We start from the raw sequence: 72,089 nt of genomic DNA on the forward strand, positions 1-72,089 counted from the left end.
GTTTCCATGAATTGAAGGAGTTTTCATGAGTTCAGGAAGCAAAAATATTAAAATAATAAAAAAAGGGCGTGTGGGACCGTGGAGGCATGGCCGGCCGGCTTGGGCCGGTCCCACGAGTTTCCTAATTTTTTATTTTTAGTATTTTGATGATTTGAGGGAATTTTTCCTAATTTGAGAGAAATACCATGAAATCAAGGAATTTGATGAATTCAAGGAAAACTAATAAAAATAATAAAAAAGGGGCGTGTGGGACCGGCTAGGGGCCCGGTCCCACAAGTTTTCATATTTTATTTTATTATTTGATGATTTGTGCAAAATACCATGAAATCAAGGAGTTTTTTCATGAAATTAGAGAAATAATAATAAAATAATAAGGAACCGTGGGTGTGGGGGCCGGTTGGCCAATGGTCACGCCCCACACTCCTTTCCTTAATTTTATATTATTTTTTTGGATTTATGGAAGTACCATGAAACCGAGGAGTTTCCTCGAGACGAAGGAGATTTGATAAAGAAGATTTTCATCAAATCATGGAAAATAATAAAAATGCATTAAAAATATAAAACTGGCGTGGGATTGACCACGACACGGTCGTCGGTCGTTGTCCGTGCTCCCAGCACCCTGGTCAATATTTTTAATTATTTATTATTTTCTTCTCTATTTTGCATAGGTTCATCGTTTCGTTGTATTTTTACTCGTTCGTGCGGTGACTGTTAGTGTATCGTCGTTGAATACACTTCACCATTTGAATCGGGGCTTACTTAGAGGTAGCTCAGACGCCCGGTTGTTGATTATTTATTACTAATTGTGGAATTCAGTGGAGAATAATTCACAAAACTGAGTAATAAGATGTTTATTATTAATTCATAGGATCAGCTGAGGATTCGACTACGAATTCAGAATAATAAAGTGAGCATTACCATTCCATGGGATCGTAGATTCGACCATAGAATCAGAGTAATTAAGATTTATCTATTACCATTTATGAGACCAGTTGTGGATTCGATCATGAAATCGGAGTAATGAGATAATACATTGTTATTGCATTCTATGAGATCAAGCCGTGGATTCGATCATAAATCAGAACAATTGTTTATTGCCATTCCATGGGACCAGTCGGATTCGACCATGGAATAGGAGCAATTGTTATTGCCATTCCATGGGACCAGTCGTGGATTCAACCATGGAATAGGAGCAATAATAGATTATGGAATTCAGTAGTGAATATCACGACAGAATTAATCTTAATTAGGAATAATTATCTTTGTGGCTCTATACTAGCAGAGCAAGATTTCTAGGAGCATTAATTATCCCGATATGAGCTTGTCGGTAAGTCATATCCTTTATATAGTCAGGGTAAACTCGTTGGTTGTTCCTGAAGATGTTATCGCTCTATACTAGCAGAGCAAGTTTTCTAGGAGCCGTCCATCTCGTGATATTATATAGAAATAATCACTAAAAGTGTTCAATATTCATGAGATATGCCGTTGTCCAGTCGTGAGACTACATATCTACATGTACTCTGAGAGAAAGTACTCTCCGTTGAGAATTCGATGAGAGACCCGTGTCTCAATATTCACGTCTAATTGCTGGATCAGAGCTTCGTATAATTATGAGTTTACGATTTTAGCCCTTGTCGAAAATCCATCATCTACAACTGTAATTATCTAGTTTCCCACCAACGGTACTCGTAGAGCTTCTTGATCCCACAGAAGTCTTTAAATGAGCGGTAGTAAGAGATTTCGCCTAATTAGGGTACTTTCCTCTCCGGATAGACGGCTCCACCAGAAACTGAAGTTTGCCTGGCTCTTAGGATAGTCTGATAGAAATGCAAACTTGGGTATCCTTTCCTTCTTCTTTGACCTGTTCTAGCCAACTACCTAAGCAATTAGTTCATCAATGCTCTTACTAGGAAGAAGCCAACTGCAGGATCAGGAGTAGGCTCTTAAGACAAGCGAGATTCAAGGCGCAGAAGAACATAGGTTGGGATCGAAGGGGATCTTGCTTCCTTCTCTTTGTATCCATCCTCACATTGACCAGGAAGTGACGGTACTCTGACCTGTTCGTTCCTTTGTTTGCGATTACAATACGACATGAGTCATTGCATCTCATATTTCCTTCTTTGCGCACCTCCAAGAGAAGATGAACTGACTCCTGCATCGATCTTCAATGAATTAATGACCCTTCTCATCATTACTTCCAGCATTAATCCTGTGCTCTTCTCATGAATCTTGCATAGATCCAATGGGTCAACTATATGCGCAGTGGCTTCTACTTCATCATGCCAGATGATCCACCTATCGGAAACAGAACGATGCAACTCTGATTTTCCCCAGAAGTACGAGTTAGCCAATGTCTTTCCTATCCAATTTCATCATCTTTTATCGTAGAATAAGAAGAATGATCCTTTCATTACTTATTCATAGTTCTCGCATTGACAGGTCTGGAATTAGGAATAGCTATTTCACAAGCTTATGTTTTTACGATCTTGATATGTATCTACTTGAATTATGCTATATATCTACATCAAGTATCTAATTTCATATATCGGCCAAGCACATTGATCTGTCTCTTTCCAAGTCAGTAAACTCCCCACTGCTCTTGGCCCTAGCTCTTGAAAGACAACATATCCAAGATTTGCTTCGTTCATTTCCTTTCGTTCCTCTTCTTCATTTCCTTCTTCTCGAATCCAACGGTGACTTGTCATATTTAGAATCTTTTTGCGGTGTGCTCTGTTTACTATTCTTTCGTACTCTCTTCTCTTTACCACGCGATAGGACAGCGTATTTATAGACCAAGGATGTTTGGACACCAAGGAATTTCCAAAACCGAAAGTATTCTCAATATATGCAATAAATGCCCATTCGGTTTTCACAATTCCAGGAAATTCTTTGTCCAATATTTTCCGAAATCTCTCAATAGAAAATCTCCAATTAGTAAATGCACATTACTAATTTTTATTCTCTAGAGATATGCATTTAATTGCTGGTAATTAAAGCATATAAAACTAAACAACCTTAATTAAAAGATTCTTAATTTATTTTAGACCGGGATCCCCTTGAGTAATAAGGAATATCTTTGAATAATAAAAGATAAGAGTTACTGATCGTGTTTTAAGTATGTTGACATCTTTTCTTTGTAAATCCTCTTTCATATTTACAATCTTGGAATCGATTATACCACACTTCCAAACAAGTTTAGAATTGGTTCATCTGTATTCCAAGACAACTATGGGTTCACGCGGTTATACCAATCACAAGGATCGGTTATACCTTAATATGGAACACTTTTGATCGGTCACACAAGTTACCAGGACCGGTTACATCAGTTACTAGGATCAGTTACATCAATTACCAGGACTGGTTACCATATACACATGGTATTTCTTGTGATCGGTCACACCAGTCACTAGGATCGGTTACACCAACTACTAGGACCGGTTACGCCAATTACAAGGATCGATTACACAACTCTTTTGTGATCGGTCACACCAATTACTAGGATCAGTCACACCAATTACAAATATCGGGCATACCATCTCAGGTGATTACTTAGGATCGGTTTATACTAATTAATCAAAACTAGTTATGCCAAATCATAAGTCAGGCATTGTGATTAGTTATACCAAGATACATAACAAAGTTACGATCGGTTCTACCATCTCACACATATTGGTAATCCAAATATTTGCAATGAATAACCATACCAATAATCCTAGCGATTTCCCTTTCGATTCATAAAACAAGTTCATGAATGTACTTCCTTTAAACAATTGTAAAACATTGTTTCCTAGGATGAAATCTTCACCTTTACCCATACACATAATCACAACAGCATTCATAAGATTATGTCGATGTCATATCTACGAAGTTCAAAAGATAAGCGTTATACTTCATAGTCTAATTCCTTAATACTATGATCATATGATCATGTCTCACTACTAGAGTAAAATATTCATTCACAGCTTTGCAGTTATGTTTTAATATAACACGACTTGAAAGATACGTTAGTACAAGTCAATATTACTAACCTCACGAGGAAGTATGATGTCGTCGTTGTATCTCGTTAATTCTTCACGTTCTTCAGGTCTTCGAGTAATACTTGTATGTCTCAATATTCCTAGACTTTCTAGTCTAACCTATACTAAGTTGTCTCTAGTATATAATCAAGCGAATCTTAGATGAGTTTTGATTCACTAAAATATGACAACCAAACTTGACATACAACACTTGGTGGGTTCAACCGAGCTATACTCTAACATGCAGTTTAGATGCAGATAGATGTGTATCAAAACTTATCTCTGCCAACATTATCTCTGGCTCACAAATATATTAATTTGATTATCTATAAACCAAAAATGTATGGATAACTTAGCTTGTGCATCCATTATTGACGAGTATGCTATAAAAATTGTACAAAGACAACCAATTGTTTGGGCGATCATTGTTGGAATGCTTTTCTAACTAGCAGTGGTCCATAACTTCTTTTTTTATAGCTTATTTTTTTCCAACCGAGGGCCACAAATTTATTTGGATTTAGGCCACCAAAATCCCAGGACCGGGCCTGCTAAACTTAGGTCTGAAATAGGTTAAGACAGACAAGAAATGAGTTCTTAATGATTTTGGGAGGCATTAATGAATGGGTTGTCAAATTGAGACGAAAAACATTACAAATTTGTGTTTGATTCACCTAAAAATAAAGAAAATGATAATGGTTTTACATACAGATTTGTGTTGTTTGCTTGGTTTGGGTGATCTAGAGTAAAGATACTGTGAATGATGTAAGTTTTGGTGCCGAGAAGAATTGATAGAAAAGTGAGGATTTTCATGGATTGATGCTTGTTTGAGTCTGCAAAACAAGATTTTATGTTGTTGATATGAATGAAATTGGAAGATGAATGAATGAGTTAAAGTCATAAGTTTGGCAGAGATTGTAAAAGCAAAGTAGAACAATGGAGGAGATAGTTCTGGTGGTGTTGGTAGCCAAGAGAATTGGTGGTTTGTGAAGCTTTGCAGGGAAACCGAAGGTGGTGATGTTGTTAGAATGGTGAGTCTGTAAATGCTGGTATAAAATTAAATAAATGAATGCTAGGAATCACTTGTAGGGAAGAAAAGATTAAAAGGCATGGAATTGGCCGAAAATCGATCAGAAAACAGATGAAACTCGGCCGACGTTTGAGTCCGAGTCTGGTGGTCGGCGACGGACCATTCCCGGTAAGGCTACTCAGATTCAAATAGCCGACCCAGTTTTTGAATCAGTTTAGTGAGACCGAGCCAGACTAGCGGACTCGACTAACTCACTCCTCTATTGATCCCTTGTCCGTTAGACATTGATCAATGTACCGTTTAATCTAACTGTATGTTGTCAGTTGACTCAGGTGACTGGCAGTACAATTCCGATGGCTTTTCTGGCCGAATTCCGGTGTCACAAGTGATTTTTTGGAGACCCAAATTTTGTGCATAATTCTAAAATGGGTGTGTTCCATGGGCTTGATGACTTACACAAGGATTTGGATGAAGACTTCGAAGATTTGGACTTGTATTTAGAAGTTGGCTTAAACTTGGAAAATGGAGTTATTATGGGATAAGGATTTTATTCTTAAGTGGATTACAAGCAATTTGAAGGTTATAAAAGGAGAGGTTCTCTACAACTTTTTCACACATCGACTTTGGAGAAGGAGTTCAAGTTTACAAGGATTGGAGGAAGGAGCAACGTATCCATCATCTTTTGAATAAGTTTTTCTTCTTGCTTTCAATCATTAATATTATTGTGTGAACTCCAAAATATAAGTAGATAAATTTATTATTAATTGATGATGAATTCCTAGTCCTTGACATGATTTTAGTTTTGTTTTATTCTACCTTGAAGTTTTTCATATGATTATCGATTGTTTTCATTAATATTAATATTTATGCTTGATTCATAAGTCGTTTGGGCGCGCTACTTAATTGATTTGTTAATTAATCCAAAGCTAGTAGAAGTTAGGGAATAAGTAATCGTTTCTTGACTCTCTACACAAATATAAAACATGAGACCTTGGAAAGGGATTTTGTAAAACAATTATGTGTGGAAACAACGCTAGAAAGTAGACCTTGATCTAAGAGTCTAACTACTAGTATCAATCTAATAAATTTATAAATCTTAATGTGTTTGACCAAATTACATCTTGAGTGATCTACTACTAGGTGGTTTTGAAAAATAGAATTCGGTAGGCGAGAACTTCCGTATCGGTGAAACAAGAAATTTAAAGGTTAGCACTGATCAAGCTGCTTTACCTACGATTGGTGGTAATTCGTGACTAATAACAAGTGGATAAAAAACATAACTTGAATTTTTGTTTTGCAGCGAAGAACAATATTTTTACTCAGAAAAAGGGAAATATACTATAAAAGAAAACAGGTTGCCACAAAGCAGTGGTGAACCTAAAAAGTACAAAAAAACAATACTAACAAGTAGCCAACAAAAAACAGACCAAGATAAGTCCTAAGAGAAATTATAAAACTGAAAAACAAAACCACTAAACAGAACCTACTACGTCATCCCAATTATGCAGCACCATCTCAAGGGAAATAGAGTCAAATATATTAGTGCCTAAAGACCAATTGTAAAGAAAGCATTTAACTTCATCTAACAACAGCTTCCAGTGTTTATATTTGCCTTGGAAAATCCTTATATTTCTCTCATTCCAAACTGTCTACCAGATTGTGAACGGAATCATACTCCAAAGCTTGTGTTGCGGTTTTTTATCTTTATTTTAATTTCATTCCCACATAGTAGCCCTAACATCCTCTCTGAAAACCCAAACCAATCTGAATCTAGATAGGACAAAATTTCATATCTTCCCTGTTTCTTCACAATGTAGAAAAAGATGCGAATTGGATTCAACAACCTTTTTATAGAGAATGCATCCATTAATTATTATCGAATTCATTAACTTATCAAAAGTTGGAGCAGCATTGTAACAAAGGGTCCATGTGAAAAAAGTTACTTTTTTAGGCACTCTATGATTTCGCACATTCTTATCAGAAAATCTAAGCAACCCATCAAACTCAATGGCATTGTAACAAGACTTCACGGTAAAAGAGTTACCTGCATTCCATGATAGAGAATCTTCACCCATATTAAGAAGCATTGAATTATTCATAATCTAAAATAACTCAGCAACCAAACCCACCTCAGTTTCTTTTAGATTTCTAGAGAAATTCAGGTTCCAAACAACAACGTTGTTAGTGAAAGAAATTATATCACACAGGTAAGCATGCTTGTTTCTGGATAATTTATAGAGTGCGGGAAAACAACTTGAAAGAGGAACATCGCCAATCCATTTATCCAACCAAAAAGAAACATTAATACCACTATTAACAAAACAAGTAGTGTTTGTTGAATAATTGGCTTAGATTTGAGAATACCTGACCATAAGCTTTTACCAATAGGCTTAGCACAATCGTTTGGTAGAAGAGCATTAGGATTTCCACCAAATTTTTGGTTAATAATTGACCTCCATAGAGATTTCCTCTCCTTACGGTATCTCCAACCCATTTAGCATGAAGTGCCTTATTAAGTAATCTCAATTTCTTAATGCCAGCACCTCCTCTCTCTTTTGGCAATCTGATTGTCTTCGAACCTACCCAACTTTTCTTTTTCACAGTAGCAGAAGAACATCACAAGAAGCATCTCATAATTTTGTCCATTTGTTACAGAAGTAGGTATTTGAAACAATGAAAGGTAATAAATTGGTAAACTACGGAGCACACTCTTGATAAGCATTAACCTACCTCCTTTAGATAGATATCTCCTCTGCCAAGTACTAAGACGCTTCTGAAATTTTTGTAAGATAACCTCCCAAACAGTCACTGATTTAGATTTACTGCCCAACGGAAATTCTAAGTAATTCAAAGGAAATTGTACCTTTGAGCAGCCGAAAATTAAATCACAAGCATGTATTGAGTTACCTACAGCTGCTAAAACTCTTTTCTTAACGAGAAGAACAATTCCTTGATCTTATTTCTCTATTTGATTTCAACTTAAAATTTCAATTGCTTTATTTACTTTCTTTTGCTTTATAAAATCTAAAACCAAACCATCATATGTGATATTATAAACAACTAAAACCTCTTGCTCCTCGTCGGAACGGACTTAGCTACCACTATAATATTTGTTAATTAAGTGGAAAAATGTTTATTTGTTTGTTGTGGTTACGACACACATATTGATCCCCGACAGCGGTGCCAAAATTTGATGTGTGTCGTAATAACAACAAACTAGTGAATATTTTTTCACTCAATTAACAAGTAATATGGTGGTAGTTAAGTTTGTTCCCACGAGTCGCAAGAGGTTTTAGTTGTCTTATAGTGTCACAAAGGGTGGGTGTTGTTTTAGATTTAAAAAATAAAAGAAAGTAAATAAAACAATTGAAAGTTTAAGTTGAAATCAATAAGAGAAATAAGATCAAGAAATCGTTCTTCGCTACAAAACAATGGTTCAAGTTATGTTTTTCATATATTTATTATTAGTTACAGACTATCATCAACCGTGGGAAAGCAGGTAGATCAGTGTTAACCCCTAAATTCCTTGTTTCACCGGATACGAAAGTTCTTGCCTGCCCGATTCTATTTATTTAAACCACCTAGTCGTAGATCACTCAAGATGTAATTTAGTCAAACACATTAATATTTATGAATTTATTATATTAATAGTAGTAATTAGACTCTTAGATCAAGGTCTACTTCCTAGCATTGTTTTCACACACGATTGCTTTACACAATCCCTAAGCAAGGTCTCGTGCTTTCTACTTGTGTAGAGAGTCAAGAAACAATTACTTATCCCCTAACTTTGACTAGCTTTAGATTATTTAACAAATCAATTTAGTTGCGCACCTAAATGACCTATTAATCAAACATAAACATTAACATTAGTATTAGAGCATTGCTCGGTCGAACTCGCATGCGTTGCTATCTCAAGCATGTTTGTCAATGTTAGTGATTAAAACTATAAGTCTTGATTTCTAGTCTACTATAGATAAGGTCTCGGATTAGGATAGAAAGTTTAGTTGAGCTCAGAACTCCATGGAAATCATCATACAAGACGAAGGACTACTCAAGGAACCGGTGGATCTTCATCGACTAAAAGGTATGTGGAGACTTGAACTTATCCATCACTCAAAAGTCTATTTATCTCATATCTTGAGATAAAAGTCGTTTTGCTATATAGTCTTAGGTTATACACATTTGCTATTTCGAGCCGAGTTTATCTTGCCCATCTATTTCTTGAAATATGTGTTGGTAAGCTTTCGTTTTAGCCAAGTTCATCTTTACCTAGTGACGAAAGTCATGACAAGTTTCAATCACTTTGAAAATTGCTTACTTTGACGAAAAATAGTTTGTGAATAACAACTACAGAATATCAACGTCCTCTAAGAATGTTTCAGATGTTTGAAATAAGAGTTTAGATTATATAACCATTGGAGGATATAAGCATTGTTGTGGAAACACATATATGTATAAGTCCTTATTCCTTGAACAGAAGTTTGCGAACTTTTTTTATCAAGAAAACCGGAATAGTGGCGTGAGCCAAGTCCGCGAACTGGCGGAAGTTCTCGACCCGAGAAATTCTGCTGAAGTTTGTGAACTCCGTCCGGGAACTTAAGTCCGCGAACTTGAGTAGGTTATATATAAAAACGATGTTTGTGAACTTATTCTTATATAAACTAAGGAATGTGAATTGCAACCCGTGGCTATATAGTTCATGAACCGATTTGAGTGAATCAAATCGTTTTTGCTTCGATTGTGTCTTGTGTAGTTACATAAGATTTCCTTGCAATTGTACAACTCTCTAACTAGTTCATTTGAGTCACTTGAACTAGTTATGGTGAAGAAGAATATGATTGATATGAAAGTGATCATATGGCTAACCATTTGGTTGACTATTGTTGAACCAACAAATGTACAAGTTTGGGTACGGTTATACAAGCCTAGAGACGTGCATTTCATTTGTGTGTAACAAGCTAGTTTTCGATCTAACGGTTGAAAGATATTAGCTTGAATCTAATCAGGTTTTCATCTAACGGTGAATATTGAATGCTTTGTTACCAAGCTAACATTGATTGCAAACCCTGATTTGAAAGACTATATAAGGGAGAACTCTAGCAACTGGGAAACCTAATCCCCACACCTTCTGTGTGATACTAGTTGTGCTAATCTAGAGTTTGTTCTCCTTTAACCTTTGGTTTCTTCTTCTAACCAGGTTAACGACTTACAGACTTCATTGGGATTGTGAACCCAGACCGATACTACTTTCTTGAAGTTGTGTGATCTGATCTTGTTGTTTCTATCGTATGAGTACAATTGTAATAATTGGCTTGAGATTGATATCTCCGATAGGCAAGATATAAAAGTAATCACAAACACTTTGTGTCATCGTTTGTGATTCTGCAATATCTTTTTCGCTGCGTCGATTAAGATTATTGTGAGGTGATTGATAATACTAGGTTGTTCTTCGGGAATATAAGTCTGGGTTATCAATTGGTTCATGTTCACCTTGATTTATCAAAAGACTGAACAAAACTTGTAGGTATATTCGTCGGAGACGGATTTATCTATTACCATAGACTTTTCTGTGTGATACAGATTTGTTTATTAAAATCTTCGATTTTTGGTCGTAGCAACTCTTAGTTGTGGGTGAGATCAGCTAAGGGAATCAAGTACGGAGCATCCTGCTGGGATCAGAGACGTAGGAGCATAACTGTACCTTGGATCAGTGTGAGATTGATTGAGTTTCAACTACAGTCCAGGCCGAAGTTAATTTGGAGTAGGCTATTGTCTGTAGCGGCTTAATACGGTGTGTTCAAACTGGAATAGGTCCCGAGGTTTTTCTGCATTTGCGGTTTCCTCGTTAACAAAATTCTGGTGTCTGCGTTATTTCTTTTCCGCATTATATTTTATTATATAATTGAAATATCACAGGTTGTGCGTTGATCAATCAATTAGAATATCCGACCTTTTGGTTGTTGATTTAAATTGATTGACACTTGGATATTGGTCTTTGGTACCATCCAAGTTATCTATCTAGTATTTGATAAAGACTCGCAGATTTCTATTTGCTTGAGTATATATCAAATCGAGAGATTGAGATATAAACTCGTTGATATACTTTTTATCTACATTGAGTCTGACTGTCTAGTTGATTCTCTAGGAAGTATATTGGAGTTTGTCCATACATATTGCTAACCGAAATATTGGGTGTGGTTGTTGTACCCCCGTTTTTTCAATTGGTATCAGAGCAGGCAAACACGTTCAAGACCTTACAAGTCTGTGTTTGTAGCGATCTGACTCTATGGACAAGAGTACTATCTCTGATAAACGCGTCACCAGAAATAAGAGCTATGTCTTGTCTAATTCTATTAAAGAGAAAGATTCTTCAATCTCGAATATAGACGAACCTTGTGTTCAAACAAGACAGACAGGCTCCGACATGAGTATTTCCGATTACCCTTCAAAAGAATCTATTTCTCTAAATGAACGGGAAATAGCTGAAGAGGGTGTCTTGATTCTAAATTTTGCTAGAATCCAAGCTGATAGATTTAATCGGTTAAAACACCATGTTGATGTTCTGCTTGGTGTAATAAGAGACTGCAATTTCAAAGAAAATATTGAAGATCACTCTTCACGTATGGTTCTCGAGGCAATCCTAAAAAAGGATGCTTTATAAATAGAACATCGCTTGAGTAAACTCTCTATTCAAGGATGCTCTAAGCAGTCTAATATACCAAGTACTTCTGCTGCGCCTGAAAACGTTCCAGCTCCAGAAGTAAAATCGAAATGCCTTCCTGTCAAAAATAATGTGTCTGAATTTCCCATTGATCAAGGATGTTCCATATCACATGGAAGGAAGAAATCTTCTAACGAGGTTGTTAAGACTACTTTGTCTAATCACTCTTGTGATCAGAAAGTATACCTTTTTTGCGATGTAAAAGGCTCTGCTAAACAAAAGAGAAACTTTAGGTTGAATAAAACCTCCTTGGTTCAACTTCAACACACCTTAGACTTAATTCTCAAAGGTGTAACTGACATTCGTATGTTTAAACCAGTTGGTTTTCGTACTTACCCTATGTATGTTACCAGGAAGGTCAGTTCAATGAGTTCCTCAAATATCCTGAAGTAGAATAGAAGTCTTAACAAGAATCGCCTAAGAGAAGATCAAGTTAATTCCTCTGGAAACCACATTACCCTTGATGTGAATGGAATCCCAGAAGAAAGAAGAAAAATTGATGATATGAGAAATAACTTGATGGAGATAATTGAAGGATATAAAAAATTGTCGACAGGTTGTCATCCTCCTCGAGTCACAATTCTTCTGGTAAGAACTCTAACTATGTCTCGTATTTTGATGACAGTAAGTTTTATGATAATTTCTCACATAAAAAGGGATCTCTCTAGATTCAGAAGGAAAAAGAGACTCGGTCATAAACACGGTTCCTTTAATGAGCTCGAGCTCATACTTGTGCTAGTTAATCACAAGGGTTAAGAACTTGCTCATAAAAATCTTGTTGAGCAAGATGTGTAAAAATCAGGTATACTGTGGCATTTTGGTGTTCTTCTTAGTTGAGCTATTCTCTTATCGTCTATAGATAAACTAGTGTCTGCAGACAATAATGCCTAAATAGTATTTGTGTGTCTAGTATCGTGTCTCTTTTTTAACTATGTGGACTGCTACACTTGTGCTCTAAATTACTCCTATGGTATGGAATTGATTGAGCCATTTATGAATTTTCATGTAGCAAAAAGACTTTTGCCCTAAAGTTTTTCCTTGGGTCGGGTTGTGTTCGTACGGGTACCCCTGTTACTAATATGAATCAATTCTTAGTAACCCTAAAGGTGTTCTTCCCTAAGAAACCATATAAATACCAAACCTCTGAGTCACGTTTGCGCACTCCAGGTTATTTTGGTTTGTTAAGAATGTCTTCCTCTTCACGAGCTTGTGGTTTTACTAGAGGCTTTCTTGACAAAGGTATAGGTTTCGAGTCTAAAGGGAGGAAGAAAAGAACCCTAGTAGAAGATGATCATCCTAACGCCTCATGTTACTATGCATATACTCATGAAGATGTTGAGAAGGAGGATATGATTTCTGCTGAAGTGGTCCATGACTTTCTTAAGTATTTTGAGGAAGCAAAACTGCAGCTCGTTGATACTCTGAAAAGTCTTGATGTGTTGAAAACTGAGTTGAAAAAGGTTTCCGCTGACCTTGGTCTCATAAAATCTCACATCAATGATCTTCACAAAGATAATCTCTTCTCTGAAGATGCAATAGATGCTGCTAATCACAAGCTCAAAGACGCCAAGACTCGTGAGGATCATGAACCGTCTATTTGACCTTAGTTCGTGTTCGGCCATGGCACTGGAGTCTGCTTTTATTCCTTAGCTTGTTGATTTCTTTTAATTTCCTAGTAAATCTTCTATTTTTTTGTTTTTATTAGAAGAATAACTAGAGTTTGGAATAGCCATTATTGTGATTTCACATAGCTATGTCCAACGTTTTCATCTTCATGATTTTAGATTTATTGGTTTAAATTCTAAATTTGTTTGGAAGATGATTTTTGCAGTATTAATCTTTATGGTTTTATATATTGCAATATTGTTATGGTATATGTGTGTTTGCGTCCGTGAACTATGATTGTCCCAAACCTTGTCAAAAGTAAAGTCTTTCGTATGTTGATATGCATGTATTGATAAAAGAATGAATAGACTTTTGACAAATACAAAAGTTAAGCCTATTATGTCAATTATTGATGGAAGATAGGTTAAAATCTTTTGTTTGCAAGGATTATGTCTATTGAATGTCGTTATGCGAATAGTGATGGAAAATAGAATGAATCCTTGTGTATTCTGCAGTATTGATCTTCCCTGATCCATATTTTATGTATTACTGTGAGTCTCCATAAAGTGTCTTATGTTGAGCACTAAACAGCCAAGTTGATTATTTTTGTGATTAGCTTTGTTGTTGTTCCGCGAGATACTTTATGTAGAGCATATTCAACTAAATTAATCATCTTGTTTGGTTATTTAGTTGTTTCTTCGTAAGTTTTCTTATGACGAGCATGACCAATTAAGTTGATTACTTTTGTGATTAGTTTAGTTGTGTATTTCGATTAGATTAATTATGGGTTCTCTTGTGATTAATCTAATTTTATATTTTTTTGAGTCTCCATAAGTTCACTTATGTTGAGCATTTTCGATTAAATTAATCATGGGTTTTCTTGTGGTTAATTTAATTCAGTATTTTGGATTCAAATTCATACTTGTATGTGATTTGTTATGTCCAAAGAAATCCTTCTTTTCTTTCGAAATTAAGGTCGCTCTTGTTGTTCTTTCGGGAATGACATATAATGGGGGAGAGTTCTTAATTGAACTTGTGCTAAATTGCCAAATCTTTGTGGGGAGTGCGGTTGTGGAATATTATAGGGGTTATCTTGTATCTTTATAAACTCCTTGACGAATGCATTTAGCTTCGGCTTTATGATTGCATCTAAATAAGTTGATATTTTGCTTTCTTTTGGTCAAGAAATATTTCTTTCGGAAATTTCATTAAGATCCCGTTTTCGTACCTTTGCCAATTTTATTGACAAGAAAGGGGAGAATTCATATGTAGTTCACACTACAAATACATATGGTTTTCGGATCATTATGTAAGGGGGAGCGGTTTCCATGTGAGATGGAGTATTGACTAAGGGGGAGTGATACATATCACCATAGTATTGTAGTTGAAGTTGTGATACAATTGAACTTTGACGTTGTGTAATGATACTATGACACTGTATTACAATGATTGAGAACTCTTGTTTTCTCGTTGTTATAGCTACGGATTTTCAACAACGATGATGCTGAACTTACAACCTTTGGGATCATTGGAGTACTTGGAAGTGACGAAGATTTCAAGTAATGTTGAAGATTAGACATGTGGAATAGGAGCTACAAAAGTTAATTTATTTATTTTTTGTATTCCATATGTATTGATAGTTTTGTCACAAAAATTTACAAAGGGGGAGATTGTTAGAGCATTGCTCGGTCGAACTCGCATGCGTTGCTATCTCAAGCATGTTTGTCAATGTTAGTGATCAAAACTATAAGTCTTGATTTCTAGTCAACTATAGCTAAGTCTCGGACTAGGATAGAAAGTGTAGTTAACCTCAAGAACTCCATGGAAATCATCATACAAGACGAAGGACTACTCAAGGAACCGGTGGATCTTCTTCGACCAAAAGGTATGTGGAAACTTGAACTTATCCATCACTCAAAAGTCTATTTATCTCCTATCTTGAGACAAAAGTCTTTTTGCTATATAGACTTAGATTATACATATTTGCTATTTCGAGACGAGTTTATCTCGCATATCTATTTCTCGAAATATGTGTTGGTAAGCTTTCGCTTTAGCCAAGTTCATCTTTACCTAGTGACGAAACTCATGACAAGTTTCAATCACTTTGAAAATTGCTTACTTTGACGAAAAATAGTTTGTGAATAACAACTATAGAATATCAACGTCCTCTAAGAATGTTTCAAATGTTTGAAATGAGAGTTTAGATTATATAACCATTGGAGGATATAAGCATTGTTGTGGAAACACATATATGTATAAGTCCTTATTTCTTGAACCGAAGTTTGCGAACTTTGTTGATCAAGAGAACCGGAATAGTGGCGTGAGCCAAGTCCGCGAACTAGCGGAAGTTCTCGACCCGAGAAATTCTGCTGGAGTTTGTGAACTCCGTTCGGGAACTTAAGTCCGCGAACTTGAGTAGGTTATATATAAAAACGATGTTTGTGAACTTATTCTTATATAAACTAAGGAATGTGAATTGCAACCCGTGGCTATATAGTTCATGAACCGATTTGAGTGAATCAAATCGTTTTTGTTTCGATTGTGTCTTGTGTAGTTACATAAGATTTCCTTGCAATTGTACAACTCTCTAACTAGTTCATTTGAGTCACTTGAACTAGTTATGGTGAAGAAGAATATGATTGATATGAAAGTGATCATATGGCTAACCATTTGGTTGACTATTTTTGAACCAACAAATGTACAAGTTTGGGTACGGTTATACAAGCCTAGAAACGTGCATTTCATTTGTGTGTAACAAGCTAGTTTTCGATCTAACGATTGAAAGATATTAGCTTGAATCTAATCAGGTTTTCATCTAACGGTGAATATTGAATGCTTTGTTACCAAGCTAACATTGATTGCAAACCCTGATTTGAAAGACTATATAAGGGAGAACTCAAGCAACTGGAAAACCTAATCCCCACACCTTCTGTGTGATACTATTTGTGCTAAGCTAGAGTCAATTCTCCTTTAAACTTTGGTTTCTTCTTCTAAACCAGGTTAACGACTTAAAGACTTCATTGGGATTGTGAAGCCAGACCGATACTACTTTCTTGTAGTTGTGTGATCTGATCTTGTTGTTTCTATCGCATGAGTACAATTGTAATAATTGGCTTGAGATTGATATCTCCGATAGGCAAGATATAAAAGTAATCACAAACACTTCGTCTCATCGTTTGTGATTCCGCAATATCTTTTTTCGTTGTGTCGATTAAGATTATTGTGAGGTGATTGATAATACTAGGCTGTTCTTCTGGAATATAAGTCCGGGTTATCAATTGGTTCATGTTCACCTTGATTTATCAAAAGACGGAACAAAACTTGTAGGTATATTCGTGGGAGACGGATTTGTCTATTACCGTAGAATTTTCTGCGTGATACAGATTTGTTTATTAAAGTCTTCGACTTTGGGTCGTTGCAACTCTTAATTGTGGGTGAGATCAGCTAAGGGAATCAAGTACGGAGCATCCTGCTGGGATCAGAGATGTAGGAGCATAAATGTACCTTGGATCAGTGTGAGATTGATTGAGGCTCAACTACAGTCCAGACCGAAGTTAATTTGGAGTAGGATAGTGTCTGTAGCGGCTTAGTACAGTGTGTTCAAACTGGACTAGGTCACGGGGTTTTTCTGCATTTGCGGTTTCCTTGTTAACAAAATTCTGGTGTCTGTGTTATTTCTTTTCCGCATTATATTTTGTTATATGATTGAAATATCACAGGTTGTGTGTTGATCAATCAATTAGAATATCCGATCTTTTGGTTGTTGATTTAAATTGATTGACACTTGGATATTGGTCTTTGGTACCATCCAAGTTATCTCTCTAGTATTTGATAAAGACTCGCAAATTTCTATTCGCTTGAGTATATATCAAATCGAGAGATTGAGATATAAACTCGTTGATATACTTTTTATCTAGATTGAGTCTGACTATCTAGTTGATTCTCTAGAAAGTATATTGGAGTTTGTCCATGTAGATTGCTAAGCGAAATATTGGGTGCGGTTGTTGTACCCTAACTTTTTCAATTAGTAAAAACAAGAATCCTATTATTGGGGTTGTAGGGGGCTGGGTTTTTGGGGGTTAAAATGATAACTATAACCAAAACGTGGATACGGGGGACCTAATCTATGTAATATATCAAAACTACCCCAACTAAATTAAACATATTACCTATATTCTTATCCCTCTCTTTTCTTCTCTTTCATCAATCATGATCAAAATCATGAACTCGTTTTTTTTTTGACGGGATCAAAAATCAAGAAATTGAAACAACTAAACAACCATAATAATTTTCCATCCATAACTTTTATTAGATAAGAATCGAAAAACCCCTTAATTTTTTTTAATTACTTAAATACGTTAAAATAATCAAAGTATGATTCGTTTCAGTTTCAGGAAATACTTACGGCTAGGAGTTCATCTTTCTGAGACATAAGTAGTTCATTTACGGCTAGGAAGCCGATGTTTTCTTTACTTACGGCTGGGACATGATGAATTCCTAGACGTAGTAATGTTTACGGCTAGCAGTTCATCATTTCCCAGCCGTAAGTTGGCCAAAAAATGCAGAATGAATATTTGAAGTAAATTTTATACCCAATCTCAAAATGAATAATGAGTATATGTATCACTTTATATTCGAATTCAAATAGAGTATAAGTTCATACTCGATTTCAGAATAGGTATGTGATGTAGGACATCCGTTAGATTTAGGGTTCATATTTTTATTATTATTACTAGAGATTAATTAATTTAGAGTAGTATTTATTATTTTTAGAATTACTTATATTTAGAAGTTATTTAATTCTAGAACGTTATTTATATAGGGATTTTTTATTTTCCATGTTTGGGTCTTAGAATTATTTAAATAGGAGACAAGTCCTATGTGTTATCATATATTATTATTATCAATCAAAACAGAGATTTCTCTGCAATTATCCTACTTTTACTATCAAATTCTTTATTCACGCTTCCGTTCTGCATTAGTATGGTTTTATACCGATTCCAAAATGATAAGTTTATACTCATACGCGATTTCAAAATTAGTACAAAGCTATAAGGGATTTCAAAATGAGTATAAGTTAATACTCGATTTTAAAATGAGTATCACTTTATACTCAATTTCAAAAAGAGTACAAGTTCGTACTCGATTTAAGATCGAGTATAAAGTGATACTAATTTTTAGGTCTACTCATTTTATAAGTATCAGTATGTACTCAACCTTAAAATGAGTTCAACCATATACTCATTTTTCATATAGAGTATAAGCTCATTACGGTTGGAATAATGCTGAATCTTTAGCTATAAAGCAGGTATGCGGCTGGGAAATATTGAATATTCAACCGTAAAGCAGGTATACGATTGGAAAATTAGGAAATCCAAGATGTAAATATATGTTTACAGTTAAGAATTCCTAGTCTTATACACTTCTGATTATCATAAAAGAAAAGAAAAGAAAAAAAAGGTTGTATTACGGTTAGGTTTTTCCTGCCGTAACTTATCATACGGCCGAGAATTTGTTCTGAAAATACAAAAAAAAAAAAAAACATTTTCGATTGGGAGTTCTTTATTTCCCACCGTAAAGTGTTGATTTCGTTTGGGTCAACGAAATATCCCAACCGTAACCCCTTGATAAACCCATATTTTTTTTTATTTTTAACAGATTTTAATCAATCAAAACTATAACAGGGACATGTTTATAAGGTTCTCTTGACTATTTGTCAGGATATATTTCGTCACTTTCTCAAAAAATTTCATCAAAATCCCCTTTTCCTTCTTGCAAATCCAAAAAAAGTTTTGATTTTCAAAAGTTTAATCTAATGATTAGTATAATCCCTTCACCGACCTTAATTAGTTTACCTAAACATCCTAATTAACATTAATCAATTAAGGATACATTAGGTATTATTGAAAATAGGTGGATAAGGGGTTCTATGGATTACTATTTCATGACCCTATACAACCCCAAAAAACTCCCAGACGTTTAAAGCCCCAATAATAGGATTCAAAAACAAACGATAATCATGTGCATAATTTCAAAGTAGAATCAAAACAATAACTTAATCAAGTCAAGAAATAGAAATTCATCCTCAATCAAAGCTAAATTTAGTTACTCATTTTAGGAGTTCACACAATGATAATAATAAGGGACCTGATCCCCTGACTTAAGTTTCTGACTGTTGATGTAATCACATCTATCCGTCTAATATCTAAGCCATATTATATCAAATTTGTGGACATTGCTCGACTCAAGCCAAGCCGTTAATTGATCATTTACCATATATACATATGATCGTATATCTCAGAATAAGATATTGTGAACTTATATAATATTGTTAGGTTTAATATTGAAATATATAAAAATATTAACTACACTATTCTTCGTCTTTCCCCTAGATCGTTTTGAAACATGGATTTCATGGATAACCTCTGTCATTATATGATTTCATGGAACAGAACATTATGATCGTTTAGCTGACATAAAGCTACGCACGTAGATTAAGTGATGTATTAAGTGATTGACTTAACCTAGATTATAAAGCTAATAAAACTCATTTTTCTGCACATGGAGGAATCGCAACAACCATTATATGATTGATGTTGCTCGTGTGTAGTCTTTTTAACTACTTAAAGGATTTAATATACTTCCATTGAATATTGTCATCAAATATAACTGACAAAATGGATTTGTTTTTGTGAAGCAAATGTAATATGAAATGGTAGTCTTGGCAGAACTCACGAGCAAAAGGTGAAAAGTGAAAATCAATCTCATCTTTGGTATCTTTGAGGCCCTGCAATTTATGTTGCGGTTGTAAATCAAATAATCCTAATACTAATTCTTTCTTCATCGAAACAACTTGCGGTGATAAGCTTCTTCAGTTCAGTTAAAACATTTTAAATCTGTCCATATCTTTACCTCGATTATGAATTTGTGCTATGATTTTCTTTTCATATTTTTGTCATATTTTCGTATTCGTATACACGGTAATCAATTAATTATCAGCTCGGCTTGAACCTTGAGCGGAACTATACCCAAAAATTTAATATACTGTATTGACTTAGATATCGGACGGCTAGATGTGATTACATCAATGGCCAAAAACTCGAGTCAAAAATTAAGTTAAAAACCTAAGTCAAGGGATCCGGTTCCTAAATAATAATTAAAAATAAGAATAAAACAAACTATTGAAAATATTTTGGATACGTTTCTCTTTCCTCCAATCCTTATAAACTGGAGAAGTGTTTGGGTCAAGGTTGGGATTGGTAACTGAGTCTGACCTAAGATCAACCATTTTTAAAGAATTGAGTTTGCAACTGAGAGATTAATCTCCCAGTTTGCGGGTAATAACAGTTTACTAGTTGAAAGGTAAAATGGTGTAGTAGGCAGATGCTAGACCAGTACCTGCTCCGGAATATATTCAAACCCAGATATCTGACGTTCCCTACCACTCATGAGACAAGTACCTGACCCAACACGTCCAACGTACATTCTCACCCTCGACAGGTGACAAGTTTTCTGCTATGATATCATTTGTAATGACCGAATCCTCCACCGATGATATCCCCTCTTAGCCACTGCCGTCATCCGACTGTGTGAGGTTTTCAACAGGCACAACTGCGGTAACCCAGCAACTGCTTCATAGGAGGTAACCCATCCTTATATTACTCCTGCACGGTTAACTGCAAAGTTTTCTGCCAACTTTGGAGCCAATTGTGCTGAAAAGGCCTCGGTGTTAGGAAAGGACAAACTATTACATGTTTCTCCATTCCGCGAATCTACCTGCCGAATCAGGGCTTCTGCGTTTTCTCTCATTTTTTTTATGTTTTTTGACGTGGACCTTTATAATTTCTTGAATTACCATGAACATTGATATTGAAATTTGAATGTTGATATGAACAACAGGTATGCCAGTAGGCACTTGAGGTGATGAGTTTGTTTCTAATGAGGAGATTGGTGAAACTATTGGATTTACTTGAAAAATAAGTGTACCTTGGTATGGTGATGTAAATAGGGAAGCCTAGCCAATAGACATAACTGAAGGTCAAATATGCTCAACTTCTTAAGAATGTTGTAACAACATTCATATTGGAATTGGAAATATATGACTTTTGATATTTGTTAATCCTCTCTATATCGTTTTACTTGCAGTTCACAAAACAATTTAATTTAAAAATCACAAAAAGTTAAAAAACAATTCAAACTTTAAATTTGAAATTTGGAATAGTTTTACCATATTTACATCATTTTCACCGCTCTTTCTGCTTTGATCGGCTTGCATGATCACATTAGTATATAAGGTCACTTGTGATTGGATGAAAACTCCTCGACTACCCTGAAAGATCACGATTGTTGGGTTGTCTGATTAATCTGATTAATTATGTTTACACATAACCTCTCATGAATGTTTTGTCAAAGTATGGGTGTTATTTATTGTAAAATATATATATATAATTCCTGCAAATAGCTTCATCTTTTTTTATTAGATACTTCGAACCACAATTTTTGGGGGCTGCTTGGGATGATTCAGCTATATTACATAAAATTAGTATGAGATTAATGTAGATTTACATGAGATTAGAATATAACTAAGATATGAGTTTAAATGAGATTGGATTAGATGTATATGCGCGTTCATGCGGTAGTAATTCCACCATGATATGCAACTACCCACGATACTTCGAACCACAATTTGGCCATCCCATAGTGGCATCATAATCGCCAAACTTCTGGTTTTGAGAATTCTTGCCCTTAGCTACACACCCTTCTTGTTGTCAAATTCCCATTTTACAAGGTTTCTTCTTTTATCTTTTTACCAGACATTGTATTGTCTTACACCTTGGATACACCGCATTCTATTCTTTCTTACACTCTTTAGACTAAATTCAGAGGTCCCAATGTCTGATCCGAGGAATTGATTTGTCAAGCCCTAAAAAAATCTCTTCGAGGTTTGAGTATTATCTCAGGAAAATCTCTTATCGGAATTCCATAACGTTGGTACGAAGATCTTCGTCAAGATCTCTTCTGGTGGATCGGTGATTGAAATCTGTGATTATCGTCTTTCTTTGGATTCACATTTCGTTTGTTGTTAGATCGTTCATTCATTATCGATTTAGACTTATAGTAACAGGAAGTATATGAAATTGCTAACTCAAGATCTGAAGTCTCTGTCAGATTTGGGTTAGATGATGATGGATCAATCTGGATTTGATTTGGGTGTGTTTGTTGGGGATTTGGCTTTTGACGAAGATTCAAGCCGGTAACTATTTCTTGGTAAGAACCTTTTTCATCAATTTCTTTTGGTCATCATTCTAACGACTTGAAGACGGATTTCTTGTGCAGCGATGATGTCTCATTGGAAGGATTAGAACAGGAATTAGAAGAGTGTAAAAACGACGATGTAAGTAACTTGAATGCATATTCTTATAGGTATTGCTGAAGTTATTATTCATGTTTTTTTAGGTTTTATTTCTATCGGTAGTTAGTCTGCAAACTGATTCAAGTTAATGAAAGTGTTAACTTTAGCAAAATATCTTTTCTGATGCTGGCTTAGTATGTTGCATACATGTTTGGAAACACTTGGTTGCTACCACCACTTTCTAGCTACTCCATTAGTTGATCATTCTGTTGTATGCTTGACGGTTTAGTTGATAAACCTTATGTGTATCTGTAACATGGACACAATTTATAACTTGATGATTTATTTCACCCCATTATCTATTGTATCTAGAATGTACGCTACATTAGTTAAAATTTCCTGCAAACAGTTAACTTTTGTGTGAGATTTTAGGGAGATATTTATTAAATGTGTATGATTGTAATTTGTGGATCGAACTATTTCTGGTAACTATGATAGCTTCTCCCTGTGTTGCCTTATGTAGTAATGTTACTAATTTTGTAAATTACTTACCATACTTGTTTTATTCTTTCTTGTTTCATAGGTAGTGGCAAATATACTGTCCAAAGGGACAAAATTGCGAGAATACGCGAAGGGGGTTGAGAATGATGTGCGACAAGTGGAATTAAACTCCATTCAGGTTTGGTTCAGCCATCTTTAAGATCTGACACAAGCAGTTAAATCGCAGTAATAGCTTACTTATATTGATGCTCTCAATAAATGAGTTGTCCAGCTTTCCAACAATTATGAAGTCTTTTGGGTGACATCATTCCTGTTTCATCCATGCAGGAATATATAAAAGAGAGTGACAATCTAGTCTCTCTTCATGATCAAATTCGTGATTGTGATAACATTTTATCACAGATGGAAACTCTTCTCAGTGGATTCCAGGTATCTCACATTCTTATACATTACCTTTCCTCACTTCTATTCTCTGTACTGAAAATCAAAATCGTGTATTCATGGTACTGCATATCGATGGGTCTCAGTAATTTTGCTAGCATAATTTGTGGAGTGGAACTGTAAAAGCGGAGTATAACATAGTAGACAAATTCATCGAATAAGTTCCTGTGTACACATTGTTCATGATGTAATTTTGAACATCAGTCATTAAGAATGTTCATGAATTTTTTTGCACATTGCTTTAGTTAATTAGCTGCAAGTCTAGAATTGCCTAAACAAACCAACTAGTCATATTTACTACTTCTTTTAATCAGTTAGATCTCAAATGCACAAGCTTTTTCAGTAGCACAGTAATAGATATTTGGACAGTACCTAGCTTGGTCCAAGTTGCTCGAAAAATCGTAGTTTTATACTGGAAAAAGGTGTTATTTAATTCCTGACGTTCTAGTTTCTAACCTTTGCATAACTTTTGCTTAATGCCTATAACCAATTGAAGTTTTGTTTGGTCGGTACCAAGCTTTGTTCAAGTTGCTTGATTAATCATAGTTTGATCTGGAAAAACTGAAAAAGGTGTTACTTAATTCTCGACCTTTTAATATTTAACTTTTACATAACCTTCGATTATAAATTAAAACGCTTAAAACCAATTGAAGTTTTATTCGAAGACATAAGATTCAGATAGGAACAAGCTTCCGGATGTTTACTGAATCATGCATGAGTTCTTTAACTTGAAACCATTTCCTGTTGGATATTGGCTTGATTTTTAGGAAACATCAGTGTGATTTCCTAAATCAGTTTTTACTGATTTTTGGAATGTGTTTAGACTTCTATCTAAACAAGGTTCCCTATCTTAGCTAGTTTGGATTTCCTAAATTAGAGTAAAGCTTGGTTTCCTATTTGAAGTATTGTAAGCCTATAAATGAAGACATAACCTTTAGGTTATAGGTATCTACATCATCTACATCAATATTGTCTAAACCCTTAGGTTGTAGACATCTCCTCACAAAGAAGAGAAGTAATCTCTCCATTAGCAAGATGTAGATCCTCTCATGAATTTGGGGCTGGGAGAGTCGGGGGAGATTTGAAGGTGAGTTGAGAATGTGAAGAAGAAAAACGGGTGTTGAGTGTCATGTGCATTGTGTATTCTCTGATATATGAAGTAAGTGAATTGCTGCCCGTGGACGTAGGCCATTGCCGAACCACGTAAATCTCTGTGTCTTTTGTGTTTATTGTGCATTAGCTTCCGTTGTATGTGTAGTTTTTCGTTTCTGATGCCGGATCCTGGAATGCCTTGAGGAACAATATGAACCTTTCGGCACAACAAATTGGTATCAGAGCCTAGGTCTAGGTTCTTGAAATCTAGGGTTTGCTCGTTTGAATTGGGTCAGAAACGGTATGTGAAGATATCAAGAAGATGTCAAATTTGAAGAAGAACACAAAGACAAGGTGACGTTTTTTGACTGAAATTTGTGGTAGAAGAATCGTGATAGTTCTGAAAACTTGTGGTGAAGATTGGTGACAGTTTTAGAACTATGGTGCAAAGTTGTAACAGTTTCGTCAGAAAACGTGGGAGGATTTGTGGAAGAAGACATACTTGGAGATTGAAGTAAAAGCCTAGAAGAAGATGCATCAATAGGCATGTTGTAGAATCAAGTTATGTCGATTTGAAATCAAAGTTACTTTGGAATTCAGAAAATCATTGTATAGCCTCATGTGAAGAATCATGGAAACAAGATCGTTTGAATTGCATCAAGGTGAAGAGGTGGATTTTCTGATTTGACAAACACCGTTTGAAGCATCAATTACTCATATACGAATGTATTTGAATTATTTCACAATCGTTGATTGTTGATTGATACACTTTTGAATTTGAAGCTCTACATGAAGGGAGGATTTGACGTTGGAATATTTCTTGAGGTATAAACCCTATGTATTTTGCATAGCTTCGGGTAAGTATTTCCATAACCTTGTTAACTAGTTTGATAAAGGTGTTTAGTTGGTTTTTTGGTCTTTACCTCGTTTGTTTGAGACTTTTGTGGACTATTTGGGAATACATAGTCAGTTTTCCGTTTGAATGTGCTTGCTTTGCAAGCCAAGTTGCTAGGAAACAAGAGTATCATGTTTGAAGTACAAGTTGAATGGTTTGTACGCTGGAAAAGGTAAAGATGCAAAAATCGAATTTGTCAAAGATCCTTAGAATTGTTCAAAGTACCAAGGGGAACGATTGTGAATATTACCGGTTGTCATTAGTTCGATCATGTCCTTGACATAGTCGAAGGAATCGAAGAATAAGTTAAACTCAAGTTTGCCTCAGTTGCATGGTGTAGCGAGGATTGCAGAAATCTATTAGTAGGTTTCATGTGAGAATTATCGACCATTTGAATATCTTAGTGTTGTGAGAGCACTAGCGGAGGGTTGTTAAATTCTGGTTGAAGAGTTTGATTTCACGAGGAATTGTTTGAAGCAGCTAGCTATGAGCATGATCGATTGAAGACGCGGTAATTGGATTTCCTATATGGAGATATTGTGTGTGGTGGAGTTGTAGTTTCTTTGGCATATGCACCTTGGGCATATGATTGAAGAAGGGTTTGTTTGAATGTGTTGAGTTTGAAGCTTACTTGTAGAGTTAGCTTATGAGCATTGAATTTCTGCAAGCTTTTGTTGTTTACACAACAATGTATGAGCAGAATTTTTTGTACCGTTGAACACCCCAAATATGGTACATTTTGAATCATCCACTCGGATGTTTGCAGGCACCTCTTTGATTTACTGTTTTTAAAAGAGGAGCTAGGTGGTTTGTTACGTTTGTTGTTTTGATGATATTTGATGGAGAATGAAGGTGTTTACCTTTTGAAGTCATCAAGTTGAAGAAGTGCAAGACCGTGGTGGAAAAACAGGTTGGTCATGTGGATACATTACGTTTTTTGAGGCGAAAACTTGGTTGCAAGAAACAAGGTATCATTGTGGCACTTCACAATTATAAGGTACAATACTACATGTGAAGAATATAGTTAAGCGAAGAAACCGCAAACTATTTGAAGAATGTTGTATGTGAATTGAATTGAATTGAATTGCTTTTTGTCATAGGAAAAAGCATTGGAAAATAGGAAAGAAGTTTCAAGTTCAAACGTGGATGTTGGAACATGAAGATCTGATGTTGATGAAGAATATGTGGAAGTTCTCGAGTGTTTGAATGTTTATGTATCATGTACATCCTCTAGGGAATGGTTTCTGACTTTTAGGAGTTGGAGTTTGAAGTTGAAGATATTAAGCATTCGTTTGAAGTACTTAGGTGCAACTCGAGAAGTTTGAAGTACTTAGGTGCAACTCGAGAAGTTTGAATAAGAATCTAAAATCCATTTAACTCCGTGGGGTTTAAAGTTGTTTAAACGGTGGAGTATTGAAGAAGTTTTCCAATGCTGTTGCAGTGATGAAAGGATTGAAGAATGAAAATCTATATTGCTGAATATGGAAATAGAAGCGTTAGATAGTGCGTAATCTAATACATTTGAAGACTAAATCATGCAGTTAAGTCATGAATTTGAAGAACGCAGAATCATGCAGTTTAGGATTTTGCGAACATTGTGTGAAGGTGGAGAAAGAATCAGGCTTGGAGTTGAAGTAGAAAATTCTAGTTTTTTGAAGATATGAAAATATCATGAATATCACCACATATGAAATATTGGAATGTGTTCACACAGATGTTTGGGAACTTACAAAGACTGCTTTGTAAGGTATGAATTATTTCATCTTTTGAAGAGAACTTCGTCGGTATGGGGGTACACCATACAATTGGATGTGATGAAATATTGAACTCCGCATGTAAAAACAAAGTGTTGGAATTTGAAGAAGTAGGATGGAGGAAGAGCTCAAATTTGACAAGTGAAGTGGTGAGTTGAAGTCAAAGACTATATCCTACAAGTTGAAGCAAATGTGCAAAGAATTGAATCTTGCAAGTTTGAACAATATGTGCATGTGAGGATCTATGAAGTTGAAAACGCGTCAGGAATTCATAGATAGCTGGAATTGTTGAAAAATCAGCAAAGTTACGAAAAAATTGATGATTTTTAAGAGTGGCCATCTTGAACTAAATCAATGACTTACGTTTGCAGCATCTTTAGGTGCATTAGTATGTTGGTGTCTTTAGACACAGTTGCAGCCCTGTTATGGGATTGAATTTGTGAAGCACGTGTTGAAGCACATTGCATCCTTAAAAGGAACTTGAAACACCATTTGGTGTGTTGGTGTCGGTTGACACATTTGAACCTTAGACAAGGATTTTGGAAATTGTACCAGTACAACGTTTTCGGATGAATGAAAAATTGAAGCCCATTTGTGGGAGTGCAGCATCTTTAGGATGATTGAAGTATGAAGGCATCATTAGATGATTGGAGAATTGGAGCCCTATGAGGGATTGAAACATCTTCGGATGGGTGGCACCTACGGGTGAGTGAAGTATTGAAGTCCTTTTATGGAAGTAAAACATCTTCGGATGGTTGGCACCTATGGGTGAGTGAAGTATTGAAGTCCTTTAGTGGAATTGAAGCATCTACGGATGATTGGCACCTCCGGGTGATTGAAGGCAGTAGAATATGAAGGCGTGGAAGGTGAATGTCGAGATTTCATGCCAAGGTGGAGAAATCAGAGAATAGTGAAGTTGAAGTTGTCCTGGAAATCTTGCCAAGGTGGAGAATTGTTGGGTATTGGCTTGATTTTTAGGAAACATAAATGTGATTTCCTAAATTAGTTTTTACGGATTTTTGGAATGTGTTTAGACTTCTATCTAAACAAGGGTTTCCTATCTTAGCTAGTTTGGATTTCCTAAATTAGAGTAAAGCTTGGTTTCCTACTTGAAGTATTGTAAGCCTATAAATAAAGGCATAACCTTTAGGTTATAGGTATCTACATCATCTATATCAATATTGTCTAAACCCTTAGGTTGTAGACATCTCCTCACAAAGAAGAGAAGTAATCTCTCCATTAGCAAGATGTAGATCCTCTCATAAATTTGGGGCTGGGAGAGTCGGGGGAGATTTGAAGGTGAGTTGAGAATGTGAAGAAGAAAAACGGGTGTTGAGTGTCATGTGCATTGTGTATTCTCTGATATATGAAGTAAGTGAATTGCTGCCCGTTGACGTAGGCCATTGCCGAACCACGTAAATTTCTGTGTCTTTTGTGTTTATTGTGCATTAGCTTCCGTTGTATCTGTAGTTTTTCGTTTCTGATGCCGGATCCTGGAATGCCTTGAAGAACAATATGAACCTCTCGGCACAACATTTCCCACGTGCTTATTCAGTTCGTTTGATCCCTTGAATGTATTCATTTAGCTTTCTCATGGTAATTTGTTCGGTTGTGTTGTACTAGCTTCTTTCTTTTTTCAGGCCTACTTCGTACATTATAGTTAGGCAATGCGTGGTTTCTTTTTGTGATGTACCTTTAGATTCTTATATCTTTTCTAATGTATTATATCGTTGTTTTAATGAGATCCTATCATATGAAATCACTAACAGTAACAAAAATTTTGTGCTAGGGAGAAATTGGTTCCATAAGTTCAGAAATAAAAAGTCTGCAAGAGAAGTCCATGGATATGGGTCTAAAACTGAAGAATCGCAAGGTAGTTATTGATTATCTTTTTTAATGTTTATGCTTTGTTGTGGCCTGAAATGAAGACAAAATGCATGAAATTGGTACGAATTTGCAAATCCAAACCGTCATTAATTAATTCATGTTTTCACCTGGTCCTCGCCAACAATGTTGAGTTCTCATGTTGATGTAGTCATAACTCACATCAACTGACCTGAGACTTGGACCTGATCCAGTTTGCTAAGGGTATCCACAAATATATCTTGCTTTCAGGCTTCAAGCAAATTAATTAGCTGTGAACAAACTGGTTGTTTACAGCTTGATGGGATATCATGAGATACCAATTGAGGTTTATGAGATACCAATTAATTAGAGATTTGTTGAACTGACATACTTCCCAGTTCATTCTAATTGATCTGAGTAGATCATTTTACACAGTAGGAGATCTTCTGACAATATCATGGTTTTTCTATAATTCACTTTTTTCTTTTCTTGTCTCTGCTTTTAATAACATACAATGAAGGTGTGACTATGCTTTTTACAGGGGGCAGAGGTGAAATTAGCGAGGTTTGTTGAAGATATCATTGTTCCTCCAAGGATGGTAGACATAATAGTGGACAGCGAGGTAGTTTTTTTTTAAAGCTCTATAGCTTCTTTTTTTCTTCTCTCAGAAATTATGTTTATGTGATCATTGTCTGAGATTCCGCATACATGCTCACGCCTAACGATTCATATACATGTAACCTCCGCATAAGAATACTCTTTATAGAAATAAAATAACCTTCATATAAGAATAAAAGTTTCTTTGGTCCCAACTTGGTGTGATTTCCGTGGATGTAACCTTTCTATAAGAATTATGTTGTATGGTCCCAAGGTAATTCCCATATAGTAGTTCTGCTGTATTATTGTGTGTGACTTCCTTTATTTGTGCTTTCCTTGGTATTTAGTGAGAACAAACTCTGTATATAAGAATCTCGTACTCAAGTTGTGGTCAATATCCTTAAATTCTGTCCGAGAAGAAGATATGTCACCTTGTATGAATGAAGAATCTGATCTGCTCCCTTGTTATTTCATAGCCATTTGCCATGACAGACATGGTTTTATGATGCAGGTTAATGATGAATATATGAGAACTCTAGAGATATTGAGTAAGAAGCTGAAGTTTGTCGAAGTGGATACAATGGTCCAATCTTCAAAAGCTCTGAAAGATGTTCAGCCTGAACTGGAAAAACTTCGGCAAAAAGCAATTTCAAAGGTTTGGTATAAAAGCAAGGATTCATCTATCTCAAATTTTCATGTCATTTAGAACTTTGGGAAAAAGTAGGTTTTCAAAACTCGACGTAACTCTAGGGTCTAGACCAACTGTCTTCGTGACTTGAAGCATACTTAGTTTTTGAAGAGGAATCATGCGATGTCTAGTGAGAGTTAAAGATGTTATGATAAAGTATAATTTGTACACCAGAATTCGAGTATTACAGTGTTCCATAATGATGCATACATGTCAAGCCAATTCATGCCTCCTATTTCTGCTCCACCAATGAAATATGAAAATTTCAAATGTTGCCAAACCTCTTAGTTGATAGGACGTGCCTTAGTTGTTCGAGCATATTTAGAAAGCTAGTACTGGCTAGGTATTCATGAAGTTTATGGCATTTGGCTCACTAGATTTGATGTTGGGCCTGTTGTTTAGATACTGTCCATCCAGTTTACAGATATTTCACTATCTGTGATCTATGAACTTGTTTACAATTGAAACTACCAGAATTTTCTGTTAAAATGATAACTTGATTTTCACTTACAAAAATCATGATTTGATATATGTATCCGACTTTGACTTTTGCATAGGTGTCAGAATTCATCGTTCAGAAGCTTCATGCCTTGAGAAAGCCCAAAACGAATATCCAGATCCTTCAACAAAGTGTCCTTCTAAAATATAAGTAAGTTTTGTCTCTTGAATTCGAACTAACATTGAGATAAAGGGATGTAGGGTTCTTTTATGCTTATCCTATGCTAAAATCCATATGAACTTGATCCGAAATAAACCTGAAAGAGTTGTACTGCTCTTTTGTTTGTGTAAACCAATGTTAATAGTTTAGATCGCTGAGTCCTCCTTGCAGTATCTGTTTATTTAAGTATATTTTTTTTTATCACCATCTCTTTATTTAAGTTCAATTGTTGGTGGAGTAATTCAAACATCTGTCCATTCATTTGTACCAGAAATAAAAACAAGCAACAGAAACGGAAAAAACTGCATGGAAAAGGAAAAACAGATATTTATTATACGGGATTTTGATTCAAGTTTATAGTAGTTAATGTTGTTTTTTGCCCACTAACATTTGTATTAACAGTAAGTCATTATCTCTTGAAATTCCAGATATGTGATAATCTTCCTCAAGGAACATGGTAAAGAAGTATACATGGAGGTTCGTGGAGCATATGTTGACACAATGAATAAAGTGAGTAATTATATATATATGAAAATCCTCTTCATGAACCTCATGTTGTTTGATTACATTCTGAGGAGGATAGGTGAATCTTCACCTAATGTTCTTCCAATAGATCAGGGATTAGCAGTGAGGATCAAGTTATAAGGTTCATTGATTTTGAGAATTACGTTGGTCTTCCATGGTCATTTCTCTGAGGAGCTCCAGTATCTTGTCTAATCATCAAGCGTTCAAAACACCAAAATTGGAAAGATAGCAGTCAAAGAAGTTTGGGGGATATAGATAGAAATCATTTTTAATTTATACTGTTTTTGGAGGTTGCTGATGACTCGATCTCTTTAATACTGAACCATGATTTTGCTGATGTTTTCTTATAGGGAAATAAATTAGCCTCATGCAACAAAATGTTATGTTAACTGTTGAAATTTTTTTGCTTTATTTTGCAGGTTCTAAGTGCACATTTTCGTTCATACATACAAGCGGTAGAGAAATTACAACTAGATATTGCAACACCAAGTGATTTGATTGGGGTTGAGACCAGGGCTACTAGCCTTTTTTCTATAGGAAGAGAACCTTTGAAGAACCGATCTGCTGTATTTGCATTAGGGGAGAGAATAAATATTTTGAAGGTCTTCTTTTGCCACTAAACTTCTTTCCCTTAATAGTTAATTTGGATTGTTTTTTTAGCTGTTGAATTTTCCTTATTATTGCACATGCATATTCATCTTGTTGTCACTCTTAAGAGAATGCTATTCTTACATCATCATCGCATCTTGCCTAGCCTTAGGGGGGAAACAGGTGGATAAAAAATTCAAACCTCGGTAGTCGCAAACACAAAATTTTGATGGCAATTATTTGAAAATAGACAGTTTTCCATCATTTTTTCTTTAATTATTAAATGAAGGAAAACTAGCTCTTCAGACAGTCATAAAGTGATATCTGTTTAGAAGAATCTTATAGTGGTCCATCATATCTAACTACACCATAGCTTCAAAACAGCGTCTCACAGGCTGTACGTGACATGGTTGCAGCCAAGATACTTCCATAACTGGCAGCTGATCTTCTTTAAATAATCATGTAGTGTGTTTTTCAATATATCAGGAAATTGAACAACCCGCGTTGATTCCACATATAGCAGAAGCCAGCTCTCTCAAATACCCTTATGAAGTTCTCTTCAGAAGTTTGCACAAGCTCCTGATGGACACGGCAACTTCAGAGTAATAAGATTTTATTTTATCTATCAAGTGTATAATTCATGATTCTAACATTTCTGGATCATATAAAAATCCTGACATTTCTCTCATCCTTCAGGTACCTTTTCTGTGATGACTTCTTCGGTGAAGAATCGATATTTTACGAAATATTTGCAGGTATTGACCAGTATTATATCCCTGGTTCTTTACTAATTGATGTGTTTGTAATCCGAAACGTCTGGAAATCGTGATATTGATAATTGATGACCTTCCAATGTTTGTCTTCAGGCCCATTTGCGGTGATTGATGAGCATTTCAATTTGATTCTTCCGAATTGTTTTGATGCTATCGGACTAATGCTTATGATCCGCATAATTCACCAACACCAGGTATGTTTTGAGATTTTTTCTTTCAAGAATTCGCACTTTAATTGAAGTCCTTTGAGACGTGGTTCTTTAGAGATGTGGTTCTTAGCATGAGAAGTTTGGGCCACCCTCAAATCCAAGCTTTTGGTAAACTGAACATCTAGATAAGATTTTGTTTGGTTAACTTAATATTTTAGCACAGCAAGAACCATAATGTTCATCATTGGACATTACTCCACCGAGGCCCTAATGCTGGGGGATTTTAAAAACATTAGTATTCTTCTGAACAGTTTAAGTTGACTCAAAAATACACACTGGCTTGTGATTAGAGGCCATGTTGTGAAAGGCGCCCTAGGCGCTCGCCTAGGCGTGCAGGGGCGCCTAGATAATAAAACGCCCTAGACGCAAAAATGTGTCATATTTTTATTTTCTGGGCGCGGGCTTCTTAGGCGCGTCTAGGCGAGGCGAAGGGCTTGGCGCCTAACCCAGTGCCTAACACAACATAGATTAGAGGAGTTGATAAGTGCTGATTTAGTTTTTTAGCTACGGTTATGGTTTTTGTTACTTTGCCCTTGATGCCATGATTAATGGGATTCTTTTTCAGCTCATTATGTCTCGAAGAAGGCTTCCATGCTTGGACTCGTATTTGGACAAGGTATGCCTTCCTGAACAAATTCAGCTGTATTGGTTTTTCATTTTGTATAAGGAGGTGAAAGTACCAATGGACTGAATTGGGGTATAAGATGCTGAGCTTGGCCATAGTCGACCATTTGAGTCGCTGCAAATTTGAAGGTGGGGTTCGCATTACACGTGGCGGATAAAATCTCACTCACTGTGAGTTTTAGGCTGTAGGTGCTGCCCCCACCTCTAGGTAAAAGGCTTGCATCGGTTTAATTGTTGGTGGTACCGTTTTAGCATATTGTAGCTGTATATAGGTACCCTCAGATGTGAAAGTTGAGGAATTGTTCTCACATACCTTCCTGGACACCCTATAGACAGACTGTGCCTATTAAAGTAGCACACCAGAAAGTCATCCACTGACCTTTCACTAGCCACTCATTCTAATAATTTTCTTGCAAATTCCGTTACTTGTTTTACTCGATCACTTCAACTGGTACAATTTAATTTGAACAGATCAATATTTCGTTATGGCCTCGGTTCAAGATGGTATTTGATATGCATCTAAACAGCTTGCGTACCGCCAACGTAAAGACACTATGGGAAGATGATGTCCATCCACACTACGTTATGAGGCGTTATGCTGAGTTCTCAGCTTCACTAGTTCACCTCAATGTCGAATATGGAGATGGTCAGGTTAGATAGAGTTAATTGGTCATTGTCAGATTATATTCATTTGCCCGACCATGATTATCAATGAGAGTAACCATACTTATCTCAATTTTGTACCTGCAGCTTGAGTTAAACTTGGAACGTCTGAGAATGGCTGTTGATGACTTGATTAATAAGCTCGCTAAAACATTTACAAAGCCAAAGTTGCAAAGTGTGTTCCTTATCAACAATTATGATATGACTATTGCTGTGCTGAAGGTGGGAATATATGTTCTGTTTGGATACCCTTTTCCCGAACAATCTCTCTGTTCAGTTGAATATGATCATGACTTTGATCCTTCTTCTGAAACACGTTACAGCCTCCCGTGTATACTTTTCTAGTGCATGACAAGCAATCTGCTCCCTACACACCAACAAACCTGGAAGGATTGCGTATTAGTCTGACCAATTAGATTATCCATTTGCTAGGTTTCTGTCCTAGACCTAAACATCTTTTTTAAAGAAATGGATCTAACCTGAGAGTGCCCTCTGCGTCAGTGAAAGTTAAGGCTGCCACATGAAGCTGGTTAGACTTATCTGAAGGCATCAGGGGAAGAATTGTGTGTTTCAGATCATTATATGATCTGCATGTAATTCAACTGCCTCCTCGGATTCAAAAAAAAAAAAAAAAAAAAAAAAAAAAAAAAAAAACTCCAATTGCTGAACTGCGGCTGTATTATCAATATTTCTGTTAAGCTATTCTTATTGTATCTCCAAACTAATGTAGGAAGCTGGTCCAGAAGGTGGCAAGACACAGATGCATTTTGAAGAGCTTCTTAAGAGCAACACGGTCACTTTTGTGGTACAAACCAAATCTTTAGCTTCGTTTAATTACCTTGATCATCACACTGACTACATGTCTTACTAATGTTATCAACAAGAACTGACTACTCAATTATCTGGTTCAGCAAAATCTAGGTTACCTTTGTATATTAAGAAATATTTGTTTTCAGAAGTGAGTCATTGAGCCTGAAGTGTGATGAATTTTGTGGTACAGGAAGAATTATTGCTTGAGTATTTCAGTAATTTAATCAAGTTTGTGAAGACTCGAGCTTGTAAGTATTGGTTCAATTCTTGTAACGCTTTTCCCATTGAAGGTGATTTGCGAGACTTAATTTTGCCTGTTGCTGTCCAGCCGAAGACCCAAACTCTAGCTCGGAAAAGCCCATATCAGTCTCTGATGTTGAGCCACTTGTGAAAGACTTTGGGAGCAGGTGGAAAGCTGCAATAGAGCTAATGCACAAAGATGTTATAACTTCTTTTAGCAATTTCCTCTGCGGTATGGAGATCCTTAGAGCTGCCTTAACTCAATTGTTACTTTACTACACGCGGCTTTCCGATTGCATCAAACGTATCCCTGGTGGTTTGACATTAAACAAGGATCTGGTTTCCATCTCTTCAATAATGTATGAAATCAGGAAGTACTCGAGAACTTTCTAGGTTCTTAATTCTTGTACAAGTAAAGATGATTTGTTCGTACAGACCTGGACTCTAAATCAGTGAAGCATTAAAAAGTTCTGACAATATAGGGTTCCAACATTTCACTGACATTGTTAATCATTTACCCATTTGTTGTAATTGATTGTAGGAACTTATATTCCCTCGACCTCCAGTACTATATGCAGTAGAGACTTTATAATGTGTTTTGCTTCAAAAAAAATTTACAATGTTTTCCTCGTTGGAACTTTGCAAATTCAATTTCACTTTTCTTTGATATTCTACCAGGTACCAGGTAAAACAAAATGCTGCTGTTCTCCTCTTTTAAATTTCCTCCCTAGTCTATCTGTGAGGGAGCAAACCCTAATTGAAAAAACAATTGAAGAGGTGTGTAGGTTTGATGTTTAGGTCTTTGTTTGTCAAAGAGCCCGTGATTTTAATTGGTCACTCATAAGACTACTGCAAATTGAGTGCACCAAATATCCAAGACGAGGAATCTTAAGTTTTTTTTTTTGATCAATGAGGAATTTTAAGTTGGCGTGCTTGGAGGAATGATTTTTTTTTTTTTAGATAAGAGCTTGAAGGAATGTAGAAAGAGCCACTACACAAGTGTATTATATGCACTTAGTTAAGCAACTTGTCATAGTTCGTTACAAAGCAAAGCAAAAAAAGAAAAGAAAAGATGCAGGCATGGAAAAATTCCATTTTCCTTGTCTTTCCAACACCAGATGAGATCAACAAACAAAATCGACAAAATCCCCCTTTCCCCAACGACAGGAGCACCTTCTGCCGATTTGTAGTCGTCATCTCAGCTTACAATTAGCCACTATGGGACAGGCACTGCTAGGTCCCAGCCACACCTTCCTTAATTTATATACCCACTAACCATGAGCAAAGAGAAAGATGGTACATAATGAAACCTAATGCCACCATCACAAGCATCATATTCGGCCCCAGAGAATGATAAGAAAGCCTAAGTTGTAGGTACAGCAATAGTGCATCAATATTTAAAATATCACGTGCCTTACCATAATTAGCCTTTTCCTTTCCAAGAAGAACGACAGATTGGATAACTTGTTCGTGTAATTAAGCCTGCCCTGCTACTGAAGATTGGTCCTCAGTTGTAGCAACAGCAACATCAGAATCTGTCTTGGTTGATTTTACATCACTGTTGACTGGTGGGAGCTTTGCCTTGGGAGATAATCTCTTGACCTCTTCAACTGTGTAAATGAATATCTTCCTTGCCATGCCACAAAATTCGCTGAAGGAAAAAAGAATCACGTCAAAAGTTAAAACAAAATAAAGCAAGAAACTCTCGTGAATAAGGCTGACTTTAAGTAGCTCTTTGCCTGATAAATTTGCCCCCCATTTAAAAGTCTAGTTACATGCAGGCAGTATGGAGGTTATTTGAACTTACTGCCATGGGTCGTCACCAACCATCATCATGTCATCCTCGTCATCTGTGTAAACCACCTGCCATTTCTTAGAGGGACCAGATAGTTCACCTTCGATGCTAAACATCCCCTCAAGCTTCTTGAGAAGGTCATCGTAACAATCAAGCCGTGTTAAATCAACAGCTCTACCAACTGCAATTCCTTGCATGTGAACCTGAAAATTTACAAAAGTCCGTTTGTCACATCCACCCGAAAACAAAAGTATCAAACTTATCAGTAAGGTAATTCAGATTACCAATATATTATATGATAGAAGAACAGATAGGATGACCAGACGAGTTTAAGAACGTGTAACATGCTTGTGCAGTTCAATGGAGGTATATTCAGATTTCAGATGTAAATGTAATACTAATAATAACAAGGCTAGTATAAGACACATGGAAATACAAAAACTTATCTAACGAGTACGATAAGATACAGAAAATGATCTGTAGGGATTGCAATAAAACATTATATATATTATAGGAGTCCATCGGCAGCGAGTTTCACCTTGTGGGAACTTGTGGGACAAGACATTATATACATTATAGGAGTTGGTCGTATCTTGTGAAACAAAACATACTAATGCCTGTAAAAGCTCCATAACATCAATTTTCACATTGTCTAGGATTATAGCTTGAATAAATGCATTACCTTTGTGCAGCTCCGAGTTTGCCTGCTTTGCATCTCCTGAGGAGACCTCAGGCATGATTTCTCAGGGTCACTGCTCAATGCCGGAACATCACATCTATTAGCATTTGACGGTTGCGATTGCCGGTCAGACTCTGCATCTAAAGATGGCTGATCTTCACCAAGGCCAGGTAACGATGCCACTACTGGAGAACTCTCCTCCATGTTAGTGTTATCGACTAGCTGGATCCCAAATAGCCTGTAGCCGTTACTGGTTTCTTGTCGCTTTTCAACAGACTCTTTGCTAGGTACTGAAATGAAAGAGTCTGTTAGAGTCTCAGTCTGGTTAGACCAATACATCGAACTGCTGGACAATGCCAATTGAGAATTTCCACTAAATCCGCGGCTGTTTGGCTTAACCAATGGAGAGAAGGGGGAATTTGAGTTGGGTGATTGGTACATTTCTCGCCCTCTTTGTAGTTCAGAATGTGAGAAACTTGAAGGAGACTCAACTGGAGATTTCCACATACCTATGCATATAAATAAACCATCATTCTAAAACCATTGTTAGGAATAGATATAGATGGCGCACGATGCACTAGCACCATGAGGACAAGTATCTTACCAAATACCGAAACATCTGGAGTTGGTGAAGGTAATCCTGGTGACCGAGCTCGTTTGTTCCTTTGTGCTGGCTGAGAAGTTGGAGGAGCAGCTGCTACGAGTGGCTCCAGTTCCCATGGTGAAACTCTATCTGGGCGTGGGATGGATGAAGGTTCATCCCATTGTACCTGGATATGTGGATAAGGATGAGGCAAGTCAACTATAGGTAGCACTAAAATGGGGGCAATGGAAGTAGGATACTAGGATATTACATCACAATGATCACACACTGAAAGAAAGAAAGAAAAATCAAAGATTTTGACAAGATCATGATGTTTGAAATTCTATGCTTTAATTCCCAAAAAACATATAGTTGACTGGTCCAAATTCCCGCTGTAACTTGAACCCAAGACAACCTAATCGAGGAAATCTCTCAAGCTGCTGGACTTAAGGCCCAGGCCCAGCAACTAAACCAAGACCACAACGTGAATTTAGGATCATGTGTTTACCCCATTTAACAATTTCAAATTGCACATAGTGTTCAAGACCTCATGACATTTATGTTTGAATGACCGGATTTAACATTGCAGCCAAATTAGACTAGTAAAAGTAAAGCATATATATAAACTTCTTTGATTTGCCGATAAAAATGTACACTTTCTTACCTTTAGAGATCTCCATTCAGAATCCGTCCACCATTGTGATGCATTTTCTCCAACACCCACTATGGTACCACTAAATCTATCCATTCATAAGAGTTAAAAGCAAATAACCATCTTTTTCTCACAATGTCAAAGTAAATAAGAAGCTGGCAAGAAAATCTACCTTCTTTCAGGAGCCTCCTCACCCTCGAATCTCATTTTAAACCTCATCCCAACAGAAAGCTTTTGTTCCCGAGCTTCAAGATACTTGTTGACACTAACAATAAATTCGGAGCGGCTTGTTCTGTCATAATAGAAATGTAAGTTTGATCCTTTCCATTAACGGCATCAAAGATTCTCAAAAGTGGGAACAATAATAGAAATGTATATTTTCAACAATCCAAGTGCTATAAAAAACAAATAGTAATGCTTCATACATGGGAACTCAAGAATCAAACTACTAAATATCTACTACTTGGACCAGAAATTCATTTTAGCATCTAAGATTATATAAGATTGTTCCATGGTAATGAACGAACTTTGATCTCTGTAGAACTCTGTTCGGCAAGATTCAGCAAGCTAAATTCTTTGAGGAAGATGAGGATTTTAAAAACTGACAGTAATAATACTGACAACCACGCTTTTAAATGAGACCAAATCTCATACCTTGGTTTATAGAAGACGGAGAAAAGTGTTCCGGTTGCTATGGCATGAGATGCGGTAGCGAGGACCCCGAGATGCATGCTGTGGCTGGATATAACAGAGGATGGCATATTACTAAGTTGCCTCATCAGCCTCCTTACCCCGACACGCAATTCTCCAGTTTCACCCCTAAAGAAGTTAAAATAAAACAAATTATAGTCAGGGAAGAGGACAAGGATACTGCGTTAACTTTCAACTTCATCTGAAAAAAGTAGCTGACCTAAGAAATATAAAAGCGTCCCCAGCTACTAGTCTCTTGGAACTGACAAACACACTCCACCCAGTTGTAAGCAGATGGCGCCTAGGTTGTCCTACAAGTAACATTTCACTTTCAGTTGCTTCAAACAATAGAAGGTTAAGTAAAATAAGACTCTTTTCTGCAGAACCAGAAACAGTTAAGGACAACCGGATGCGGTATGCTATCATCTATCTTCCACCAACAAATAATATATCATTAACAAAATGAAAAGAAACATGCGGGTTCATGTCAAAATGTATAAATAAATAACTTTGTAATATGATATACGACTCCAGCAGTAATCTAGCATCACTAATCAAAGAAGAACAACAAAAAACAGTAGAGCCGTAAAAGGTTAAATATAGCCAGATTCATTGACACTGGACTGGACTGGTTTTAGCACGGACATAAGCGTATCTAGCAACTAAGCGTTCAATAAAATGACCATTTTTAACATCAAAACTGATAAGCAAGTTGCAAATAAGAAACCAAACCTCGAAAAATATGACGAAAATGCCATTCATTTCCATGCAGATCGGTTGCAACCAATTCTTGCCAAGGTGGTTGTTGGGACATATCCTGGACAACGAAGAAGAGATGGGAGTGATAAGAGGCCAGGTCAGAATAGTGAATGTTAGCTTAGGTAAATATTGATCAAAAAACTAACCAGTGGTGGTAAACAATCGTCTGCATGCCTTCGAAGGACGGAAAATCCACCATGTGTGCTTGTGTCAGAGGCGGTAAGTGTCTTGCAAAATGAATGGACTACACACCTTGATGGTTCAGCAAGCGGAGGATCTGGGCTGGTAACCTCACCTTGCTAAGGCATTAAATAAAAAACGGTAATACAAAATAAATAAAAATCAAGGAGACTAGAATTGTAGCTAAGCATCTTAAAGAACAAAATGTAATCCTACGCACAAAAAGAGAGACACCAAGAGATAGAAAACTCACATCTGATTCGGGAAGAAGAGTTATCTGGGCATAAACCTCATCTGTTTCAGACTCGGCCTATAGTTACAACGAAACACCGACTAAGTGAACTAGAAATGACAGAACAAAGGAACTAAGATTGTTTTGTATCATGAAAGCTAGTAAACTCATAAGTCTCATAACACAATCTTACCCGGAGTTGAACATGGACTACTTTGCAGAGGATCTTAGATGGAAGATTGAATGAAGGCATCTGCTTGTCCAGCGGCTGAAGCGTTGATGCCTCAAGCTGTACAACATACAAGAACAAACGCAAGAGATCCATGGATCATTAATGTGGTAAAATTTATTCCAAAAATCAAAAATAATACAGTTAAAACAAGACTCTTTGATGAGTGTATCTGCGTGGAGATATTACAAGTCTTTTGTGAAGCGCATGTAGAAATGAACCAGAATGAAGTGATAGGAGGAACTTGAGCATTATTACATTAATAAACATCCTATGTCCCCTCCAAAAAGACAGATATGTGTAACACGCACGCAGCACAATATTGAGTGCAACTAAACCAACATCTACTTCTTGGAAACATGCATCACTTACGTCAAACTCCAACCAATTAGTGATAAACACAATATATCTTCAAGCTCCCTTAATGTTAATCCTAACAAATTATATCATGAGAATGCATATGAGTTGAGTCCTAAATGTTTGGTGCGTTCCCTTTCAGAGAAACACATAACAAGCTCAACATACCTGCTCCATGTGACCCTGAGGAAAGTAATAAACACGCTCCCCTTCACGGGGTACAGTGACCAAGGGTCCAGCACAAGCGTGCCAGAGCTCCCTGTACAGATCATCACTAAGGGACCCTGAAAAAGAAACGCAAAATATAAACAAAACCTCATGCGCAGAATGAGAAAAAACAAATGGACAAACTAGATTATGCAAAACAAACAATATAAATCACTTTCAAATGGCATATTGGCTAAAAGAAGCTAAAGTCCAGATTACAGTGTAAGTCTAAGGTTTTAAGTTTATTCATACATCTTCAAAAATTAATGCATATTTCCTTTGGTAGGCAACTTCAATCCTATCTTCAACCTAACGAATGCGGTGTAACAAGCTAAACAAATGCATGTACGATATTGCCACCATGTGAAACCTTTTTTACATATTAGTCAGTATGTCAAATCAAACCCAATACAAGATACAAAACACCAGAAATAAGCCGAAGAACCACCAACTTAAGAAGAAGAAAATGTAAGGCAAGTAGGTGGTCTTTGACACCCCTTAGATTATCACATAATCAAATGCAAGATTTATCTGTGATCCTTGAAAATAAAAATGACGTTAAAATCCAATTGGTTTAAGAATGAGATTTAGCAACAACTAAAAAGAAAATTAACAATGATCCATAACTTAATATGCTGCACAACGTGTTGGGAAAACCTGCCTCGAAAAGACGTCTATTCTAAAAAGGGCATATGATATAAATTATAATAAACAGGCGAACTCTGTTAGGTTGGGTGCTGCAAGGGTGTTGGTCAATTTAATTTCATATCTTTTGCCAAAAGCACTCACCTAAGTGAAGCATGTTTACAGCAAATCTATCTGTGAATTAGTCTCATTAGCTTTCATTTGGGACGTTCAGTGGTTGCAAAGATACGCTAGTATTTGACATACGGGTAGTAAAAATTAAAATTAAAAATTTAATTTACTGGTAAAAGAAGAAAATGACGGCAGTTTTTTCAGAGATTTTCGGCTGTCCATACCGTTCCAACTCACGTTTGTAGAAGCTAAGTGTGACTATTTCTATGAAATTTATGCCAGAAGGGTTTTCTTTGAAAAATGAAAAATCAAGTAAACATGTTTCAATTAGATAATGAATCAGTGCGAAGGATCAAAAGAAACCAAAATATTGCTTCATCAATCATTAACTGGGATGAGAAACAAGATACCTTAAGTTGGTTGCAACAGTAATCATAGAAGCGTAAACATAGTTAATGAATCCAGTAACAATGCATAATCTATCAAAAAGCTAGATCGTCAAGTTCTCAACAAAAAATTCTCTTCCTTAAAGAATAAAATCTAAAACACCATATAAAGGAGAAGATCCTGACCTTGATTACGTCCATCAACAGATGAAGAATGATTAGCCGGTGCGAGCGCCATTATAAATACCAACACTAATCCCCTCCGCTCTTCTCAATTTGCAAGGACTGTTCACAGTTTTCACAAGCAAAAGAACACCAAATAATTGTCCTCTATTGATCACTTCAACTACCCCATTCTCTAACACACCAAACTGAAGAAGAGAAAACCGTACCAGATTCAAGACTTTTAATCCTCTCACCAACTACAAAATTAACTTCTCCAGTACTCAAATTTGCAGCACCAGCCAGCCAAAAGTTTAATTCTCCAAAACAAAAGTTTGTTACACAATGTCCTAAAAATGAAGAACGGTCCCAAACATAAATGACAAAAAACAAGCAACCCAGGTACTAAACACTAGTCACCCTTTAATGCTCAAAGTTGTCTGACCTTTAACAGCAAATGAAACCTCCTTTGTTCAGGCACTGAAATACATACTATGCATCTTATCCATAAGAGATATAAGTACATCAGTAAATAATATGGTAGCTCGATCGGCAAAGAATCTCAGTTTTTGCCCTAAAGAGGACAAATCCCAAATACGAGTAGTAAACAGTACCACAATTAGAACAGCAAAACCCCCCTAATTATCCTCGTTTCACTGCTGAAGATACTAAGCAAAGTAACACTAAAGCTGAAATTGAACTAAGTACAGTAAGTATACGAACTTTAGATGTTTCAAATCACCTGCTTCAATCTTTTTGACATAAGATCAGCTGAAATATCCAACAATTTCCACACAATTTGTCCAACCCGAAAATCCAACCCCCGATACAACTTCTCCCCGATCGATTCCAATTACCCCGCTACCAAATCCAAAGAATTCAATCAAAAACACTCGAAATTGAGAAATCCAATTTCCCGATCGCTAAGAAAAAAGATATAAGCAACCCCAAATTACCTTTTAAGAAAAAAAGAAACCAGGTAGATTAGGGTTTCTTCCAAACACAAAATGAAAGATCAAATCGATTAAGTTGACTGAATTTGAATTTTGATTTCACCACCAAAATACTGAATTACAGTAGTCTTCTTCTTCGTTCTGATGAAGGAGAGAGTGCGTAATGCGCATACACCACCAGTTCTTGTTTACTTTTCTTTTTTCTTTTTTTTTCTCCGGTTTTCACTATCAGACAGACACAGAACTAAAGCGTGCCCTGAAACCCCTACGAGTTTCCTCTTTCAAGTGCATTGAATTTCATTTTACTTCATTAATTAATGAATTAATGTTAAAATAATGTAATTAAAAATGATTAAAGCATCCTTAATTACTTGATTACCCTAGTGATGATATAATTGTGTGCATAAGAGTTAGCAAGGCTTTGAATGACATTTCTGCCCTTGTTACTTTAAACTTTGAAACTTGGAACTTGGGAAATCCAAGGTTGGCAGTTTGGCACACTTGGAACTTGCAATCAACAAATTTATTAAACTTATCAACTGCATCGGAGTGAAACTACTCTACAAAAGTTTCATCGATTTTATCGGAGTCCAAAAGATAATTGTCAAAATATATGCCGGCAGCAGCAAGATTAGAGCATTTCCAATGATAGTGCACGTCTTGTTCAACGGGGGACCTTCCAAAACATCTATTTTGAACACAACATAGAAAGGGAGGAACCCCAAGAGAGAAAATATATATGTGCTAGCCCGTTTCATTTTTCTCACGAAATTAGGGACAGCTCAAAATAATCAGGGCTGCTAAATTTAAAGGCAACTAGGTAAGGGAAGCCAAAATAACATATCTATAACTTCAAATGGATTCAACATCTACAACTGGTAAGCTAGTTGAACAGAACATCGACTCCCAATTTCTGAATGTTTATAAACAATCTGAGGTTCTATTCAAAGTTTTTAACATAGAAAATTTATCGAGGTGATTTTTACTGAACCTAATAATAGAAATATGGAAGGAGAAAGTGATGCTTCGGAGTTGAACAACCCCATCGACCTTACTAGCAATGGTTCAGGAAAAACCCACAAACAACAAGGTGTGTATTACCAAAATCTTAAAATCCATTTTTCAAAATTTGATGGGACTAATCGTAAAGTGTGGGTTCGCAAGTGTGAAAGATTTTCGTACTTCATGATGATGTCTCTCGGAAAGTTAATCTAGCCTTCATTTACTTCGAAGGGAAGGCTGATAAATAGTTTTTGATTACCAAGAAGGTAAACCTTTCATAACTTTGGATAGTTTAGTTGTTGATATTTATTTACGATTGAAAGATGTGGGCAATGATAACGGTATAAGTAGTTTTAATGAAGTGGCCCAACTCTTAAATGATGGAGAGTATTGCGAGAATTTTGAAAGTTTAAAAGTTTTGATGATTGCCAATACTCTAAAGAATATTTTACCCTAGGCTTTACAAGTGGGTTAAAAGATGAAATTTGTACTGCAGTTTGACTGTTTAAGCCAACAACTATTGCTCGAGATTTATTTTGAACTCGCAATTGGGGATATGAAAACTAATTGGGAGATAGAGGAAAAAGACAAAAACTGGATTCAAATATCAAATCAGGGTCACTCCTTATCTAAGTATTTTATATAATTCATAATCTACTCCTCATTAATCATGTTTAGTGGTTAATTAGTTATGTTAATTGATTAGTTTGAAAATGATTTATATAAATCTTTAGCATTTTGGAGAGATTAGAAGTATGAATGTTGGGTTCAAAATTTTTGGTTGAGATGAGTGACCATAGTGACCAAAGAGATGTCTCTGAGTCTTCAAAATTTATGTTGAATCTTCTACATAAGTAACTTTGGATTCACCATGGTTGCACCTGCAAAACATCCTGCCGGCATTGATATAACTATGAATACCATGCCGGAACAACCCAAACCGGCATGGTATTCATAGTTATATTAATGCCGGCACACCAACACAGTGTGTCGGCGTTGTTGTCCGTCGTCCATCCATGCCGGCATTTGTTGGAAATTTTCATAAATGTTTGCCACTACGCAGAGTTTTCGACTTGATTTTTTTTTCACTTGATTACCGGCGTTGATAGATTTCTATCGAGCATGCCGGCATTAAGTTACGACATTGAATGTTAGTTACCAAGCATGCCGACACCATTTTTCGGCATGGTCTTCATCAATTCCGGCATGGTCTTCATCACTTCCGGCGGTGTAAACAAATTTATTTCCGACATGGTCTTCATAATTACCGGCATGGTCTTCTTCACTACCGGCATGGTATTCATCACTTCTGGCATGGTCTTCATCATTTCCGGCGTGGTCTTCATGGTCCTCATCAATACCGGCAATGGTCTTCATCACTTCCGGCATGGTCTTCATCACTACCGGCATGGTCTTCATCAATTCCGGCATGGTCTTCATCAATTCCGGCATGGTTTTCATCACTTCCGAGTGTAAAAAAAAAAAAAGTTTTCAAAGTGGAGAATATTTAGGTTTCAAATCCCTAACCCTAACGAGAATGCCGGCAGTGGAAATGGAAATGGGGGATATGATTTTGTTTTTTGATTTTAAGTTATTAGATTTTTATTTTGATGGAAGGGTATTTTAGTATTTTCGCCCCTAAAAAACACCCCTTAGCAGACACTATTGGTTGTGGGAAGTAATTCATATCCCCCAATTAATTTTGATATCCCCCAATTGCGCGTTCTTTATTTTCTTGTTAGAATACAAGAAGCACCTGTTGATGCACATCTGAACAAGGTTAAGCAACCCCATACAATTTTTTTTCCTTTTTCTTCACATTTTTCAAACACTAACAAACCATCTATATATTTTTCGAAGTAATATTTTTCTAACACCAAACCTTTTGTTACCCTCTTCACCACTTTCCTAAGCTTAATTCCATTACGTTAGCCATAAAATGGCTTACACCTACACATATGAAGGAAAGATGAGAAAAAGGTTTATGTTATATTCAATGAAATATATAAGCCTGGACATTTATGCAGATTCAACAACTCTTTATGTGTGTCGCTATGAGGTTGATGACTTGCTTTCTATAAATGGGGAGATTGGGGAGCAAGAACCCGACCCAACCTACAGTTACAGACACTAATATTGAGATTTCTTTACATGTATTGACATGAAATATAGGTCATGACACTATATGAATTCCTGGTGTCGTAAATAAATCCTTAATCATGGTTTTGGTCGTTGTGGGTGGTACTCGCAGTTTCGTTGGTTCTTCTCTAACTGATAGATTATGTCAACCTACTGGTCCCATGTCAGTTATTATAGCTTATGGAGATGACACTATAAGAAAAAAGGCGCATATACGATACTTTAATGGGAGCTGCAAGGACATCATTAAGAAGTCGATTTGAGAATATTATCACTGAGGGATTGCGACATGGTATTGGGCGCAGATTGACTCAAACACCATGATGGTGTATTTAATTTTACGAAGCTCATAATCTCATATGAACACAAAAGCAAACATATTACCTTACGAGGGAAGATTAGCCATCCTTATTTTCGTATGATAAGAGGCAAATCCATCAAGAAGTTTTTCAAAACTAACACTCCAGCTCTTATTGGTCACTTCTTCTCTATTTCAGTTTAACCTCCCCAACTAGTGCCTGATACTATAACAATTATGTTAGATGAATTTGGAGATGTCTTTGTTGAGCATACTCAGTGTTTCATCCTCATAGAGATATTAATCAAAATCACGATTGTGTGTCGCAAAGGCAACAAATTAATAATCTTAATTCCACTCAATCAACAAGAAATATAATGGAAGTCAAGTTCGTTCCCACAAAGAGTAAGGAGTTTTAGTTGTTGAAAATGCCACAAAGGGGGGTCTTTGTTTTAGATTTGTGAATAAAGTAAATAAGAAAGCAATTAAGGTTGAGTTGAAATAAATAGAGGAATCATTTTTTGTTACTGAAATGTCATCAAGTTATTATATTCGTCCATTCATCATTAATCACATATTATCATCAACCGTAAAATAATAACTAGCTCAGTGTTATCCCCTAAATTCCTTACATCACTGAGTACGAAAGCTCTCCAATATCAGAGTCCATTTGTCTAAACCACATACTAGTATCACACTATAGATGTAATTTGGCCGAATGTTTTATCTTTTGTGAATTTATAGGTTGATCCCAGTAGTTAGACTCTTAGCTCAAGATCCACTTTCTAGGGTTGTTTACACACAGAATCGCTCCACAGAATCCCTTTGCAAGGTCTCGTCTTCTCTACCTGTGTATGAATTATTGGACGACTTATCTCCTAACTCAATACTATGATTAGATTGAATCAACAAATCATTTTAGTTGGCCACCTAAACAATCAATCAATCAATCATGAATATTCTTTATAGTAGTATAAACTAGAAATAATCATGTGAAGAACTCAAAGTAGATTCATATTATAAATCAAATCATGTGTAGAACTTAAAATTCATCCTCAATTAATTATGGTTTTAGCTACTCATGGATGTAGAAGAATATGTGTTATACGTAAGATAAACTAGAAAATAAATCGTTATGACTAATGAAAATCGATCTGAAACCCTAGATTTTGCTCCTTGTATTGCTTAATAACACTAACAGGGGACCTTCCAAAACATATATTTTGAACACAACATAAAAAGAGAGGAACCCCAAGAGAGAAATTATAATATATATGTGCTAGCCCGTTTCATTTTTCTCACGAAATTAGGAACCGCTCAAAATAATCAGGGCTGCTAAATTTAAAGGCAACTAGGTAAGGGAAGCCAAAATAACATATCTATAACTTCAAATGGATTCAACATCTACAACTGGTAAGCTAGTTGAACAGAACATCGACTCCCAATTTCTGAATGTTTATAAACAATCTGAGGTTCTATTCAAATTTTTTAACATAGAAAATTTATCGAGGGTGATTTTTACTGAACCTAATAATAGAAATATGGAAGGAGAAAGTGATGCTTCGAAGTTGAACAACCCCATCGACCTTACTAGCAATGGTTCAGGAAAAACCCACAAACAACAGGGTGCGTATTACCAAAATCTTAAAATCCATTTTTCAAAATTTGATGGGACTAATCGTAAAGTGTGGGTTCGCAAGTGTGAAAGATTTTCGTACTTCATGATGATGTCTCGTAAAGTTAATCTAGCCTTCATTTACTTCGAAGGGAAGGCTGATAAATAGTTTTTGATTACCAAGAAGGTAAACCTTTCATAACTTAGTTTAGTTGTTGATATTTATTTACGATTGAAAGATATGGGTAATGATAACGGTATAAGTAGTTTTAATGAAGTGGCCCAACTCTTAAATGATGGAGAGTATTGCGAGAATTTTGAAAGTTTAAAAGTTTTGATGACTGCCAATACTCTAAAGAATATTTTACCCTAGGCTTTACAAGTGGGTTAAAAGATAAAATTTGTACTGCAGTTTGACTGTTTAAGCCAACAACCATTGCTCGAGATTTATTTTGAACTCGCAATTGGGGATATGAAAACTAATTGGGGGATAGAGGAAAAAGACAAAAACTGGATTCAAATATCAAATCAGGGTCACTCCTTATCTAAGTATTTTATATAATTCATAATCTACTCCTCATTAATCATGTTTAGTGGTTAATTAGTTATGTTAATTGATTAGTTTGAAAATGATTTATATAAATCTTTAGCATTTTGGAGAGATTAGAAGTATGAATGTTGGGTTCAAAATTTTTGGTTGAGATGAGTGACCATAGTGACCAAAGAGATGTCTCTGAGTCTTCAAAATTTATGTTGAATCTTCTACATAAGTAACTTTGGATTCACCATGGTTGCACCTGCAAAACATCCTGCCGGCATTGATATAACTATGAATACCATGCCGGAACAACCCAAACCGGCATGGTATTCATAGTTATATTAATGCCGGCACACCACACAGTGTGTCGGCGTTGTTGTCCGTCGTCCATCCATGCCGGCATTTGTTGGAAATTTTCATAAATGTTTGCCACTACGCAGAGTTTTCGACTTGATTTTTTTTTCACTTGATTACCGGCGTTGATAGATTTCTATCGAGCATGCCGGCATTAAGTTACGACATTGAATGTTAGTTACCAAGCATGCCGACACCATTTTTCGGCATGGTCTTCATCAATTCCGGCATGGTCTTCATCACTTCCGGCGGTGTAAACAAATTTATTTCCGACATGGTCTTCATAATTACCGGCATGGTCTTCTTCACTACCGGCATGGTATTCATCACTTCTGGCATGGTCTTCATCATTTCCGGCGTGGTCTTCATGGTCCTCATCAATACCGGCAATGGTCTTCATCACTTCCGGCATGGTCTTCATCACTACCGGCATGGTCTTCATCAATTCCGGCATGGTCTTCATCAATTCCGGCATGGTTTTCATCACTTCCGAGTGTAAAAAAAAAAAAAGTTTTCAAAGTGGAGAATATTTAGGTTTCAAATCCCTAACCCTAACGAGAATGCCGGCAGTGGAAATGGAAATGGGGGATATGATTTTGTTTTTTGATTTTAAGTTATTAGATTTTTATTTTGATGGAAGGGTATTTTAGTATTTTCGCCCCTAAAAAACACCCCTTAGCAGACACTATTGGTTGTGGGAAGTAATTCATATCCCCCAATTAATTTTGATATCCCCCAATTGCGCGTTCTTTATTTTCTTGTTAGAATACAAGAAGCACCTGTTGATGCACATCTGAACAAGGTTAAGCAACCCCATACAATTTTTTTTCCTTTTTCTTCACATTTTTCAAACACTAACAAACCATCTATATATTTTTCGAAGTAATATTTTTCTAACACCAAACCTTTTGTTACCCTCTTCACCACTTTCCTAAGCTTAATTCCATTACGTTAGCCATAAAATGGCTTACACCTACACATATGAAGGAAAGATGAGAAAAAGGTTTATGTTATATTCAATGAAATATATAAGCCTGGACATTTATGCAGATTCAACAACTCTTTATGTGTGTCGCTATGAGGTTGATGACTTGCTTTCTATAAATGGGGAGATTGGGGAGCAAGAACCCGACCCAACCTACAGTTACAGACACTAATATTAAGATTTCTTTACATGTATTGACATGAAATATAGGTCATGACACTATATGAATTCCTAGTGTCGTAAATAAATCCTTAATCATGGTTTTGGTCGTTGTGGGTGGTACTCGCAGTTTCGTTGGTTCTTCTCTAACTGATAGATTATGTCAACCTACTGGTCCCATGTCAGTTATTATAGCTTATGGAGATGACACTATAAGAAAAAAGGCGCATATACGATACTTTAATGGGAGCTGCAAGGACATCATTAAGAAGTCGATTTGAGAATATTATCACTGAGGGATTGCGACATGGTATTGGGCGCAGATTGACTCAAACACCATGATGGTGTATTATTTAATTTTACGAAGCTCATAATCTCATATGAACACAAAAGCAAACATATTACCTTACGAGGGAAGATTAGCCATCCTTATTTTCGTATGATAAGAGGCAAATCCATCAAGAAGTTTTTCAAAACTAACACTCCAGCTCTTATTGGTCACTTCTTCTCTATTTCAGTTTAACCTCCCCAACTAGTGCCTGATACTATAACAATTATGTTAGATGAATTTGGAGATGTCTTTGTTGAGCATACTCAGTGTTTCATCCTCATAGAGATATTAATCATAAAATCACGATTGTGTGTCGCAAAGGCAACAAATTAATAATCTTAATTCCACTCAATCAACAAGAAATATAATGGAAGTCAAGTTCGTTCCCACAAAGAGTAAGGAGTTTTAGTTGTTGAAAATGCCACAAAGGGGGGTCTTTGTTTTAGATTTGTGAATAAAGTAAATAAGAAAGCAATTAAGGTTGAGTTGAAATAAATAGAGGAATCATTTTTTGTTACTGAAATGTCATCAAGTTATTATATTCGTCCATTCATCATTAATCACATATTATCATCAACCGTAAAATAATAACTAGCTCAGTGTTATCCCCTAAATTCCTTACATCACTGAGTACGAAAGCTCTCCAATATCAGAGTCCATTTGTCTAAACCACATACTAGTATCACACTATAGATGTAATTTGGCCGAATGTTTTATCTTTTGTGAATTTATAGGTTGATCCCAGTAGTTAGACTCTTAGCTCAAGATCCACTTTCTAGGGTTGTTTACACACAGAATCGCTCCACAGAATCCCTTTGCAAGGTCTCGTCTTCTCTACCTGTGTATGAATTATTGGACGACTTATCTCCTAACTCAATACTATGATTAGATTGAATCAACAAATCATTTTAGTTGGCCACCTAAACAATCAATCAATCAATCATGAATATTCTTTATAGTAGTATAAACTAGAAATAATCATGTGAAGAACTCAAAGTAGATTCATATTATAAATCAAATCATGTGTAGAACTTAAAATTCATCCTCAATTAATTATGGTTTTAGCTACTCATGGATGTAGAAGAATATGTGTTATACGTAAGATAAACTAGAAAATAAATCGTTATGACTAATGAAAATCGATCTGAAACCCTAGATTTTGCTCCTTGTATTGCTTAATAACACTAACAGGGGACCTTCCAAAACATATATTTTGAACACAACATAAAAAGAGAGGAACCCCAAGAGAGAAATTATAATATATATGTGCTAGCCCGTTTCATTTTTCTCACGAAATTAGGAACCGCTCAAAATAATCAGGGCTGCTAAATTTAAAGGCAACTAGGTAAGGGAAGCCAAAATAACATATCTATAACTTCAAATGGATTCAACATCTACAACTGGTAAGCTAGTTGAACAGAACATCGACTCCCAATTTCTGAATGTTTATAAACAATCTGAGGTTCTATTCAAATTTTTTAACATAGAAAATTTATCGAGGGTGATTTTTACTGAACCTAATAATAGAAATATGGAAGGAGAAAGTGATGCTTCGAAGTTGAACAACCCCATCGACCTTACTAGCAATGGTTCAGGAAAAACCCACAAACAACAGGGTGCGTATTACCAAAATCTTAAAATCCATTTTTCAAAATTTGATGGGACTAATCGTAAAGTGTGGGTTCGCAAGTGTGAAAGATTTTCGTACTTCATGATGATGTCCCTCGTAAAGTTAATCTAGCCTTCATTTACTTCGAAGGGAAGGCTGATAAATAGTTTTTGATTACCAAGAAGGTAAACCTTTCATAACTTAGTTTAGTTGTTGATATTTATTTACGATTGAAAGATATGGGTAATGATAACGGTATAAGTAGTTTTAATGAAGTGGCCCAACTCTTAAATGATGGAGAGTATTGCGAGAATTTTGAAAGTTTAAAAGTTTTGATGACTGCCAATACTCTAAAGAATATTTTACCCTAGGCTTTACAAGTGGGTTAAAAGATAAAATTTGTACTGCAGTTTGACTGTTTAAGCCAACAACCATTGCTCGAGATTTATTTTGAACTCGCAATTGGGGATATGAAAACTAATTGGGGGATAGAGGAAAAAGACAAAAACTGGATTCAAATATCAAATCAGGGTCACTCCTTATCTAAGTATTTTATATAATTCATAATCTACTCCTCATTAATCATGTTTAGTGGTTAATTAGTTATGTTAATTGATTAGTTTGAAAATGATTTATATAAATCTTTAGCATTTTGGAGAGATTAGAAGTATGAATGTTGGGTTCAAAATTTTTGGTTGAGATGAGTGACCATAGTGACCAAAGAGATGTCTCTGAGTCTTCAAAATTTATGTTGAATCTTCTACATAAGTAACTTTGGATTCACCATGGTTGCACCTGCAAAACATCCTGCCGGCATTGATATAACTATGAATACCATGCCGGAACAACCCAAACCGGCATGGTATTCATAGTTATATTAATGCCGGCACACCAACACAGTGTGTCGGCGTTGTTGTCCGTCGTCCATCCATGCCGGCATTTGTTGGAAATTTTCATAAATGTTTGCCACTACGCAGAGTTTTCGACTTGATTTTTTTTTCACTTGATTACCGGCGTTGATAGATTTCTATCGAGCATGCCGGCATTAAGTTACGACATTGAATGTTAGTTACCAAGCATGCCGACACCATTTTTCGGCATGGTCTTCATCAATTCCGGCATGGTCTTCATCACTTCCGGCGGTGTAAACAAATTTATTTCCGACATGGTCTTCATAATTACCGGCATGGTCTTCTTCACTACCGGCATGGTATTCATCACTTCTGGCATGGTCTTCATCATTTCCGGCGTGGTCTTCATGGTCCTCATCAATACCGGCAATGGTCTTCATCACTTCCGGCATGGTCTTCATCACTACCGGCATGGTCTTCATCAATTCCGGCATGGTCTTCATCAATTCCGGCATGGTTTTCATCACTTCCGAGTGTAAAAAAAAAAAAGTTTTCAAAGTGGAGAATATTTAGGTTTCAAATCCCTAACCCTAACGAGAATGCCGGCAGTGAAAATGGAAATGGGGGATATGATTTTGTTTTTTGATTTTAAGTTATTAGATTTTTATTTTGATGGAAGGGTATTTTAGTATTTTCGCCCCTAAAAAACACCCCTTAGCAGACACTATTGGTTGTGGGAAGTAATTCATATCCCCCAATTAATTTTGATATCCCCCAATTGCGCGTTCTTTATTTTCTTGTTAGAATACAAGAAGCACCTGTTGATGCACATCTGAACAAGGTTAAGCAACCCCATACAATTTTTTTTCCTTTTTCTTCACATTTTTCAAACACTAACAAACCATCTATATATTTTTCGAAGTAATATTTTTCTAACACCAAACCTTTTGTTACCCTCTTCACCACTTTCCTAAGCTTAATTCCATTACGTTAGCCATAAAATGGCTTACACCTACACATATGAAGGAAAGATGAGAAAAAGGTTTATGTTATATTCAATGAAATATATAAGCCTGGACATTTATGCAGATTCAACAACTCTTTATGTGTGTCGCTATGAGGTTGATGACTTGCTTTCTATAAATGGGGAGATTGGGGAGCAAGAACCCGACCCAACCTACAGTTACAGACACTAATATTAAGATTTCTTTACATGTATTGACATGAAATATAGGTCATGACACTATATGAATTCCTAGTGTCGTAAATAAATCCTTAATCATGGTTTTGGTCGTTGTGGGTGGTACTCGCAGTTTCGTTGGTTCTTCTCTAACTGATAGATTATGTCAACCTACTGGTCCCATGTCAGTTATTATAGCTTATGGAGATGACACTATAAGAAAAAAGGCGCATATACGATACTTTAATGGGAGCTGCAAGGACATCATTAAGAAGTCGATTTGAGAATATTATCACTGAGGGATTGCGACATGGTATTGGGCGCAGATTGACTCAAACACCATGATGGTGTATTATTTAATTTTACGAAGCTCATAATCTCATATGAACACAAAAGCAAACATATTACCTTACGAGGGAAGATTAGCCATCCTTATTTTCGTATGATAAGAGGCAAATCCATCAAGAAGTTTTTCAAAACTAACACTCCAGCTCTTATTGGTCACTTCTTCTCTATTTCAGTTTAACCTCCCCAACTAGTGCCTGATACTATAACAATTATGTTAGATGAATTTGGAGATGTCTTTGTTGAGCATACTCAGTGTTTCATCCTCATAGAGATATTAATCATAAAATCACGATTGTGTGTCGCAAAGGCAACAAATTAATGATCTTAATTCCACTCAATCAACAAGAAATATAATGGAAGTCAAGTTCGTTCCCACAAAGAGTAAGGAGTTTTAGTTGTTGAAAATGCCACAAAGGGGGGTCTTTGTTTTAGATTTGTGAATAAAGTAAATAAGAAAGCAATTAAGGTTGAGTTGAAATAAATAGAGGAATCATTTTTTGTTACTGAAATGTCATCAAGTTATTATATTCGTCCATTCATCATTAATCACATATTATCATCAACCGTAAAATAATAACTAGCTCAGTGTTATCCCCTAAATTCCTTACATCACTGAGTACGAAAGCTCTCCAATATCAGAGTCCATTTGTCTAAACCACATACTAGTATCACACTATAGATGTAATTTGGCCGAATGTTTTATCTTTTGTGAATTTATAGGTTGATCCCAGTAGTTAGACTCTTAGCTCAAGATCCACTTTCTAGGGTTGTTTACACACAGAATCGCTCCACAGAATCCCTTTGCAAGGTCTCGTCTTCTCTACTTGTGTATGAATTATTGGACGACTTATCTCCTAACTCAATACTATGATTAGATTGAATCAACAAATCATTTTAGTTGGCCACCTAAACAATCAATCAATCAATCATGAATATTCTTTATAGTAGTATAAACTAGCAATAATCATGTGAAGAACTCAAAGTAGATTCATATTATAAATCAAATCATGTGTAGAACTTAAAATTCATCCTCAATTAATTATGGTTTTAGCTACTCATGGATGTAGAAGAATATGTGTTATACGTAAGATAAACTAGAAAATAAATCGTTATGACTAATGAAAATCGATCTGAAACCCTAGATTTTGCTCCTTGTATTGCTTAATAACACTAACAGGGGACCTTCCAAAACATATATTTTGAACACAACATAAAAAGAGAGGAACCCCAAGAGAGAAATTATAATATATATGTGCTAGCCCGTTTCATTTTTCTCACGAAATTAGGAACCGCTCAAAATAATCAGGGCTGCTAAATTTAAAGGCAACTAGGTAAGGGAAGCCAAAATAACATATCTATAACTTCAAATGGATTCAACATCTACAACTGGTAAGCTAGTTGAACAGAACATCGACTCCCAATTTCTGAATGTTTATAAACAATCTGAGGTTCTATTCAAATTTTTTAACATAGAAAATTTATCGAGGGTGATTTTTACTGAACCTAATAATAGAAATATGGAAGGAGAAAGTGATGCTTCGAAGTTGAACAACCCCATCGACCTTACTAGCAATGGTTCAGGAAAAACCCACAAACAACAGGGTGCGTATTACCAAAATCTTAAAATCCATTTTTCAAAATTTGATGGGACTAATCGTAAAGTGTGGGTTCGCAAGTGTGAAAGATTTTCGTACTTCATGATGATGTCCCTCGTAAAGTTAATCTAGCCTTCATTTACTTCGAAGGGAAGGCTGATAAATAGTTTTTGATTACCAAGAAGGTAAACCTTTCATAACTTAGTTTAGTTGTTGATATTTATTTACGATTGAAAGATATGGGTAATGATAACGGTATAAGTAGTTTTAATGAAGTGGCCCAACTCTTAAATGATGGAGAGTATTGCGAGAATTTTGAAAGTTTAAAAGTTTTGATGACTGCCAATACTCTAAAGAATATTTTACCCTAGGCTTTACAAGTGGGTTAAAAGATAAAATTTGTACTGCAGTTTGACTGTTTAAGCCAACAACCATTGCTCGAGATTTATTTTGAACTCGCAATTGGGGATATGAAAACTAATTGGGGGATAGAGGAAAAAGACAAAAACTGGATTCAAATATCAAATCAGGGTCACTCCTTATCTAAGTATTTTATATAATTCATAATCTACTCCTCATTAATCATGTTTAGTGGTTAATTAGTTATGTTAATTGATTAGTTTGAAAATGATTTATATAAATCTTTAGCATTTTGGAGAGATTAGAAGTATGAATGTTGGGTTCAAAATTTTTGGTTGAGATGAGTGACCATAGTGACCAAAGAGATGTCTCTGAGTCTTCAAAATTTATGTTGAATCTTCTACATAAGTAACTTTGGATTCACCATGGTTGCACCTGCAAAACATCCTGCCGGCATTGATATAACTATGAATACCATGCCGGAACAACCCAAACCGGCATGGTATTCATAGTTATATTAATGCCGGCACACCAACACAGTGTGTCGGCGTTGTTGTCCGTCGTCCATCCATGCCGGCATTTGTTGGAAATTTTCATAAATGTTTGCCACTACGCAGAGTTTTCGACTTGATTTTTTTTTCACTTGATTACCGGCGTTGATAGATTTCTATCGAGCATGCCGGCATTAAGTTACGACATTGAATGTTAGTTACCAAGCATGCCGACACCATTTTTCGGCATGGTCTTCATCAATTCCGGCATGGTCTTCATCACTTCCGGCGGTGTAAACAAATTTATTTCCGACATGGTCTTCATAATTACCGGCATGGTCTTCTTCACTACCGGCATGGTATTCATCACTTCTGGCATGGTCTTCATCATTTCCGGCGTGGTCTTCATGGTCCTCATCAATACCGGCAATGGTCTTCATCACTTCCGGCATGGTCTTCATCACTACCGGCATGGTCTTCATCAATTCCGGCATGGTCTTCATAAAATGGCTTACACCTATACATATGAAGGAAAGATGAGAAAAAGGTTTATGTTATATTCAATGAAATATATAAGCCTGGACATTTATGCAGATCCAACAACTCTTTATGTGTGTCGCTATGAGGTTGATGACTTGCTTTCTATAAATGGGGAGATTGGGGAGCAAGAACCCGACCCAACCTACAGTTACATACACTAATATTGAGATTTCTTTACATGTATTGACATGAAATGTAGGTCATGACACTATATGAATTCCTGGTGTCGTAAATAAATCCTTAATCATGGTTTTGGTCGTTGTGGGTGGTACTCGCAGTTTCGTTGGTTCTTCTCTAACTGATAGATTATGTCAACCTACTGGTCCCATGTCGGTTATTATAGCTTATGGAGATGACACTATAAGAAAAAAGGCGCCTATACGATACTTTAATGGGAGATGCAAGGACATCATTAAGAAGTCGATTTGAGAATATTATCACTGAGGGATTGCGACATGGTATTGGGCGCAGATTGACTCAAACACCATGATGGTGTATTATTTAATTTTACGAAGCTCATAATCTCATATGAACACAAAAGTAAACATATTACCTTACGAGGGAAGATTAGCCATCCTTATTTTCGTATGATAAGAGGAAAATCCATCAAGAAGTTTTTCAAAACTAACACTCCAGCTCTTATTGGTCACTTCTTCTCTACTTCAGTTTAACCTCCCCAACTAGTGCCTGATACTATAACAATTATGTTAGATGAATTTGGAGATGTCTTTGTTGAGCATACTCAGTGTTTCATCCTCATAGAGATATTAATCATAAAATCATGATTGTGTGTCGCAAAGGCAACAAATTAATGATCTTAATTCCACTCAATCAACAAGTAATATAATGGAAGTCAAGTTCGTTCCCACAAAGAGTAAGGAGTTTTAGTTGTTGAAAATGCCAGAAAGGGGGGGTCTTTGTTTTAGATTTGTGAATAAAGTAAATAAGAAAGCAATTAAGGTTGAGTTGAAATAAATAGAGGAATCATTTTTCGTTACTGAAATGTCATCAAGTTATTATATTCGTCCATTCATCATTAATCACATATTATCATCAACCGTAAAATAATAACTAACTCTAAAATCGGTGGATACCAACCCCCACAACTACACAATTCTAAACTCTCAAAATTGAGAGTTTTTTTGTGTAAAATATCACCTATAATCGATGGATGTAATTTTCCATAAGTTCTGATTGTTAAAATCTCAAAAGTAAACTTTTTCGTATAAAATTACATTCAAAATCGGTTGATATAATGCTCCACATCCACCTATTTGGGAACATCTTTTTCTCCGAGTGTTTTCCTTATAACTTTTTCATACAAACTCGGAATAACCTCATTCTTGTTGCATTGCCTTCATATTTCAGTTTTCTTCAAGATCGAGCTTTAAACTCCTGGATTTGGACGAATTGAATTTGGCCTTGACACTTCTTCCTTTATAAAACTTGACTTCTTTGTCAATTTCATGTCGCAATGAACTCTTTTATTAGCTTTAGGTATTTGGATACTTCACTTCTTAGCTATTGTGTAGCTCTTTTCACTCTTTTTGAGATGATTCACCTAATAAAAACAAATAAAAGAAAACAAGAGTATAACAAGATAAAATGCAAGAATTATAACAAATACTGGTATGGATTTGACACTAAAATCATGTAAATTATCCACTTATCAAATTCCCCCATACTTAGATTTTGCTAGTCCTCGAGCAAATTACCACCCAATTATCCTAAATAAATAACTCAATTTCGTTGAAATCACGGTTGCACTTAGCATGTGCAACATGCCTTTAAATATCTAGGTATCCCTAGTAGACGAGTTATAGTCTCGTGAGAGTTTACAAGAGGTATACCCACAAAACCTACTCCAACTTCTAAGTATTCCAAAGTCCCAAGCATCCAAAGATCTATGAGGACATAAAGTTTTTGCACACTAATAATAAGAAGTTAGAAGTACAAAAGAATGTTATTCTCATACTTAATTGTTGAGCAAGAGATAACTAATGTCATATGAAAACATTTAGCCTCGAGAGCAATCGAATAAGCATTTTTCCTCGACTTGTGCCTCACCAAAAGGATTGTATGATTATTGACACTCATGAGACGATAGAAATGGGTCTCACATGTGTGTGTAAGAAAGATTAATGAAACAAAACTTACACAGTTGAAAGGTAACAATAAAACTTTTGTTTTGGGTTATTTAGTTTTTGGTACTTGCATTTTGTCCAATTTTAGTATTTGGTCTAACTTCTGTCCAACTTAGGGGTTGGTAGTTGGAAATGACGTTGACTGTCTTTGACTGTTCTTTACAAAAATTTAATTAATTTTGTAAAATAAAAAATTGAGTTTACAAATATATCCCTGAAATGAGCATTTGATCCAACGGCTTTAATAAAACTCTTTAGCCTACGGTGAGATCAAATATCCATTAATCCTAAAACCTAAAGCTTCAAAAAAAAAAGAAAACCGCTTGGGAAAAACATGGGAGAGAGCGAGAAAAATGTTCAAATTATAACCCTAAATGGTGAATATTTTACCCTTTCAATATCTTCAAGCTCTACGATCCATGACCTAAAACTCCAATTATAACGAATCTTTATTCTTGCCATATATTCTCTCAATTTCCATCTCTTTTTCAAGATAAAAAATCATAGAATTTCAAAGTACCTAGGTTTTTTTCTCAAATCCTAGAATATGCCACATATTCTCAAAGTTCTTTGTTTATTTTCCAATTAGGACTTTGATCATATATTTATAGATTAGGCTTTTGAGCGGTTGTTTATAATTTATCTATAAATTGGTTTCATCTGGTGTATATTTTGACTGTGGATCTTCTGGCCGAAAATATGTTAAGTGGTTGTTATAACTAAGCTCTATTGTTGAATTAGTTTTTCAGTTTGTATATGAGATATCTATTCAAAAAAATGTTATGGATTTTTGGGGTGTGATCTATTTTTATGGAATGGTTATGAATTGATATTGGATTTAATTTGATTTGAATATTAATTGGTCAATTTTTTTACTTAACTGTGTGGATTATAATCTCAATTGACTATAAACGTAATTTCGATTGAATTACATAAATGGTTTGAACTATGATTTATTTATAATCCGTATAGAGTTTAGGTTTGGTGTTATGATAATGGAATTGATGAAACAAAGATGGGTTGGTAATACAAATAATAAAGAGATAGAGAAAGTGAGGAGGTGGTTCGATGGTGGTTGTAGTGGTAGTGATAGACAGATGTACAAAGTGATGCTAGTGATGGCAGTGATGTGTTGGGTTATTTGGTTTTTGGTATTCAGGTTTTGACCAAAACCTGGCTTTGGTCTAACATTTTTCCAGCCTTTGCGTTTAGTCTAAAGGCCAACGTTGACCCACGTTGACTTCGTTATGTGACAATGTGTTTCCTTTTTGACAATAGGTGAACGAAACCCGTACTAATTTTTTTACCCAATTTAAAAACAAATAGGTGAACAAAACCCACATTTACTTTTACATCCTCTTCAAACTTTAGTTTCATCTACACTCTCGCTTTATCTGTGTTAACATATAATTTGCTTTCAATTTCTCTTTCAAGCAGAAACATAGATGATTTGTATTCCTCTTTCACTTTACTTATCACTTTCTATTTAGATTGGGTACCTATTTAGATTTCACAATTTCCATAAAAGGATTTCGTTTTCTATTATTTGATCTTGAACTTTGAAATTTAAACATTTGTAAAGTTTTGAATCAGCTGGGTGGTAATGAGTGTTGATTGTAAAGTTTACAAAGATTTACTTTGCGGATTTGTTAATTTGTAGGCCTGTCAATATTTGTCCGATATCCGGTATCCGTTCCGAGTATTCGAGATCCTATAGGATTTTATCGGATATCAGATCGGATATTTTATCGGATATTTCTTCCTTAACATATCAGAAACGGATTAGACCCTATCCGAAATGTTAATATCCGATATCCGATAGTATAAGAACTTATTTGTAATTTATCCTAATTTCGAGTCTAGTATCGGATATTATCGTATATTGTCGGATAAATATCCCATAAGTGTCAATTATGAAAATGTTTTACAAGGGTTTTTAAGCTTTTTTGTTATAACCGGATACTATCGGATATTTATCGTATATCCGACAGCTTAGCCTATCGAAATCGATATCTGATTTTGATATCCTATAAGATATTATCGGATATCGAATATCCGGTAGTGCTTAACATGTCGGATATCGGATTTCTAAATATCCGACGGATATTCTTCCATTGACAGGCCTATTAATTTGTATGCAAAACTGTAAGGTATTATATGTTTAACAATATTGATTTAGGGATAATTGGACTTTGGTACCCAGGTTTAGCCTTTGGTCTAACATTTGTCCAACATTAGGGCTTGGTACATGGACTCGACGTTGACCTGTCGGTTAAATACTAACTTCTGTTTGGAAATTAATTTAAAAAAAAACGGTTACAGAAATTTACTATCCTGCCCTTCACTTTCCAAACATTTACAATAACTCATCCTCTCAGCCTCCCCAAACCCATCCATGACCAACACCGTCGCCACCACTTTTTCCGTCTCTCTTTCACTTACGACTGCAACCACTATTTCAACCACCTCCGTATTTTCTTTGTAACCCTTATTCAACAACATTCCAATCAATTGATTTCCCACTTGTACAACATCGTCCACAGAGGATCAACATTCTCTGCTGATAACACAAATATAACCAACTCGGAACTCCAAATGTACTCACGGTACTCCAAAAGAATTCACATAAATTGAATAAAATAAAAACCATAATTCAAAAAAACAACCAATTAAATCCTAATAAAAAATTCCTTCAGAGCTCCAAAAGCAGAAATAACCTAACAAAATTGAAATTAATGTTGTTTCTCAATATCATCAACTCTCGAATCATCTCAGTGACTCAATAACTTAATCTCGTCCTGCATTTCTCCATCTGTTCATTATCTTTATGAGTTCTACAATTCTCCATCTCTGGATAATCTACTGAAATATAAGCGTTGGTTTTAAAAAGTAAAACTAAAATTTTTGATTTTCGATTGGAAAAGTCAAATCAATAGCTTCCTTCACGCAATAAATCTTTAAAATTTCTAGCAAAAATCTTGTTTAATTTTAATTCTAAAACCAGACAGTTGGAGGTAGAGGTGATGGCTAAGGCAAGAAAGAAGTAGATGGTGGATGGTTGTTTCGTTGGGAGGAAGATAAAGATGAAAGAGATATTGGGTTAATATATGGTGATATTTTCGTAGCCGTCCACGCACACCTAAATCAACGGTTTAGATGAAATAACAAAATATAGTTTGGGTTTGTTAATTAAAATTAAACTTAACCTGGTCAACGCGGGCCAACGTCCAGTCCAGGTACCAAGCCCTAACGTTAGACAAATGTTAGACCAGAGCCTAACCCTGGACAAAACCTGAGTACCAAAATCTAATTATCCCATTGATTTAATGTGATCATACCCATTGAAATCGGTTTGGTTTTTCTTTAGTGTATGATTTCGGTTGCTTGATTTGATTTGGGTTTTCCTCATGCTTGTTTAATGTGGAGAGATCAGATTTGTGGCAATCAATGAAAAGATGATGATCCGTAGGTAAAGTGGAGGTCATGTTAGATAATGAAACAAAAATAACGACGGTAGCATCTTACCCATCAGATTTTATGATTTTTGCCTAATATTTTTTATCTTTCATTGTCAAAGACTGTCCTGTATGTTATAATCGATTAAATTGGTCATTCAGTTTCAAGTTAGAAGCTCTGATTTGTCCTGGGTTTGTCTTTAATTTGGGGTTCTTTAATTGGCCCAATCAGGGTTCTCCAATTTGGGGAAGAACCTAAATTATGGTTCTTCAATCTAATTGATAAATTAAAAATTAGGAGTGTGATTTTTTAAGTGAATCACGTGCACACAGAACTATTAACGGGGTTCTGTGTGCACGTAATTTGGAATTCGCAAGTCAACGCCTTGACTTGGTTACGCCTTGACTTCTGTTCACTTTCTTTCGCAAAAGGAGTTTTGGAATTCTTTCGGAGATTTTATTCATTCATCCAATCAAAACAACATGAATGAAAGAATATTACTTGGTGAAGCATGGCTCCAGTCACATAAAAAAAAAACTGAAGTATCAAAAGCATCTACGAGCTACGAAAAGACTGTTTTCTACGGAAGGAAATCACAGAATGAAAACTAGTTATCAATGTCAACGCCTGCTTCAGAGCCTTCTCCAAAGCCCTCTCCAGCGACTGCCTCAACATCCTCTCCAGCGGCTGCCTCAGCGCCTTCTCCAAATCCCTCTTCAACGGCTGCCTCAGCGTCCTCTCTAACGGTAGTTTCGGTCCCCTCCAAAAGCCATTTCAATCTCTTTCTTGTGGGCCGCACCGACATCCTTCTCAGAAACTTCTCCAACAGCCTCTTGAGGATACTCTGGTTCATCAACATCAGAGTGGAGGATTACGATACTGTCATGAACATGGTAATTGAACTTGCTCTCGCCCGGAGGTTTCTTAGGCTCGATCCTTCGCCGCTTCAGTCGAGCAGCGAATCTTTCAGCCTTGGCACTGGGTTGCTGAGATGCTTCACCACACTAAGACTTGACACGATGGAACGTTTCATCATGTCTCTACTTCTCCTACATATCAACCGAAGCCATGAAAGCTTGAGCATACGTCCGAACAAGGCGTAGATGAGTGAGAGGCATACCTTGTATAAGACGACCAGCCTCACGGAACAAAGGATCGATTTTATCTAATACCTCCTCAGATGCAGAAACCCTAGGTTTGTCAACTTCAAAACTTTTCTCCGAAGAATTGGAAGAATAACCATTAGGAGTTCCCATCATGTACTGCAGGAAAGTATTATGTCAACATCAATAGCCTATGTAATGAAAGGAGACAAAAGGAAAACTGCGAGAAGATATGGAGCAATACCTAAAAGAGGTGAACACAATCCTGTGGTGATCGATATGAAAAGAAAAGATCGGGGTACTCTTTTATATCATACAAACTGATCAAACTTGAAAAAGAAAACTCTCTACCTGCCATACATGAAGGCTCTAGATACGGGATATCAGCTGATTAGATACTTATCTATCTTGGATGATTGACTCACCTGGGCTGCTGATGAAAAAAAGTTTGCCATCACAAAAGCAAAGCCAACGAAACAAGGATAAAATGATGTGTGACGCCCTTTATGTATGCACGACACCTTGGGAGTCTCGGTAGGAAAAGAAATCCGCTTTGGATTCAGTCATGCCCAAATCAGCGCCAACACTCCAGGACGCAAAGCTCTACGGCCGAGCCAACACTAATACTCCGTGATGCAGAGTTATGTGGCCAAACCAGCACCGTAGCCGATCCGGGAGTACGCCAGCGTTCCAAGCCGCTAGCGCAAGGACCATAGACCACTCGTGCCTCTTGCCAAGGTCAGTCAAATTTTTCCTGGCAATCTCCGCATATTTTGCCTTTTGGTTTCATCCTTGTCTGTCACCATCTCATGCTTACCCCGCTACAATTCCACTGTTACGAGCTAAGCAGGGGACTTAATGTTGATGGTGGTTTTTAGTTCAGGGCTAAATTTGTAAAACCCTGCATTTAATATGCCGTCACTCTGCAAGAAAACGGAGCCATGTCAAAGTGGTGAGTGTTCAACCTCTTCACTGGCGCATTTATTGAGCAACTCAATATTTTCTCATGAAATTTATCCAGAATGGTGCATGTAGCAACAACCCCAGATATTCTGTAAATTTTGGCACCTTGCCTGTATTACTCAATTAATATAAGTTTCTTTGAATGCTTTTTGTGCTATGTTCCCTGGATGAACCCTTAATGTTGATATGGCATGACAATTTATGTTCACTCGCAGCAGAGTAACACGAATTTCCAAGTATCAAGGTTAAGGTCCTTGTATAAAGTATTTAATCGGAAAACATACTGCTCTTTGGTAATGAACTTAAAGAACTCTGTGTCAACACATAGAATTCAATCAATTTTGTGATAATTCACAAGATTAAGATATTACCCTGACTGATTTGAAAAAATTAGGGTTTTGCGCTCTGCGTAGTATATTAGACGTTGCCTGTCGAAATTAAGCCTAGGAGAACTAGGTAATTAATCCGCCATGGATTAGTAGGTGCAAAATCCTACCTAAAATTAGAAAACAAGGAATAAAAGGAGTCGTGGAATATGAGAAGCAACAAAGGAAGGTGTGGCCATGCCATAGGCCAGCCGGCGCCACTTGCAAGTGGCCACACCCCATGTTGGTCAACCGGCCCCTATTTCCTGTCGACCAATTAGGTCGCCTTAAACCCGCCACACGCACATGAGTTGTGGCTGGGCCCATACTTGCTGGCCCTATTTCCTATCGACCAATCAGGTCGCTTTAAACCCGCCACACGCACACCAGAAGTGTGGCCACACCCATGCTTGGTCGGCCCCCTATTTTTCGACCAATCAGGTCGATTTAAACCTGCCACGGTATTAAAAGAGGCAAAGTTGCGCCAGATGGTTACGATGCCAAATTGGCTTCCCAAAAGTCGCGCCAACATACTAATCGGCATGCCAAACGTGCCATTCCGCTCCGGCGTGCTAGTGGCATGCCAAATGCCATGCTGCGCCAATACACTAGTTGGCATGCCAAACGTGCCGCTTTTCCGCAGTAGCATACCGAACATGCCAAACATGCCAAACGTGCCACTTTGCCGCAGTAGCATGCCAATCGTGTCAACATGCCATAAATAGCGCGCCAATGTGCTAATCCACTCCTTGTTCGTGGCCAAACGCCATAACATATTCCAATTAGGGTATTCTAAACGGCTCCGCCTTAGTGTCATTAGTCAAAACCCTAATTTCCAGTCGTGGCCCAATCACGCTACTTTGACCCTACAACATGCCACGAGCCATGTGGGACCCGCCAAACCCTAAAAATGACGCCATTCCGTAATCACTCGTGGCCATCTTTGCACCTTGTGGTTATTCCCATATTATGGCCTGCCATAGTTCCTTTGATGTGGCCATCGCATCGATTGCATAAAGAATCACCGTGTCGCGGCCATACCGTACGCTAATTAGGGTTTTCGATATGCCAAACCCTAATTTAGCTAAAGTTGCCACGCAAACTAAGTCAAATAATTCTCCTAAGGCCTTAAGTTTGATATAGCAACACGACCAATGTTGCCAGAGCCATATTTGGGTCTAACACCAATATGCCAAAGTAGCTGTCGTGGCTACGCCAGGCGCCACTATGCCACTGGCAATGCCGTTACATGCCACTACGATATTGGCATGTGCCAATGACGCCATTGTGCTACCATCAGGCGCCAACAAAATGTGGCCATAATCAATGACCATCCTTTCTCATGAGTTACAATCTCAGTCGTCCAAATTCGCCACCGAATTGATAGGCCTGTGGCAAGTCTTAGGCATCAGCCAAGGCAAGCCTAAATAGCATCGCGTGCTATCTTCCTGCGGCAAGTCTTCTGACTTTGACTTGCCACACATAGAAAACTGCTACATGTTTTCCATGAAAACACTCGAGACATCAAACATGACACAAACTGGGGGATGCTCACCAGGGTATTGGTCTGGCGGTTTACATCGTGCGGCGTGCAACACGCCCATTATAAGAAAGAGTCAGAAAGCAGGGCAGTTAGTGGCGGTAAGAAGTAGTGGGTGTAAACTGACCAGTTTCCTCCATGGTGGGAACGTGGTCTCTGGCATTTAAACATAGTCCCACTTATCCATTACTCAATCACTCCCACTTTCTACGAGATCAGGGTGCGTTCAATATGACTTGTGTAAATAGGTTTTACCTATTTTCGACCAAACAACAAGTTTTGGTTAGAACAACACAATATCCAGAAAAAACACCAGAGAACTGATAGCTTTCATTCCACAAGCCAGTTCCAAATTCTGATACAAGTCATAAAATAGCCACACCTTCAGAATTAACCATTATGGTCTCAACACCTTCTTCGCTTCCCTCCCTAAGACCAACCTTTCTCCTTCACTTTGTGACCGAAGCAAGACTGGAACGGCCATTTCTTGGTTTAGGCCAGGATTGTACATATTGATCTCTCGAATCTAAAGTACTCCCGTGCACCCAAATTTACCAAAACCAGCAGAAACAGTTTTTACCCATAAACAACTGGCGACCACAGTGGGAGATTAATCTCTCGTTGCAAAGATCAATTTCCAATTTTCAATTTAATTTTTTCAATCCCAATTTCAAGATGGTAGAGCTCAGATACGGATCAACAACAATCCTTGATTCCACTAGTGCTGAGAACGTCCTTGGTATCAACATCCCTTCCAGTGGCATCAATGTACCACCTGTCAGCATGATCAGCGCCAGCGGCAGAAGAACCATTCCCTCAGGCGTTACACCTCCGATCACCAGGGACAGATCCGCTGTCGCCACCCCCAATATTTCTTCAAACGCGACGCCCCCAGTTGTCACCAGAACCGCTGCCACTCCACCATCAGGACGAGATACTGAAGGAACCAGAGGAGGCCAACCCTCTATCACCATTGCTGATTTGATGGAAAGACAGGAAGTTCTCTCTAAGGCTCGGACAGACATGGCTTCAACTCAGAAGGAGGTGCTTACTTTCCTCAAGACACTAACAGAGCGGTTACCGCAGGAACCACGCCGAGCAGAGCCAATGAGGAGCACTTTTAATACCCCTGGCACCAGTACCTCAGCAGGGCGCACCCTTGTAGATGAAGATCCCCCCCCATTGGAGAGGAATCATCCATCTAATTTCGTCACACGTGAAGATTTGGAACGACTTCTCCGAAATCGAGACAGAGAAAACCCGGTGGACATGCACCAGCATCAACCTCTGTATCCTTCTGATGTGCAAAGAGTTCCTCTTCCGAGGGGATATTCTTCTCCTCAATTCTCCCTCTATGACGACACTGGTAATGCGCGTGAACATATCTCTTGATTTTTAGAATCCATGGGTGAGCACGAATACAATCATGTCCACCGCTTGAAAGAATTTTCAAAGTCACTTACTGGAAGAGCGTACACCTGGTACAACAACATTGCACCAAATAGCATACCCAACTGGTGTGAGATGGTTGCAGCTTTCTACAAGAAGTATTTCTTTGTGTCTGAGCAAATCACCTTTTCAGATTTAGGAAGGATGTTCCAACGAAACAATGAACATCCAAATGATTACGTTAAAATATTCAGAATTCATACACTGGATTGTCACGACCCAAACGTGACTGAGCAACAATTGGTGGAGTTATGCATCAATGGCATGGTTCCCATTTACCGCGCCTTATTGGAGAATCTACGCTCCCAGAAATTCTCTGAACTTCATGAAGCCGCTAAGCGGTCGGCCACAACATCAACAACATTGTTAGAAAGAACCAAGCCGGCCAAGAGTGAAGACGCACGCGAAACTCGAGGAAACAGATGCCTCGTCAACAAGCAATATAATATTGGCCCCTCTATAAGCGTGGTGGGTGAAGGGGGAAAAAGGAAAGTTCCAGCAGCAGAACAGCCACCCAAGCGTGCAGCACCAGCACATCAGGCGGCTCCACATCGAAAGGCGCGACTAAAGCTCCTGTGCAACACCAAGAAGCCGGAGAAGCTGCCATAGATTTCCCTTTCCAAATCGAGGAGGTAATTGAACTTCTGGAAGCATGGATTCAAGATGAATGAAGCCGCTAAGCGGTCGGCCACAACAGCACCAGCATTGTCATAAAGAACCAAGCCGGCCAAGAGTGAAGACGCACGTGAAACTCGAGGAAACAGACGCCTCGTCAACAAGCAATATAACACTGGCCTCTATGTAAGCGTGGTGGGTGAAGGGGGAAAAAGGAAAGCTCCAGCAGCAGATTAACCACCCAAGCGTGCAGCACCAGCACATCATGCAGCTCCACCTCGAAAGGTCGCGACTAAATCCCTTGTGCAACACCAAGAAGCCGGAGAAACTGACATGGATTTCCCTTTCCCAATCGAGGAGGTAATTGAACTTCTAGAAGCATGTATTCAAGATGATGCCATCAAGCTACCTCCTATCAGACGTCTGCCAACTGAAGAGGAAATGGCAAATCCCAAGTATTTCCGCTACCACAGTTTCGTCCATCACCCGACCAATGAATGCAATAGATTGAAACACATCTTCAAGGAGAAGGTGGAGGCGGGAGAACTTCAACTAGGCAATGAGGGAGTTCACACAGATCCTCTTCCAGTTAGGAGATGTATGCTTTCCGGGGACTGTCCACAAGATAGTGCAGTCCATGATGTAGCGTGTGTGAAATCCTCTATTTCTCCAAAGCGCGGCGTCAAGATATATTTACAGCCCTCAACTACGTCGTGTCCGGCAAGAGACTCTTTTTTTTCGAAGAAATTGCTCCCAAATCCCAACCTCTCTTGCGAAACACCGTTGGAAAGTGCAACTGGGGACTTCTGACCACTGCTCACCTAAAGGATGTTGAGTTCGATAGCGCACTAATCGACGCGACCTCTGACTTCAACATTGTTACTGTCAAGACTTTGAGATCTGCGGGGGTTTCAAAGCAAGAGGCTACTCACTCCCCAATTTGGTCAAAAATCCAGAAGGAGAAACAATGAATACTTACGGATACTCAATATCGAAATCAAGGTGGGAGATGCTTTAACACACGACAAATTCCATATTGTCAAAGAATGCCCAAATTATGACATGATTCTAGGGCGCTCGTGGGTGCATAACAATAAAGAAAAATTATGAGTATGTCCTATGTCGGTGTCTGTACCTGAAAGAATTTCCAACAAGTCGTCCGACCCTGAAGACTACATGCTGCTGTATCTACAACTTGCCAATGTAACCCAGCTTCCTGGAGAAAGCCCATCGACGTACATACGCAGATTTCAGACACAAGTAAGTCTCATCGAACAACCCTTTCTGCAACCAGTCACTTCTCCTCCCGCCCAGGCCTGGGGACTAGATCCAATTATCAACTCGGGCGTCATTGGAAGACGTGAATGGGTTGCCGACCCCATCAAGTGTTTCATCAAAATTTTGGAAGCTGTCTTAGTAGACAATAATGGATCCAAGAATCAAATAACGACGCAACATCAAAACCCATTCCAAGTTGGAGACATGGTAGTGAAAGTGAAAAAGCGGGGGTCTAACGACACCACCCAATATTTCGCTTAACAATCTGTATGGACTAACTCCGAAATACTTTGCTAGAGAATCAACTAGACAGTCAGACTCAATATAGATAAAAGTATCTCAAGGAGTTAATATCTCTCTCTTGTTTTTGATGTTACTCAAGCTAATAGAAATCAGCGAGTCCTAATCAAACACAAGGAATACTTGTACGGTTCCAAAGACCAATGTCCAAGGATCAATCAATATCAATCAACAACCAAAGGTCGGATTTCCAATTGATGATCTTTAACGCACAACCTGTATTATTTCAATTATATA

General features: G+C 36.7%; 2 protein-coding genes across 6 annotated transcripts; one reads left to right on the forward strand and one right to left on the reverse strand.

Annotated features, from left to right (window-relative positions):
- The first annotated feature begins 22,250 nt into the window (after window positions 1-22,250).
- On the forward strand, window positions 22,251-36,253 carry LOC113333075 (vacuolar protein sorting-associated protein 52 A-like). Its single transcript, XM_026579565.1, has 19 exons — window positions 22,251-22,622; window positions 22,706-22,763; window positions 23,305-23,400; window positions 23,550-23,651; window positions 29,194-29,277; window positions 29,791-29,871; window positions 30,358-30,501; window positions 31,092-31,183; window positions 31,621-31,702; window positions 32,137-32,319; window positions 32,792-32,907; window positions 33,002-33,060; window positions 33,172-33,272; window positions 33,853-33,903; window positions 34,383-34,562; window positions 34,662-34,796; window positions 35,305-35,379; window positions 35,575-35,632; window positions 35,713-36,253. The coding sequence occupies exons 1-19, from the start codon at window positions 22,549-22,551 to the stop codon at window positions 36,015-36,017; spliced, it is 2,076 nt and encodes a 691-aa protein (XP_026435350.1). The 5' UTR covers window positions 22,251-22,548; the 3' UTR covers window positions 36,018-36,253.
- Window positions 36,254-36,601: 348 nt separating this feature from the next.
- On the reverse strand, window positions 36,602-44,497 carry LOC113333192 (auxin response factor 1-like). 5 transcript variants are annotated; one of them, XM_026579708.1, is made up of 16 exons: window positions 43,737-44,497; window positions 43,522-43,641; window positions 43,316-43,414; window positions 41,949-42,064; window positions 41,388-41,483; window positions 41,216-41,272; window positions 40,929-41,081; window positions 40,756-40,840; window positions 40,244-40,334; window positions 39,988-40,152; window positions 39,506-39,625; window positions 39,346-39,421; window positions 38,703-38,868; window positions 38,102-38,607; window positions 37,432-37,622; window positions 36,602-37,275 (listed from the first exon to the last, which is right to left on the reverse strand). In XM_026579708.1, the coding sequence occupies exons 3-16, from the start codon at window positions 43,365-43,367 to the stop codon at window positions 37,101-37,103; spliced, it is 2,049 nt and encodes a 682-aa protein (XP_026435493.1). In that variant the 5' UTR covers window positions 43,368-43,414; window positions 43,522-43,641; window positions 43,737-44,497; the 3' UTR covers window positions 36,602-37,100. The 5 variants fall into 5 exon arrangements, 4 of the variants coding, with proteins under 4 accessions (XP_026435493.1, XP_026435490.1, XP_026435491.1 ...); XR_003351831.1 differs by having other exon boundaries at window positions 36,602-36,934; window positions 37,043-37,275; window positions 43,316-44,497; XM_026579705.1 differs by having other exon boundaries at window positions 43,316-44,152; window positions 44,248-44,497.
- Window positions 44,498-72,089: the final 27,592 nt, after the last annotated feature.

This window comes from Papaver somniferum, unplaced genomic scaffold (assembly GCF_003573695.1).
Source record: "Papaver somniferum cultivar HN1 unplaced genomic scaffold, ASM357369v1 unplaced-scaffold_132, whole genome shotgun sequence".
NCBI classification, from domain to species: Eukaryota; Viridiplantae; Streptophyta; class Magnoliopsida; order Ranunculales; family Papaveraceae; genus Papaver; species Papaver somniferum.

What these genes read in the sequence shown, in the direction of transcription:
- LOC113333075 (XM_026579565.1), top strand. Translation starts at nt 22,549, where the DNA reads ATGATGATGGATCAATCTGGATTTGATTTGGGTGTGTTTGTTGGGGAT. An exon ending in ATGTTGACACAATGAATAAA is followed by an intron (nt 31,703 to 32,136) that starts GTGAGTAATTAT and finishes TTTATTTTGCAG; the next exon opens with GTTCTAAGTGCACATTTTCG. An exon ending in GCAACACGGTCACTTTTGTG is followed by an intron (nt 35,380 to 35,574) that starts GTACAAACCAAA and finishes TTTGTGGTACAG; the next exon opens with GAAGAATTATTGCTTGAGTA.
- LOC113333192 (XM_026579705.1), bottom strand. Translation starts at nt 43,367, where the DNA reads ATGGCGCTCGCACCGGCTAATCATTCTTCATCTGTTGATGGACGTAAT. An exon ending in TGTTGATGGACGTAATCAAG is followed by an intron (nt 42,065 to 43,315) that starts GTCAGGATCTTC and finishes TTTCTTTTTCAG; the next exon opens with GGTCCCTTAGTGATGATCTG. An exon ending in TAGTCCATGTTCAACTCCGG is followed by an intron (nt 41,273 to 41,387) that starts GTAAGATTGTGT and finishes TTGTAACTATAG; the next exon opens with GCCGAGTCTGAAACAGATGA.